This window comes from Amblyomma maculatum, chromosome 11 (genome assembly GCF_055883805.1).
Source record: "Amblyomma maculatum isolate TAMU_Amacu chromosome 11, ASM5588380v1, whole genome shotgun sequence".
In the NCBI taxonomy this organism is placed as follows: domain Eukaryota; kingdom Metazoa; phylum Arthropoda; class Arachnida; order Ixodida; family Ixodidae; genus Amblyomma; species Amblyomma maculatum.
This window is the reverse complement of record NC_139354.1, coordinates 52,541,662-52,602,609: the sequence shown is the minus strand read 5'-3', so window position 1 is coordinate 52,602,609 and position 60,948 is coordinate 52,541,662. Positions and strand designations below refer to the sequence as shown.

The following is a 60,948-nucleotide window of genomic DNA, read 5'->3' as shown; positions in this document are numbered from 1 at the left end:
CACGAAAACTATTAAAAAGTTAAAGTCTGTAAAAGTCTGTAATTTCCCTTTAAGCGGTACCACCCAATAATGTCGGTTAACCTATTGAATACAACGCAAAAGAATCATGTAGACCACGCCGTTCAACCTGTGGCTGCTTCCTCAGACTGCGATGGATTTTATCACCTTTGTATGTGCTGCTTCTGCTATCTTCTCCTGGAATACATTGATATATCCGAACACAATGAGTTACAAGATCCATGAGGATAATAATCTGTTCACCTGATTAGAATAAAAACCGAACCTTTTTCTGGCGTTTTCTTGCTAAGAAATAAAATTTTCTGTTGAGGAGTTCAGCAGCAGTTGAAGAAAACGTTATATGATCATACTGACACAGTTTGACTAAAAAATTGATTGCTCAAAAATTAGTGAATGTCACCCCAAGCATACGGCTTACTGACAAAATGTATGAAGGTGCTATTATGGCTGTTAGAAAGTCTGCTTACCTCTAAATTGTATTTTGCAAGAATCTCGGCTGGAGGGTTCGCAAATCGTGACATTAGTTTAAATTTGCATAGTTCCTTGTGCTGAGGCCAATCGGCCATTGCCACTGCACTTTCACAGAGAGAACAGATAGTGCTGTTTGCTGGGCATTTCTTTTCGGGAGGATCCAGCTTGAAAATTTGGAAAAGAAAAGAATGAATACATTGAAATGCAAAGAATTTTACGGGACTACACGTTACCATCGACCACAGACGAACTAAATCTAAGTCTTCAGATTAACTCCGACCTTCGACATTGTTTCTTCTCTTATCTTTTATTTTCTTCGTCGCAGTGTATTTTGTTTTGGTGCTTTGTGCGTCTTAAGACTTTTACAGTGACTAGTGTTTCTGCATTTTTTTCCCTTTCTTCATTTTACGAATGGCATCCTATGTATATTTTCGCCTTTAGTTTTGCCATGTAAAATAGTTTCTTTTTACTTAATATTTTGTATCTCATGTTGTATTAATTAGTTTCTTTTGCACATTTTGTTGTTATTTGCCCTCCCTTACTCAATGCCATTCTGGGCTCTGTAGGGTATTATGAATAAATGAATAAAAATGAAAAAGAGATGGTCCGTGAAACTCGTTTTTAGGTTATAAGCTATCGTAAGTCTCTCAGTGAAAATATGTTGAAATTAAAAAGAAATTAGGAAACACCTAAGCTCCACCGTTAAAGTTATGACACGATAGCGTTCAAACCTATGCTCAGCATTAGGAAACATTGTCTTTCCATTCTGAGTATTTTAACACCTTTGAACGTATTTTCCATTTTTTTTTTCAATTACATAAGTAAGTTAATTGATCATTTACCCGAAACTATTATGTAATTAGCATCACCAAGCATTGGCTTTTCATTCTGAACATTTTGACATATCTACGACCATCGTTTTTGCACTTTATTTTTTCTTTAAATCATCAGTTAATTATGACAGTTTTATTAGCTCCTTCGCCTATCGCACATTGATTAATTAAATATCAATCATTAAAACCACAATCTACTGCGGCAGGACTTTTTTGCGCGGCCCCTTATTATATTTGACGTGCTTTGCCGACTTCTAGTTGTGTATTCTATCTCTTAAAAATCATGAACGTTCTACTTCGCAATTGGCACACGAAAACAACAGTGTCCAACCATAATTACAGTCGACTTATACACTCATGAAGTCAAAGGCCCTTTGTCCACCATCGTTCTCTAAATTATTGGGTCCTTGCTAGCTGCAGGCGAATAATTTTCCCAAGATACTAATTCTGTCCGCCCACTTTCCTCTGCTCCACCCAGTGCTACGCTTGCGAGCTCTTGAAATTCATTGAAACAATACATTCTATATAATATACCAGATTTGATTTACAAGAAGGGCTTACATATAATTTTCATAGTCTAAATTATTTTATAGGATTGAGGGATGGAAAGGCAAGTGAATGAGGCAGGAACTGTATCAAGCAAAATATTGAGGCGTTTATGTTCATTTCCTAGCCTCAATACCAAGAGAGCTTCCTACTGAAAAAATTGTATGAGGCAATCGCCTCACATTTTCTCACACAATCTCACTCAATTCACATACGAAAATACACACAAGTCGCATATAATTGCATAAGGTCTCATACTTTCTTGTACATTTTCATAAATTATGCACGGTATTTTATGATAATGATATATGCACTGTATGAGAATCTCTGTGATTGCATGAGATTCCATGAGGTAATTGCCCCGTGGAACTTTTGTTTTTTCAGTAGGGAGGATATAGACATTAAGAAAAGAAATTGTAAATTGCTTTATAGGAAGAAACGAAAGAGAATGTAACATTTCCAGGGTGTCCCCTCAGCCGTGCCGTTCGGTAAGAGAGGAAAGGGTGATAGAAAAAATGGAAAGAAGCGCCTTTCTCTTCTTGTGAACCAATTCTAATTATTAGCCCCATGGTGGAGGGCATGGAAATAATTCGACAATCTCTGTGTAAAAGAAATGTAAATTGGTGTATATGAGCAAGATGGCGAGGTATATATTTCTCCCTCTCCGTGGACACCTGAACCGAGTCGTAAAGGAAGGAACTGCTGCTAGACTGCTGAGGCAAGTAAAAAACTGTCCCGCATCGGTGGTTGCGCTGGCGTCTTGTCGAAATTAATTTGAACTGGATTAATATAGATAGACGGACAGTGAGGAGGACGGACGGCAAGGGATGTTATCCAGAAAAGCCTCTGGGGGGGGGGGGGGGGGGGGCTCTACACTGGGGAAAGGGATAAGGCGATTAATAAGGTGAAGAGAAAAGAGACCTGCAGTACAGTTAGAGTTTGTCACTCAAGCCGGTGGCTGCCTAAATAACTAAACAGTGCCCTGTATGCCTTGAAGACAGCCGACTATCGTGGCCATGAACCAAGTATGTCATCCGCCATTAAACGACGAGGATCGAGGGGTCCAACGAACAACGCAGTTAACTCTAAGGAAGTGATGGCTTCTCTCATAGAGAATGAATTTGCCATTTGGTGCATATGGGGTAATGCGACATTGTGTTGCGTGTGAATGCCAAAAGAGAACACTTCTCGGTCGAAATATCTAGACCTTGTAGGCGAAGGTACGACGTCGATATCGTTGAAGATTTTTGCGGCCTCACGTGAACTTGGGCACGAGTCACACTGGATGCCCAAATACATATGTCATCTGGATAGATGCAGAGGTGGAAGAGAGCTGGGCTCATCACGCCGCCCTGTGGAACTCCGCTAAATCTTCGATGCAGAAACGTCGGCCTGCATTAGATTTGAACGTAAATGGACTTCTATGACATATAGCTCCATTTCCCGCTGAACATGCGACCTCCGATCTCAGCAGCTACCAAGACGTTCAAAATGGCCTGATGTGTTACGTAGTCGTAGTCGCCATAGATGTCCAAAAACAACGATACTGCCAATCTTTTCTAAGTCTTTTGGTGCTGCAGCGAAGTTACGAGGTCACCCAATAATAAGAATAGGGTTGGTTAGAATAGGGATTAGCATAGAACAATGATTGCAATCTGTGGCGGACGAAAAAGGCTGATCAATACGTACTGTTTCTGTTCAGTTATTGGCTTCATATTTTTATTTTCATGACGGGCAGTTCACTCAGGCTACCTAACGATTTCCCTTCTGTATACGCTACAACGCTTCATTACAGTTAATTACGCCTTGATCATCTCCTCATATTCGTGCTCCTCTAGAGGAGCCTACAAGTAGTAATAAAGGCTAACATTTTAAAGGAATCCCTGAACAGATCTCATCGCATGACCACGGTGGTAGCCTGATAATACTCATTTGAAACTCACAATGAGCGTATGATCAATACAGAAAAGGCTTTATGTAAAAAGTAGCTCGCTGGGCAACCAGTTAAAGGAAGAGGCTATGGCCGGTTGATCCTAAGCCAGAGACAAAGGAGTTTCTGCTCCGGTTCTGGTCAAAACCCTGTTCGGGACCTAAAGCATTACGGTAAAATTTCCGCTATTATGCTTTATAAGGAACATATTTAAGATTCGGATTCTACTTTTTCGATTTTGTTTAAAGCGCTTCAGGTCATAATGCAAGCTTGGTATATCTTAGCTGGAGGTTGCTAAAAAGGGCTGCTGAGAGCATTTATTAGTTCATACCTCCTAGGCGCGATAATTGCAAGGAAGGCTAAGAATGAGAACTTGGAAGGTGGCAGGTGCTTTGAACACCACGTTTTTGCAAAGTCTTCGCAGGCTTTTGATAAGATCTTCATATTGTGGTGCCATTCAAGTTTGGAGTACGCAGTGACTGCGTCCCCTTACTGATTAAACCCTGAAGAACAACGCAGACGCTTTTTCGAACTTCTGAGTATACTGAGCAGTCATCGTAGCAGCTTCAGCATTATTACCTAATATTCCTTAACTGTAAACAAGATCAAGTTTTAAAACATTTACTGAGCGGTTCTCTCACCTCATCAATGTTAATTCTGTCGCAAAATTCGTTCCACCTTTCAATTGCACTCTTTTTCTTTTCCTGCGAAGAAACACCTTTCTTTCTTGACTCCTGTGAAAATGAGAATGGTTTGTGAGAGAATTTTAGTTTTGCGGTCGTTTTTCCCGACTGTGCCACAAGCACGTCAAACGTTTTAGGCCAGACAAGACGAACATTTGGATACTACATTTATGCCAACCTCTTTTTTAGAGCGCATTGTTTCGATGCTTACCCGTCCAAGACGCGGACGTTTGGAAGAGCTAGCAGCACTTCCTGACATTTGCTCTTTCCTGCAAGCAGCAACTGCTTCCATGCTTGTCTCATTCTGTTAAGAGAACGCAAGAGATGTGAATTTGTTATCTCAAATATTTTGAATGGTAGATGATCGAAAGCTAGCTTCCATTTTGAAAAAAAAAAAGAACTGTTAAATATGTCGTCCAATCGCATATTCATGAAAGGCTGTAGACATTGTTTGCACTCTTGCATCCACGAAGTTCAGTAAAAGCACCTTTATTTGTAGAGCGTAAACCCTACGGATTGGTACAAGGTTGGTCGAAATGACCTTGAGCAAAGGCAAAATACTATGCTTGCATTTCCCCCAAAATATTAACAGAAAAAAAATATTAAGAATACTGTTGAACAGAAGGGCGGTATGACCTTATTCAAATTAAGCATAGGTGTCCACCGTAAAGTGAGATAGACATGCGCATTCTTTTCCTGAAAAACAAATTTGAATGAAAAATATGAAAATTTGCTGGACACGTAGGTTCCGCCGTAAGGGTAGGACGCTGTAATGTTTCAAACATGTGAATTGTGTTTTTTTTTCATTTTTTGCATATTTCATTATTTTCTTAGATGTTAGAACATTTGTATACACCAAAATTTAGCATAATTGATCACTGACATTTAATTTTGAGCATTATGATACCTCTAAAGCTAATTTTTCAAATTATGCAGTTTTTAAGGGATTCCAGTGGTATGTTCATTACTTAAAAACTCTCAATTTTCTTAATTTATCACCATCTGCCTTTGCCTTTTCATTCTGAACGCTTTTACATATTTGCTTCCCTGTTTCCTAATTATCAATTTTTCAAGTATTTCAATTAATCAGTTGGCCAGTTAAACATTGCAAATTTCATTTATTCGATCCCCAAGTACTTCCTTTTCAGTATGACTATCTTGACACCTTTGCGTTCCTCTTTTTGAAACAGATTTTTCAAACTATATTCATTCATTGATCAATTACGCACTCTAAACTTTCTTACTGAGCGTCATCACTCATCTATTTTTGCTCCGAGGATTGTGACACCACTTTTTTCTCTTTCTCGAAATTCTCATTTTTTGTTACTTTATTTATCAATTAAGAAATTATTATCAATGATTTCATTTGCTCGTCATTGCTTGCCACAAAGAAAGCATTTGCAAATCACCGGAGCCATAAATTACCATGGTACAATTTTCTTAAATAGCCCTTATTTATTTCCAACAAGCGGTGCCTAGAACTACTATTACTGCTACAACTTTGACAACGGCCGCTTTTCGGTGTAACGAGCTGTATAAGCTACCCCTTGAGAAGATTGGAGGGGTTCAACACTGATGAACCGAATGTGGAGCAAGAGAATTGGCTGCGGTGGTGATGGTGGTGGAAACGTTTATTGGATAATTGGACTTTGGGAAGCGCGGAGTGGCCCCGCTACATGGTCGGCGTCCCTAGTCCGGGACACCGCATGACGAGGCCCCGTCTCGCGCCCATTTCGCCAGAGCCCGTTGAGACTCCAGTTAGGAGCAGTTGAGGAGGGCAGTCTCCCCTACCTCTCGGAAAGGGGTAGGGGAAGGGGGGAGGTGAGGATTTTGAGTACATGCCCACACCATGTGGAAGATGTCACAAGTCTCTCCACAGTGTGGGCATCGCCCATCCGTGTTAGGATTGGCTGCGGGAGAACAAGGGTTGCATCGAACACAGCCAACGTTCCGTTCAACGCATCAAAGTTTACCGGCGTTCTAGCGAAACTTGAGCGTCTCCCTTACTCAGTCTGCAAAACCCGCCGCGATGGATCAGTGGCGACGAAGGTAGGCTATTGAACCAGAGTACCCTGGTGTAAACCCTATGGCGGCGGCCGCGTTTCTGTGGAGCATAATAAACGCAAAGGCGTCCGAGCACTGTGCTTTGTCTCTGGACCATAAATATCTCCCAGTGGTCGAAATTATTACGTAGCCGCGGAGTACAACACGGATTTCTTTTTTGATTCCCGCCTTCCTCTCTTCCCTTTCAGCGGGAGTCAGGTGTCTGCGGAGAAGTGTCACCTGTACGTCACCTTTGCTTTTCTGTAACATATTTACAATAGACACCGTGTGAAACATTGCTGAAGAATGAAAAACCATGGTTATAAACTGTAAATTAGTCTGCAAGAAAAAAAGGCGTTCCACACTTCGTTGTGTGGAAACTGAATCGAGGCATACGGGAATTAAATAGTGAAAGAGGACCCGTGATGGATTCGTCCAATACAATTTCCACCTTACAGAGTTTAAACTGCACTGGACCGCTCTGCATGGACGCCGTTTCGTACATAACATCAATGGTATTCAACCTGAGAAGCCGTACGTTTTTGCACCCATATGCAAGACATTCCTTACGAAGGTATATTGTTTCAACATGAAATCCTCACCGCTCCAAGACGTGGACGTTTGGAAGGTCCACTAGCACTGGTTGACGTATGGTCGTTTCTCAGAACAGCAGGTGCTCCCCTTTGTGTCTTATTCTGTGAAGAAAAGAATGTGAGATAGTGACTTTCTATTATAAAAATACGATAGACCGTGACATGAAGACAAGCTGTTTTCCAAGAGTTTAAGAAAAACATTCATGCATGGCGTTCAGCCCAAGTTAGATGCATAGCTGTAGATGTTTGCCTTCTTTCTCACTTCTTCCCACCTAGCGCAGTACACACTAGTATTTTTTTTATATCTATACAACTTTCCCTCCTAATCCCGCCATTTCGAGAATCCAATGATTCGTGGATGACTTCTTTTTTTTTTATATGCTTAATAACAGGAATAACAAAGTAATACTCTCAACTTTACTGCACCGAACATGTTTTGGGGTAGGCAACAAGCTTTAGGATCTTAATAGAATGCCACAAATTACGTTCACTTAATACCAATCCAATTCGTTGTCAGGATGCTTTCTCCGTTGTTGAGATTAAGCATTAGTAGTTCCGCTTTAGGAATAACTAGGGGCCATCAGTTTTTCCCCCTTAGGTGGTGACGCTGCATTTAGTTTTGATGCCAGGTATGTGACAGAGTGTTCCCTTCGTTACCCTCGATCAACAGCTTCGAAAATAAAGTTTTATAAGAGTTCGTCTCAAACTCTCAGTCGCATGCGTACCTTGGAATACTTGTTAATCAAATCTTTTTCTCTCTCTCTTTCATTCTCGAACCCAACCATACTTTTACTGTGAACTTTATTTTATTACTATTTTAAATAGAACGACACCAAATTGTAAAACTAATTTCAATCAACCAATTAACGCTCTGAAGTACGTATAGTATATCTGCTTCGCATATTTGCTACTATCTAAGAAATATTTGTCATAAATCTTTTTGTTCTCTGCAGACTGACCTAATTGGTAAAACCATGGAAGAGCACAATTAGTTTGTTTTAAGCACTGGGATATAGAATTACGCAGACTATTCCTGCTCAAAATAACTTTGCCCTGAAAATAGGATAGCACAAATGCACAATGTTAGAAAAAAAACTATGTTCTCCAGACTCAGACGCTAAACAAAGAACCAAATGATAACAAAACAATTTTCAATAACAACCGTGCTGCAAAATAAGTACCTCCCATAACTTTGCTGAAAGGCAGCTAATCTTAAATTAAAAAGTTTCGATCGAATACAGTGCTTATGTATAATACAATTACCTTTGAATTCGTGCAGCCTGTTACTGCTATAATAATATGGCTGAGAGTATGTCGGAGAAGCCGGATTCTATTTTATTTCTTTCGCATTAGTCTTAGAATGTAGTACCTGAATTTTCCAAATATAGAGCCCTAAAAAAGCGCACCCTGGTTGTCTTTAATCTTTACGCTAATGGCTCAATACCTTTCTCATGCATTGCGGAAACGCGCCTTTTCTTTAATGCCATCTCAAAATGCTATCTTGCTTGAAATATAAAGCATAGCCTTTGAAGCGAAATTTTTGGTTTCTGTATTACCACCATTTTATCTGCTTTTTATTTCTGCACAACAACGGAAAGGCATGGTACACGGCACCAAGTCTTATGAAACTTCCTGGCCATAGGAGACTGTATTCAAGGCTTTCTGAGTGTTATTTTCTTGATCTAAAGAAGTACCAACCGCAGACTACCGAGTTAAGCAGGCTTCAACCTTCAACTAGCTCGAGCATTCTACCTCCGGGTAGCCATGGCAACCTACGACAACTGGGGTAACGAGGAACGGTTGCTAAATCACGGGGTTGCTGAATCAACCATTATCAATCAACACGTAGGTTGGTACTTCCGCTAGGCTTAAAACTGAATAAGCCAGCCCTTAGCGCTGCGGCCCTGTGTACCAGTCGCGTATGCCTGAGGCGGGGTGATCAGGTTTTTCTGGGGGCAAAGCCTTTAATAATTCAAACCGTTTTAAATTATCAACTTCTATCTCGACTGTATCATTAATTTAAACCACTTTTTAAGTATCCTTGAGCTATACAAGATAAATACACCAAACCTCATTGGCGTGGTAATATTTTTCAAAATGCTTCAAATAATTATCGACGAAGCCAAGGCTTCAACCAAATTGCACATCAAGCTACAACGTGAAATTAGCAAAGCTGGATCTATAACACTTGAACTCATTTGAAGGGTTTTCAATCACCTTATAACTTTTGCGTCAACTATATTTGATGTTAGTAATCGCTCATTACACTTTCAAGACGAATCGCCGAATCACTGCTACTTAGCAGATCTGCTTCAAACCCTCAATGCGTTCTGTAACGTGGCTATCGCATGGAGTCGTGTACAATCTGCTTGAATTTGTGTTAGCACGCTGTGATTATATAGGCCATTTTCTGCTAATTGTGACAAATCGGAAGTCAGGAGTCGAGTACCAAATTTCGTTCTCTAGTTGGAACCTAACAACATTTTATGTTTGGTTAAAATTTCCATATTTCTTTAGGGTGAGATTCCCACTACTGCATGATATTAAGGTTTATTTTTTTTTTAATCGCAAGTCAGCCGAACTACTTCTTCGTGTTTTTCAGTTATCCTTGCACTTTCTTATCCTAAGAACACAAATACCAAACTCAGAAAGGCATGTTATCTCCTCAACAACAGGCTGTCAGTGAATATCTCCTCCTCAAACAACATGCCTAACACCGAAGTATATTTGAAACCTGATTTCAAGCCTAAAGGTTTAGAGTACACCTCAAGTGAATTAACACTTGTTCTAGTCATGACTTACTGAAAACAGCTGTTCCAGTTCCGCCTTCTGATCGTTAAGCTTCTCCTACAAAAGATACGAAAAATGCAACGTTAAGTCACACCCTTCCATAAGAAAGTCCATCTCTCTGTCTAGTGAGTGCATACAGGTGACCCCTCTGGCAGTGTTATTGGCGCCGAACAAAGTTTAATGACTTTTGCGGTCGTATTGTCAGCTTGCCTGGAAGAACAGATTTTATCGCTGCCCCCCAATACGAAGATTAAAAAAACAACCACACACTCCGCAATAAAGTATTCTGCTGAGAGTTAGCACGTTTATGAAAAGTGATCTACTCGTGTAGTCATAAAGAAACTACCGAATGGAAACAAAATTCTGCTTAGAATCACCATTCACCACGGGTTAAGACCGAGCACAAGATTCCATTTCTATACCACCTCTATTTCTCCAAGCTGGCAGAAGAAAATAAAGTAGATGTTTATTTCAGGCTGAATCTCCAGTAACAAATTTTAGGCAGGAATCTAACGTGTTAATGATGCCAACATTAACAGACACTGGAGTCATTATCACTCTCACAATGGAAGACACTGGAATCTTCAAAAGTAACTATGATTTCGATTTTGCTTTTCTTCCCGCCATTTTCTACAGGAAATCGATGTAATTACGATGTAATTTCTTCCTTTCATTTATTTATAGAATACAGCGGAGATCTCGCTTGTGACAGCAGAAGAATAGATACAAGCATCGAGTGTGCCGTCGAGAAGCACCAACGTCGGCAAGTGGAAGTATGAGTAGGCTATAAAATGATGCGGAAGAAAACAACAAATGCATGCCTAATTTTGGGATCATTAGTTCCCGTTATTAGTTTCGTTCTAATGACGCACGTAAAAATTAGCTGACAGCCATAAGGCAGTGCCTATATTAGGTCCACTTTTATTCGGAGCGATGCAGTGTTGGAGTGTGGTTCTGTGGCGGAGTGTTTGAGTGCTCGCCTCATACTGCGAAGAAACCGTGTTCGACTCCGCGGCTTTCCACAAAGCTTTTATTCAAGTGTTGGCTTCACTGCGCGAGGTAAAGTCAAGGTCACCGTATGCTTCCGATGACCTACAAACCGCAAGTTCAGCCACAAGACCTTTGAATAGTTTTAAGTAAGGTAAATGTCAATGCAAAAGAAAAAGTCAAGGTCAAGATCAGGGGTCACCTGACGCGGGAAGTAGAGTAACGCGTGAGCAGCTACGTGGCGAGACATGACTGCTGGCGTGAATCGAGTATACATAGAGGCTCTCTGCGGGTCTCGACCGGAGCTGTGCCATTGACACTAAGGAAGAGGAACTGAACAGCCGTGCTGGCTACGATCGTCGGTTGGCTGCATCTGACGATCCGGAGTATATTGCGTTGATAGGTGAAAGATTAAGGGGAAGATAAAGGGCTCAAGCCAAAAGAGTGGCGAAAACGGCGAGGCAACACGAGGAGCGTCTTGAAAAAGGCCGCCGTGATGCGGCTCCAAGGCGTGAGCGACGAGCAGCACAGATGGCCGTCTGCGCCACTGTTTCTGCGCCAACACCGACAGCGACAAGAATGGCCGAAGAAGAACTACGGGGGCAATTTGCATTGATTCCATGTATAACCATGCTTCAGCTATCGCTATAATCTAGTTTTAACCGAAGCTAAACCATAAATAATTTTGTTTCTTTAATTTATCTTGATTTTCGCGTTACAACCACAATGTCAACACCGGCTTCGTTATATCCAAAACTTCGAAATAGCGCACTCCAGATGTCGTAACCGATATTATTCTTTTCTAGAAGAGCTAATCTGTCTCAACATGTAGCTGATCAAAAAAGAGTTTCACATTGGACACCCATAGAATCAGCTAGACCATCTCACAATTTCGAAGACGCGTCAAGTGGGAAATAAAAACCAGTTGTAGTTATGACTCACCACAAAATGGTGCTTCAGTTCCGCATTCTGTTTTTTTAACTCGTCCTGGAAAACAAAGCATTTTAAATTCAGCCGTATTTTATTTTTGCAAAGTGGAGGTGAATAAGCAATCAGTCAAAATCATAACGGCTACAGCTACATTGAAGTTCCAGCACGTTACCATTTTCACGCTTTCCGAAGCTGCCTTTTGAAAATTTGTGATGAATTATATTGTTATAACAAATACGACTCAAATTAACTAGCAACAAGCACACCAAGATATTATTTACCACTCAATTAACAGATTCACAAGGAAGGCTATTGTCATTTAAAATCTGGTAACAGTAAAAACTAGTAGATTTACGTCAGACATTTCATTCTAGTTTGTGCTTACTGCAAGGTGCGCTTCCAGTGTCAGCTTCGGCTCACAAAGGTTTTCCTATAAAAAGCTTAAATATTATTATTTGTCGAACCGGCCATAAAAACTAAAAGGAAAGTCAAAACACTGCACCATGTAGACATTATAGGTTTTACTGTTTAGTCGACGTAACAATATTTGAATTATTATCCGATATCCTGCTTTTTATCCTCATCGGTTTGTAAGAATTTGCTTAACAAAAGCAACTATCTATGACAATGACTGACTGCCTAACTAAATACGTATACAAACATAACTATTGAAAGCAAGGTAGGGCAGTCGAATAAAATGCAGGAAAACAAAACCTCATCAATATTTGGAAAGTACAAAGTTTACTTAGCATGAATTGTAAAATGTGCTCTTCCAGTTGACCCTTCTCTTGTCTAAGGTCATTTGCATTCCGTATAGTAAAGGTGCGGCATCTGACCGGCTATTCAATGGTTACTATTTCGCTTCAATTTCGCTTCATTACTGAAGTTCTGTTAGTCATCTTTCCTGCTTTCATGGAACAAGGTTTTTCCTGAATGCTTATGCCACTGCTCGCGTCATGAGCAAACACATTTGTTTAAAACATTACTCGCTGAATTGTTGAGCGCACAGCAGTACTGCGTATATTTTGGTCTCCATTAACACAATGAAAGTGAGCAGCATGAGTACAAATTATGTCTGCAGTACCATGTAAGCAACGAACGATACAGTTCATGTTTTATAGACATCGAAGAATTTCTAAGAAGAATCTAAGCGACAGCACTTCAATTCCAGAACAGTGGAAAGCTCCAACATAGCGCACAACCTGTGCGAGACAAATGTTCCAACATAACCTCCGTCGATTATTGAACGTTTTTGAAAAAGAAGGCATTGATGTATTGATGTATTTGCGGCAATATGTCTCTCAAATATGTACAAATATTGAGCTGCTCATTGTCCCTTTGTGGATATTTAATTCCGTGAAAATTAGGTCTACTCCGTTCAGTAGAAAATAGCAGAGTGATTTATATTTGTTATAGAAGTGTTCCAAGATTGAGGTATTGAGTTTGCTTTATCCTGATTGTACTTTGGGATGCCAACAATGCAGTGTTTCTCGCCTTGAATTTTGAATGTACCACTGTGCTGCTGTGTACTCCTTAAGAGGGCCAAGACGTATCAAGCCCCAAGTACCTAGCTTTTCCCTCGGTTTGCTTCGGCTCGTTTCGTGGAAAAATAAGCCATGTATATGCAACTATGTATGTATGTATGTATGTATGTATGTATGTATGTATGTATGTATGTATGTATGTATGTATGTATGTATGTATGTATGTATGTATGTATGTATGTATGTATGTATGTATGTATGTATGTATGTATGTATGTATGTATGTATGTATGTATGTATGTATGTATGTATGTATGTATGTATGTATGTATGTATGTATGTATGTATGTATGTATGTATGTATGTATGTATGCATGCATGCATGCATGCATGCATGTATGTATGTATGTATGTATGTATGTATGTATGTATGTATGTATGTATGTATGTATGTATGTATGTATGTATGTATGTATGAATTTATGTATGTATGTATGTATGTATGTATGTATGTATGTATGTATGTATGTATGTATGTATGTATGTATGTATGTATGTATGTATGTATGTATGTATGTATGTATGTATACATGCATGGTTGGGTTTGTAGGGTTTAACATCCCAAAGCAACTCAGGCTATGAGGGATGCCGTAATGGAGGACTGGAAATTGTGACCACCTGTAATTCTTTAACATGCACTGACATCGCACAAGCGTTTGAATTGTGGCGCTGGCGAAGACTCTTGAGAGTTCCTTGGACAGCCAGAAGATCAAATCAGTCGATATTGTCGACCATAAACCCGGACTGCTCATTGGAGGGTCAAATTCTAAAGTTAAAGCTCAGCTACTTTGTTCATCTGATGAGAAGAGAGGAGTCGCTGGAGAAAGATTTGATGTTGGGAAAGGTTGAGGGTCGCCGCAGAAGGGGTAGGCAACGAACGCGATGGTTAGATGGCATCCTCGAGGCACTGCAGATGAAGTTATGTGATGTTAGGAAGATAGTGAGAGACCGGAAAACGTGGCATGACATGGTCCATAGGGTCACAAAGAGTCAGACACGACTGAACGCCTGAACTGAACTGACATCGCACAGCCCACGGGGGCCTTTCTTTTCACCTCTATTGAAAATCAGCATGTATGTATGCATGTATCAATGTATCCATGCATGCATGTATGTATGTGTGTATGTATGTGTATGTATGTGTGTATGTAACATTTCATCTTGATTTGCAATGGGAAGGGAACACAAATAAGAGTTCGGGACATCCCCACAGGTTTCTGATGCCGCCTCAAGGTCCTGGCTTTCTGTTTTAGGTATAACGCACAATAAACGAAAGGGCACTTACTTTATTCCCAGTTTTGTGTCTGAGCCCTGGTTTACAGTGCTCAGGGATGAAAGTTAACATTTACAATAACACGTTCTCAGGAATAACGACCCACCGAAAGGCGCTTTTTCAGTGCCACTCTCTGCTCTCTAAGCTTTTCTTAAAGAAAGGATAGTTGTTATGAATATTTATCATTCTGCCTAAAAAGGTTTGGTGAGCATCACGACAGCAAATGACGGCGATTGTGATCAGCTGAATTGAATCTGGAAAATACATTTTTGAGTTGTGAGATTTGTCTCGTCAGTGTGTACTTGAAAGTTTTATATCCCGCACACAGAAGGGCTACGCTCTGCTAGAATATTTCATTAAATACTGCATTTCTAAAAAGCAGGCGAATGACAGCAATTTCATGCATGCAATGAGCTAAAACCTTCGCAACGATGCAACGAAACGTTAGGTAGAGAATGAACAGATGTTCTATTACTGCTCTCAACAAGACGCTGCTCTGTTACCAATTGTTTTTATTAGCTGTTCTGAAAAAGCCAATGATATTAAATTAATTCCTAACCTGCAACAACTAAATTGAGGTCAAAGCGGAACTCTCCAAGATCGCGATACCATTGGTTGTATCGTAGTCGTAGAAGGTAAACAATTGGTCGGCTATATCAGCAAACTTTGCAGTTTGCGTTCAACACAAAAAAATTGTAATGACATATATTATTGTTCACGAAACCAACTAGATGACTCAAACACTTCACTCTCAGGAAACACGCCCACGAGAAGGGTCTACTCATGTAGCCATTTGCAAATTGCGCGAGAAATCAGAAGCACTATGTTTAAAAGATAGGACCTACCTTAAATCGCTGTTCCAGTGCCAGCTTCTGTTCACTAAGGTTATTCTAAGACAAATGAGAGATAGTATAGAACTCAGTAAAAAAAGTTCGAATAAACTCATACCGGTGATCCACATTCAATGATCGCCGCATCACCAACAGCTTGCCTATAATATACTAAACTAAAGGAACCTATAGCTCTGATCCGTCATGGTTCTAATTTTCCTTAACTGAATGATAAGACGATATATAAACCCACTTTCCACAAAACAGCTAGCTGTGTCACTAAATATCACACTTACTTAGAAGGGCCCGAAAAATTCCTGTCCAGAGATTTGAATTTTTTCAATATTTGAGAAAGAGTATTATAAAGCACGAAGAGTTTATCTAGTCATCACTAACCGTAAACATCTGCTTACGTTGCATCTTTTTTTCTGTAGGCTGATTGCTCAAAAAGGGGATCAATGTTACGTTCAGTCCTACTGCTTTCTATGAAATTCAAGCTCCGCGCCGGCAGTCAATAATCTAGAACTCCACTGTCCACAGTAACCTACCACAAAACACGCAGTTTCATCGTTTTATCAGCCATCGTTTTGTTTTGTGGGAATAAAATATAATAATTGATCACCAATCGCACTTCTCACGATACAATAAAGCGCCCTTCTTGCACACCTATCGAATCCTCCATTCGAAGAGTGAAGGGTGCGAAGTAAGTCAAGGAAGATCCTTCACTTGGAAAGAAATCTGACAACAAAAGTTATAATGCCAGCTTCTATTAGCAAAAATAATAAAATAACGACAAGTTACATGCACTATGGTGAATTATATACTGACCTTGTTGAATAGAAAAAATTTTTTAAGGAGAAGTTTCTATGGAATAAAACACACCATAACGTGCTTTTCCAGTGCAGCCTTCTGTTCTGCGAGCTTGTCCTGGAAAAAAAGATGTTAAACGTTTTTTTTTTGGGAGTAAGTGTGTTCAATAACAAATTTGAGGCGACAAGCAAAATATTTGCTGATGTCAACATTATCGCCTTTTAGAAATCATAACAACATAATAGGCAACTGGATTTATTAGATATCCTGCTGATATGGTGTAACAAAAATATAAATTTTCAGAAGAAACTCTACAGCGTTTAGAGGAGTTATCTTCATCATTACAAAATTCCAACAAGCAACAAAGAGTTTAAGACAATATGCTCACACACGCAGTACGCTAAAACATCTTTAAAGTAGCGAGCAAGCGTCATGTATTGTAGCGAGCGAAAGGTGGCTCTATCATTAATAATCGCAATGTCGAGACATACTATTATGTTTTTGTTTTCTTCAGAAACAAAAATAATAATTGACCTAAGTAATGTTTGCTCAGAAAACGTTCTGATGATCCTTAGACGAGCCAAGATTACCACTTTGTCGGTTGTATGAATTCCGTGAAAGTAAATAGCTTCAGTGCATTACCGGATTTTTTGCTACATTACTCTAAACAATGCAATCGTTTGCAATGATCAGTACTTCTGCTCGCAAGAAAAGCTAGCTTACAGATATTATTTACAAACAACGCACCCAGGAGAAAGAATGTACACTTGCTGTGATTTACAACCTGGTCGAGGGTGAAAAAACTGTGTTTACTACCACCGGTTTCTACTAGTTATCAACATCCCAAGATTCCCTCTGCGGGTTAGATTGTTTTCCTTAAGCTTAGTCGCGAAGAATAGAAGATGAAATTTATATTCGCTCTATAAATGTATAAGAAGGAAAGCCGCGCATTGAGCAAACATTCATTTATGTTTTTTTCGCAATAATTAAAGAAGTTAATGTATATAACTACTCAGTTCAGTTCAGTTCAGGCGTTCAGTCGTGTCCGACTCTTCGTGACCCTATGGACCATGTCACGCCACGCTTTCCGGTCTCTCACTATCTTCTTAACATCACATAGCTTCATCTGCAATGCCTCGAGAATGCCATCTAACCATCGCGTTCGCTGCCTACCCCTTCTCCGGCGACCCTCAACCTTTCCCAACATCAAATCTTTCTCCAGCGACTCCTCTCTTCTCATCAGATGACCAAAGTAGCTGAGCTTTAACTTTAGAATTTGACCCTCCAATGAGCAGTCAGGGTTTATGGTCGACAATATCGACTGATTTGATCTTCTGGCATAACTACTACCAAAGGTTTAAACCACTTTCGTATATTATTTCAAAGGTGTAAATAATAGGTTCGGGTATAAACTGCGGTTATGAAATGAAAGCCTAGGTGTCTGCATAAATGATTAGAAAACCAAAGTAAGAAGCAATTGGTACGAGAAAAACGTCAGGTTGAGACAAAACATCCATAAACGATTGAATAGTTTATTTTAACTACTACTCACTGCAACACGCTGTTCCAACGCCACCTTCACTTGAATGAATTTTCTCTGAAAGAAAAGTAAAATATGTGGTCTACATTAAACGAGTAAAATGATAATTTAAATAGTATAAAGAAAGCGACGTTATAAACTTAACCCCAGCCCTCAAATATAACTTGCGCACAGATTGCATAAATGATGTCTGTTATTTCTTTTGTGTAAGAGCCTTATTTCTAACCCTGAATGTAACCATGCCGGAACAGCTGTCATTTAGCACTGCACTCGCAAACGCAGTGACAAAATGATATCAGCGCGTAAAGTTTTTCACGAGCCTTTAATGGACAGGGGAAGCAGGAGGAAAAATAAAAAGGTGCTGCTAGTTGCCACTAACCTCAAGCCGCTTTGCATGGACCACGTTCTCTTCTTTAAGCTTATCCTGCAAATAAAAAATCACGGATATCATCTTTTACCGAGCCTTCATCACTTTTTATTTCGATAATGAAAAGAATGGTGGTGTGTTGGCCACGTTGTGGGTATGCTGCAATACGGTGTCTATTGTTTATGAGGAAGATTAATGTGCAAGTCGTGCGAAACGCGTGCATTTTGGATAAATCTATCTGGATGCACCGAAAACATTGTACTAGTAATTTAGCTCAGTTTGGCCAATATATACACAGTGAGAGCTACGATGAGGCCTGGTTTTGCTTATGGATGCATGCAATGATACTGCAGCAAGAGGCGCAGTAAGTTTTATTGTCTATCGCACACACTACGCACGTAATCAATCTGATTTTCCAGTAATTCCGCCTGCAACTGCGCTGCTGTGCTGGACAAGCACGGCCGCTCTACTTCCATGGTGCATCTGCGGAGCGAACGCATTACCGCGGCTTATATCCCACCTGCGCTTCGCGACTCTGCGCATACGTAGTGACGAGCATAGAGAAGTGATGATGACGCGCACGGAGGACTCGGCGGAGCTGTTGCAGTGGCGCGACGGCGTGCGACGCAGACCTATGGCGCCGGCGCAAGTGGTTGCCATGGTAACGGCGCATGCCCAGTTGTGGTCTCTGGCTTCTAGTGCAGCTAGGAGTGTAGCCTAGTGTAGGTTTCGCTACAAAAGGGACAACTACCTAGTTTGTCTAACTGACGTTCCTATGCCTTGATCGCTCTAGTTGGATGAACCACTCATTTCCTCCTGAAATTTAGTTACCAGGAATTGCTGTGAAATAAGGGCACCTTCTTTCGTTGGACAGGAATTGGTTGCCCGCTTTGAGGACATCATGCCGCTTTGAACAAAAACGTCTCTTAAAGCAAGGGCCATAACCTTTTCTTGACTTATTTGTTATCTTTGCTTTCAGAGAAAATGTGACTAATATAATGAGGCCGACCGCGGGGAGCTGGTTTTTACGTAGACTAGCACAAGGCGAGGGATGTAACGTATAATAGAAACAGCGCCCCTCGTTGCGATGTTGTGCGACCAGATAGACCATGCACAGATGTTTACGATCGTAAAAATTAATAAACAAGTTGGGTTATAATCTCCATGAAACCTTCAGTACCAAGGCTTCACACTCTAGTGTACTCAAACAAGACAGCGCATCATATCGCTGACATCTACGGCAGCACTTTGTTCATTACATGCGAGATAATAAAAAACGAAGATATCGTGCATTTTACTTGAGACCTGCAATGTACGAACTTTGTTCTTTTTTTTCTCTAGAAAAGGTTACGTGTATTTCGATATTCCGCCTTTAGTTAGAGTCGCACACCCGTTAAAAGTTCAGCTCCGAATATTTTTCAATAAGGTATTCAGGTGTGCAATGCCTCATTACTTGCTTAAAATTCCTCAAAGCTAATAAGTAATTACCATGAGTTATATTTTTGCATGAAGCGTTCCTTCAGTGCACCATATTCTTGGAGATTTCCATGGGGAAAGTAGGCATTCTACCGACAATACCGATGCTAGGTTAAGACAAAATTCCGAATAACCTATGAGCGTGACATCATTGGATATATTTCAACTCCTAATCGTGATTGCTTTTAGTGAGATAATCACTGTCCACTTTTCGTGAAGAAACAAGTTCCCCTTATAAAGGCCATTCTTGAGAACAGTTTTCTCAATGAAATACTTGCTCCAGAACTTGCCAAAATAGATGACGGCGTGCTGTTATTATTGACACGATCAAAGCTGTGAAAACCGGTCTTGTCTAGAATCAGCGCATGCACCATTATCGCTTTTTCTGGCGCAATATGTCCGAGATTTTTACCGAATGATTGCAGGTACCCGCCATTGAATCAAAATGTTCTCACATTGCTACATCTCATTTAGTAGTCTTATCTCAATGTTTCCTTGCGAGCTTTATTAAGAGGCATTCTGTTTAATACGACCGCCGAGCCCATCTGCAGCTTTCGAACAAATATTTTACAAGTTACTTTGTCCAAGAGCGCACACTGTCACCAGTCCAACATGGTCCAACATCCTCCAAAAAACAGCGCGAACAAACTGGGATGAAGGGAAGAAACCACAGGAACAAGCGCTGATTCTCAACTAAAGTTTATTCGCAGGAAACACGTTTATATAAGGAACAGAAACAATGAAACACTAAATAAAAGAAATATAAAAATAAAACACCAACATGGGTTCCGCAGAAGATTCTCCACCAGCACCCAAATGATAATTTGTCCCAAAGCATTGATAATAAATCATATGGACCTACTTGCATTATATTTTTCTAATGCGTTCGATAGAGTAATCATAAAAACTAATCAATAAATATACAATTATACGCAGCGGCTTCATTGTCAACTGGATCGAGAACTACTTAACTAACCAATCTCAGTATGTTATGGTCAGCAAAGAAATTTCTTTCACTGCTTTAGTTATATTGGGAGTACCCCAATGAAGATGCCTTGAACAATTTTATTCCCCATCTAAACCAATGATCTGCTGAATAACATACGAGTTAAAATTGAACTTTTTGCTGATTACTACATTATTTATAACGAATTACCTCAATGAAGGACACGATGACTTAAACAACGCCTTTCAATATGTGGCAACATGGTGGGAACAACATGGAACGTAAGAAAAACCACCTGCCTAACTAACTGCATCCTTTCCTACAAGATGCACTGTATAATATATTGTGAATTGCTTGCTAACTGTTAGTTTTTCATATTCATGATTTGTACCCTTACAAAAATGAGTTTTCAAACTCTATTGTTGGGCTATTTACCGCCTTTTGAATTTATTGAATTTCGATAGACATTCAACCCCAGCTGAGTGCAATCTTTACAGGGCCAACAGAATTTTCATTGTGTTCTACCCAATAGACTTTTTGTGCTATTTTTTCTATGTGCTTTTTGTTGTCAGTTTTCAACGTTCACGAACAATTAGCGTGTACTGTTCATGCTGACCCATGTTTTTAAGTAGTTTTAGGCACAAATGATAAGAACATGATGTGACAATTTCGTTATGAATTTTTGGTCTCACTTGTAACCAACTATTGGCCACATTCTGCAAAGGGAAATATAAGAGCAGCATGCAGTTGCGTGCTCGTTCATGTTATATAAAAGTACATATTAACGGTGCACACTTAGCTCAAGCTTCGCAACACAGTGAAAATATGCCCTAAAAACTTCATGATGGCAAAGCCTCCACTAATAATGCAAATACATCGTTGAATGTCAATCAGAATCCGTAATGAATCAGCTTCTGTATGTCATAGAAGGTAACTTTAGTGGTAGGACATATTTTATATTTATCATAAAACAAGTTCAGTGAGTCATCATACTAACAAACAGGATCCTAGATTGAACCTACCATGTAGGGCAGGACAGAGCTTTTTTAAACCAGTTGCAAAGTTCACTATATATATGCTACAGGGTCTGACATTCTGCCCAAGCCTAGGTATTTTTGCCCGTAGCTTTTGCCGCAAAATGAGGTGCAGTCTGCATTGGAATCCTCCACCGCTGTATGTCTTTGGAGAATTTAACTGTTATTTTTTTCTTTTCCTTCCTTTCTTAAAGTGGACACCATGCTAAAATGAAGTCACTTTAAACATTGAGGGGTTCTAATAATGACGGATTGATCCCACGCATACTATAGAGTTAACACGCATAGCAAAAACATTCGCGTATGAATTAAAAAGAAAAAAAAATAGGATTACACGCGTCTTCTATCGGCGACTCGTCTTTTCAAAGAAGCATTCGGCCGCTGCCTTGCTACTGTCCACACCCATCTTTCCCCCGTGCCGCGAACGGCGCCAGCATGTCCGGAGGGTCGAGGGTTACTTCCTGTCGGCTGGGGGGAAAAAGGGGGAGGGGGGAGGGGTTGCTCCCTCTGGGTCTCTGCTCTCTGCCTTCTCCGTGGTTTGTCTTCACGGAGATGACCTTGGCTGCAGCATAGCTGGAGTCGCGCAGCGGGGGCGGCGGCTCCCCCTTTTCACCGAAGCTGTTCTTCTGCGCCCCGTTTTCTTTGCACGCAGACGCGGGTACGCTGAGTGCGGCGATGTGCCAGTTCAGTTGGCGTTTTCCCGCCACCGTGGTCGCATCTTGCACTGTGAGCGAAGCACCGTATGTAGGTTTTTCGCTGGTGATTATCACGAAGATCGTTTTGTTCAAATTGGAGCGCGAACGTACGCATTTAAGTCTTCGGAGGAATCCGCTCTTGGGTGGCAGCTTCTGCGCAAGGAGGACGTGTTTAAGAAGTTCAACAGTCGCAGGCGTTTTGGATTCTGGGCGAAAAGCCGGCGCGGGCGGAGGGAGCGTCTGCACTTTGGTGAGTGTTTTACTTTTTCCTATTCGTGTTTGTGCCAGTCTTGTACAGTGTGTGCTACGAGGTGAAGCACGCATGTAAATATTTCTAGCAGGCAAACCAGCCTCATCGGAAAAAAAGGAGGGGGAGAGAGAGAGAGAACGAGGCTTGTCTCTACGCGGACGCTGGGGCCGATGGAACGCCAGCTGGAATGGCGACATTTTCTTTCTTTTTTTTTAGCCGGTGACCGTTTTGGCGGATTGTTCGGCACAGTGCTGTACTCTTTCGATACGCTACTCGCGCTGAGACGGACACATTATCGAGATCATAATATGCCTCTGTCACACATTGTGGATTATTGAATCTGTGCAGCTCCACCATTTTTGCAGTGTTTGTTTTTGTTTCCACTCATTTTAGTGCCTATAGTTGGTAATTTTGCTTCAAGTTTTCTGGGTAGTAATGCTTGTGACTTGCACTTTGCTATTTATATTCACAATAGGATCTTTGACGGCAGCATATATTGTTTATCAGGGAGAAATGAACGATGTGGTAGTGCTGCCGAGCTGTGGAGGCGGCGGTCGATGCCGTCTAAGCAGTGAAAGACAGTGACAACTCATTTTAGACAAGAAATTTCTTGAGCTATGACGTGGAGCAGCGCACAAATGCCTTTGCTCTATTTTTAGGTTAGTATATACCGCAACTTAATTATGATTTATATTGTTTATTTCAGCATCACATGCGAGGAGTTCCCGGACGTATCAGCGTTTTACGCAAAGAACAGCCTGGCGTCATACCTTGCACATGAATTGAAATAAAGCAAATAAACAGCCCAGCTCATGTTATGGGTTCACCAAAGGTGCATATTTTTTCTTTCTCATTAACGCGCATTTTTTATTCTGTGTTCCCTTTCCGCTGCGGATTAACAGAAAATGCTGCGTGATCAACGGTTAGCCAGGAGCAGGCACAAGGTGGTTTACATTAATGCAAAAGTAGCATAGCACATATCCTTGCTGCGGTCAGTCAACACATTCTATGTTCTGCTCGACCAATCAACAATTTAGTCAGTTTAGTGTAGGTTAATGAGTGAGTAAGTATAATGGGGCTTAAAAGATCTGTTTTGTTCTTTTATGCCTCACTATGCTTATCATTAACCAGCACTGATCAGACAGGATTGTTGATTGGTCGGGCAGAACATAGAATGTGGTGACTTATCGCAGCTAGGAGATGTACTGTACTACTTTTGCATTAATGAAAATCACCCCGTGTCTGCTCCTGGCAAACCGATGGTCGTGTACTATTCTCTGTTGTTCAGGAGTGGAAAGGTAGCAGAAAATCAAAAAGCGTCACTTGCAGAGTTTCTGAAGCATTTGAGCCTGAAATCAACAGAATTTCAGTTGCGCGAATTCCAAAAGCGCTCTTAAGAAACACATGGGCCACTATTTCATAAGCGCTCAACAAGAGGTCAACACTGCATCATCCAAGATGTTGCCGATTATCAACAGACTTTCAACAGCGTGTATTGACACAACGCTTTCGAATTTCTATAGAAACCCTACATGCATTTTTGTAAGGGTAGCCTTCATTGTGTGGTCGCTACTATTGCCTGCGTTCATTATATGCCCATCCTGTAAACATTCTAACGGTGATTGACAACATCTGAAATAATTGAGTCCAAGTGAGCCGAATAACAGTATTCCTGAGAATCAATTGGATGTCTTCCAGACTACCAAGCTGTCATCACCAACATGTTACAACATGCTACTATAAGCTGCTCACCTGTAGACGCTGTTCCATTTCCACCTTCTCCTCATTAAGCTTTTCCTGCAAAAAATCAGAATTAGTTCTGTTCCATGGCAACATGGGCACTTATGCTGGTTAGTAGGATAGTTACCATAGCTGTTTCTATCTCTTTCGTCTTTTTCTTATAGTCTTCCTGTGCTCTGGCCAACAGGTGTTCAAACTCACGCTGAGAGTTCTGCGCCAAGAAACAGAACATGTACCGCAGCAAGATAAGGATCAGCAGAGACAGACACAAATGAGGTGTTTACCACTACTTAAGAAACAAAAAATATTCTGATAATAGCATATGAGAATGAATCAAACATTAGCGAGTGTTCACGAACCTTACACGTAGTATGACTTCAGCAATTAGGCTATCTGGGGCCGCCATAATACCTTAATCTTGTCACTACTACGTTCTGAAACTCTCAGTGTTCCAGTGCTCCTTCTGATTTTTTGAATGAATGTTCTACATTTTTGACATTCATTTAGTGGGGTGGGTGAAATGCGAAATTGTGTGTGTGTGGGGGGGGGGGGGGGGGGGAGTGTCAACGTATTCTTTAGGATACATTTACTTTGTTTAAGATCTAAAACTTTTACCCCAATATATATTCGGTGATATGTGATTGGTTTCCTGTTGTAACATGTACGAGTTAAACATGTCTTGTCCCACAGTGACAAGTTCCTGCTCAATGAACGCGTAAAATGCATCGCTTTAAAAAAGTTTGTCAAAATGTACGTTACTGATGACACTAAAACAAGTTTAGCTGTTCTACTTTTTACCACTAGGCGATATCAAGTCGTCGCATAAGGCCTCTAAAGCACTGTTTCGAACGAATGCTCTTAAGGTACTTAGAAGTACATCACGTGGCTCATGATCGAAAGGACCATGGTTCAATTCTGTACTAGACAACATTTTATATTGTAAAAATTTAACGTTTTTTTTTCCCGCTGAACCATATATAATGCAGCCGAATGATGTCACGACCAAGTTTACCAATACAAATGTGCCTTTATGTAATTATTATTTACTGTGTGTTAGTCAAAAAGTTTCAATTAAATGGCAGATGTCACGAAGCTTTAAAGTCCTAGCCTTCTTGAGCTGTACGAACATTTGGGGACAGAAAACGCGAGATATTCTGCTGGATGACAGCTGATATCTATCCATTAAAAACAGGAACGACCAAAAAATTCCCTCAGCCAAATATTGCATGCAATCATAGAGAAAAATGCCTCCAGATCACCGAAGTGTGGGGACTATAAAAAACTCGCGTTACCTTCACGTAATTCATAGCTTAAGCGCAGAAGTACCGCACCCAGTCTCTATTTCTTAAAATACACTTGTCAGCACGACGCAAAAAAGTTGAAAATGTGTCAACCAATACTATTATTTCCAAAAAAATGTTTGCTACTTATTTGCACACGTAAATGTTCAGACGTTTGAGAAATAGATTTGTCTTCGGAGCTAGATCCATTAAACGTTGCATCGCAGGCTATGCGAATGGTATGGAAAATTAGGGTTAAATGCGGTATCTTCTTTTTTTGCTTTTTCTAACCTGCGGAGCCGGACTTCAGATGTCGACTTATTTCCGTTCCTGCTTGCGCCGCTTCAGCTGCTTTACGTACACAAATATTTAAATAAGTAAAATATTGGAGGCACTAGACCTCAATTTTTATTAATTATTTCATACTGTATATGCATCACGAATATGTACATATATCATCAAAAAAATAAGTATTTAGCTCTAGTGTCGAAGATGCACTTTATAATTTAAAACCCCCTAAGAATTGGTTATAATAATTCTTAGTAACAAAATATTAAGCTGTTAAAGTAATTTTCTGTCAGGCCGAATGCGCTGTAGAGAGCAGCGGAGAAAGAACCGGGAAAGAGTTTCCTATTTTTTGAAGTGAATCTGTCGGCACCGTCATTATGTGTTTCATTAGCAAACATCTTCTACTATGTATAACATCGCTGTGATATGTTTTAGAGACTGGCGGGGTCTATCACAATGTGACAGTATTTAAAATTGTTCGGCCAAATAATTGTTTCCGCTAAAAAATAAACTGAAGGTCTAAATTGTTTTGTTTTAGGCTAGGCGAGCGTTCTTAAAGACACACTCTAGAGGTTTCCCACACAGAGGCCTAAAAAAACACCTACACAGAGATTTGAAACACCTTAGCAGCATTCTTCGGTGCCCTGTGTTTGTTGCGCGTTTAAAAGTATTTCCCTTTTTTTTGTGGGTTCTAACCGATGTTAGCGTTTAGCACCCTCAATTAGCCGTCCTTGAGCGTGCAATACACTTCGTTGCATTTATTTATTATTGGCTAATAAGGTGTCAATATACTGAGCTATAAGGAATAATGCTTAAGCATTTCGCTGGACTCAAATTCTAAACTCGCCAAAATTTAAAATAAAAAAGAATAAAAACCTTCAGCGAGTGTTTGCAGCAAGTCAAAATTTGAATCTTCCCAGAATAACGTTTAAGCGTCCCCAATATTCACTGCCCACGTGACTATCACGCCTAATAAAATTATTACTTCAGTCTAGGAGGTATGTTTTCTTTTGCTTATAGATAACAAGTTTACGCACCAACAGTCTTCAGTGTTCTCATACATATAACAACTATGGAAATTATTACTTGTGTTTAAGAGACATTTATCAGTTTCGCTTATTAGAAAGCATAGATATCGTAGCTCTGTTATTCGGCGCTAAGCCTGCTTAATGCAGGCATGTAATGCACATGTTTGTGTCGACCTCTAGCAACTGTGTGGCATTGTGTCTGCCACTAATATAGAGTTTTTGTCACAAATTCGATAATAGTTTTACGCAAGCACTTCAGCTTATATTTCCTCTTGTTAGCACATGTTGGTGCTTATGTGTCCGGGTAAATTCTAAAATAAGGGTCACAAACGCATACCTGAAATTTCTTATGATCACGCAGATCAGAGTACAATAAACGTGTTTCGTTTATGCCCTATTTGCTGCCTCGAGAAACACTTTTACAACACTTGCCTCCTGTTCTTTTTGCAGCCTACAAACTTCTTGTTCCAGCAGAGCAATAACGTCGTGGCTACTCTCATGGTCATAGCGAACATGTCGAAAAACCTGAAAAGTAAGCAAGCTGAAATTCGCAACATCCAACACGCATGCATGCTCATCATCATCATCTTCAGCCTGATTATACCCACTGCAGGGCGAAGGCCTCCCCCATATTTCTCCACTTAACCCGGTTCTGTGCTAGCTGCATCCACTTGACCCCCGCGAACTTATTAACCTCATCCGCCCACCTAACTTTCTGCCGCCCCCTGCTACGCTTTCCTTCTCTTGGAATCCTGTTTGTTACCCTAAGCGACCATCGGTTATCCTCTCTTCGCACTACATATCCTGCCCATGCCCATTTCTTCTTCTTAATTTCCACTAGAATTTCGGTAACTTGAGTTATTTCTCTGACCCACTCTGCACGCTTCCTATCTCTTAACGTTACCCCTACCCTTTTTCGTTCCATAGCCCTCTGGGTTGTCCTCAACTTAAGTAGAACCCTCTTGGTTAGCCTCTAGGTTTCAGCCCCATACGTGAGTACAGGTAAGATGCAACTATTGTATACTTTCCTCTTGAGCGATACCAGTAGTCTGCTAGTCATAATCTGCGAGTATTTGCTAAATGCGCTACACCCCAATCTTATTCTTCTTGTTATTTCATTTTCATGGTCCGGAGCTGCGGTTACTACCTGTCCTAAGTAGACATAATCGCCTACTACTTCCAGTTCTTCGCTACCTAATGTAAACTGCTGTTCCTTCCCGAGGCTGTTGAACATTACCTTAGTCTTCTGCATATTGATTTTAAAATCTACTACCTTTCTACTTTTCCTGTCTAGGTCATCAATCATTATTTGCAGCTCATCCCCCGAGTTGCTTAGCAAGGCAATGTCATCAGCAAATCGCAGATTACAGAGGTATTCTCCGTCTACCCTTATCCCTAACTGCTCCCATTCCAAGTCTGTGAATACTTCCTCTAAGCAAGTTGTGAATAGTACTGGGAGGATTGTGTCTCCTTGCCTAACACCTTTCTTTATGGGAAGTTTGTTACTTTATTTATGCAGAATTATGGTTGCTGTGCCACCACTGTATATATCTTCCAGCACTTTCACGTACGGCTCGTCTGCCCCCTGATTTCGCAATGCCTGTATCACCGCCGATATTTCAACTGAGTCAAATGCTTTTTCGTACAATGAAGACTACGTATAAGGGCTTATTATATTCCGAGCATTTTTCTATCACCTGATTGATGGTATGGATATGATCGACAGTGCAGTACCGTTTCCGAAAGACTGCTTACTCTTTTGCTTGATTGCAGTCTAAGGTTGTCCTGATTCTATTACCGATTACCTTAGTAAATACCTTATATGTAACAGACAGTAAGCTGATTGGTCTGTAATGTTTAAGGTCCTGAAAGTCCCTTTCCTTATGAATGAGGATAATGTTTGCATTCTTCCATGGTTTCGGTACCATCGATGACACCAGGCACTGCGTATACAGGGTGGCCAGTTTCTAGCACGGTATCCCCCCCGTCCTTTAGTAAACCTGTAGTTATCTGATCCTCTCCAGCTGATTTCCCCCTCTTCATAGTTTCTAATGCTTTCTTGACCTCGTCCTTCGTCACTGGTGGAACGTCTGACTGTTTTTCCCTGCCGCCAATCTCGTTACGGTCCTGACTACTTTGGCTGCTGTAGAGATCTGTATAGAACTCCTCGGCTACTTTGACTATCTTATCCATATACGTGATGACGTTGCCCACCTTGTCCCTTATCGCATACATCTGGATTTTGCCTGTGCCGAATTTCTTCTTTAGCGCTTTAAGGCTTCCCTCGTTCTTTACAGCATGCTCAATTTTCTCCATTTTATACTTCCTTATATCAGCCACATGCGCTTATTGATTAGCTTCGATATCTCGGCCAATTCGATCTGGTCTGTTGGATTGGAAGCTTTCATACTCTGGCGTTTCTTAATGAAATCTTTCGTCTCCTTAGACAGCTTACCGGTATCCTCTCTAACTCTCCTACCGCCTACTTCTACCGCACACTCAGCAATGATATCTCTGAAATTGTTGTTCATTGCTTCTAGGGTGATGTCGCCATCCTCCGTTAGAGCTGAATATCTATTCTGTAGCGAGATCCTGAATTCTTCTTACCTCCCCCTCACCGCTAGTTCGTTGATGGGTTTCTTTCTTACTAATCTGTTGCATTCCTTCTTCAGATTTAGGCTAATTCGGGACCTCACGATCCTGTGGTCACTGCATCGCACTTTCCCGATTACCTCTACATCTTGCACAATGGCGGTGGTTGAACACATTATGAAGTCGATTTCATTTAATTTAATCTCCCTGTTAGGACTTTTCCATGTCAATTTCCGGTTCTTCCATCTGCTGAAGAAGGTATTCAGGATTCTTATGTTATACCACTCTGCAAACTCAACTAGTAACTCCCCCTTGCTATTCCTAGACCCAATGCCATAGTCACCTACTGCCTGGTCCCCTGCCTGCTTTTTCCCTACCTTGGCATGGAAGTCGCCCATTAGTACAGTATACTGCGTCTTTACATTCCGCATTGCCGATTCCACATCTTCGTAGAAGCTTTCAACTGCCTGGTCATCATAACTACATGTAGGTCCATAAGGCTGTGTAACCTTCAGTTTATACCGCTTATTAAGTCTAATTATGATGACTGCCACCCTCTACTTAATACTACAGAATTCATCTGTGTTAACCGCTATATACTTATTGACAAGGAAATCTACTTCTAGTTGTCGCCTCTCTGGCAAGCCTCGATAACACAGTACATGCCCGTCCTTCAGTACAGTATATGCCTCATTCGGCCTCCTAACCTCACGAATCCCTATGACATCCCATTTCATACCTTCTAGTTCCTCTAACAGCACTGCTAAACTAGCTTCACTAGCTAGGGTTCTAACGTTAAACGTTGCCAGGGTCAGTTTCCAATGGCGGCCTGTCCAGCGGAGCGAGGAATTCTTAGCATCCCCTGTTGTGTCACAGGTCTCTTTCCAGGTGGTCAGTTGTTCCGCTGTCGGTGGTGACCGAGGGCCGGGGTTTTATCGAGCTTATCATCAGAGGTTGCGGCCAATGACTTCACGAGGATGGCCAACTCCTGTTCTGATGAGGGAGTGCGTTGCCGGAGATGTTCACCGGCATCAGGTCGCACCCGAAACCTGTTTATGCAATTCCATCGACACGCGGCTTTTTTTATAAATCCGGTGGAGATTGCGCGGCACGGGGATTTGAACCCCGGTCCTCTTGCATGCGAGGCGGATGTTCTACTACTAGGCCACCGCTGCACCTTGTGGTAGACCACCCGCCTCGCATTCTAGAGGTGCGGGGTTCGATCCCCAGTGCAGCCGGGTACCCACCGGTTTCCAATGGGTACAAGATTTCACCCGGCCTGGTGCTCGGCTCTTCTGGGGTGAAATTCTTGGAAAAAGGGGCCATAAGCCAAAAATGTTGGTTCGAGAAAGAAAAAAAGAAGGGCCACATAATGGGCTTTTGCCGCGCGAGGCGGACTTATTGCTTTCCGATGGCGGAACGGATCACTGCCACATCGGCAGTGATCCGTGCGTGCTCGACCCTTCCTAAACTAGATGGACCAATCGCTTTTCCTGTTCAGGTATTCTCTCGTGAAAATTCAAATCCCACTTCCGGAGTCCTCCACTTAGCCTGAGTTGCTTTGGGACTATAAACCCCACAAACCAAACCAAACCTATTGAAAAAAATTGCATGAGGCAATACACCTCAACAGTATTTCAACAGAGAAGCGAAGATTGGTTAGGCCATTCTGTCTTAACGAAAAAGATAATGAGAATCCAAGATCAAAATTTATGTTATCACAAATCCTCAAGGAATATTGTCAAGTTACACCTACATAATTAATGCGATATTGCATTCTATTATAACATTTCAAAAACTGCAAATTTTAAGATGTATGCACTCCATTCTTTTCGTTTTTAGATTGAAAACTGATCATCATTTTTGGAGATGGCTGATCAGAAAATGTGAAATGCTGAGAGTTTTAAAATTTGCCCAAGTCTGAAGCACAATCCAAATTCTAAAAGCTGCCTAACTTATGGGCAATAATTGCGGTTTTAAAACTCTGAGTTCTAGAGGCCAGCATGAGTTATCTGATTTCTTAGCAAATGGCAGGCACTTCAAGCTAAACATCGGAGCATGAGATGTTTAAGATTGTTTGAGAACATTTGTAGAACACTCCGAAAATAAGAAACCAGTATTAATATGGAGTTGAAATACTGACACAAACTTACCGGTACTTCGTCGCTGGTCGTCTGTTGATGGTGTCCACTTGGAATTGAGCTCATATCACAATTTTCTTCATGTCGCTGCGCGGGATTGGTCATGACACAAAGAATGTTTGTATGCCATATATATCAAACGTCTATTAAAACGTACAACATTATTTGTTGGCTCGGGCTTGTGTTTTATGAGGAACCACTGTACGTTTTATAGTTTACTGCTTTGTAGATAGCATGCTTAATCTGAAGGAAGCACGCTTAATGAGGCTGACAGCCCAAAATATAGAACAGGCGAAATTGTTCTTGATCACAGTTAGCAATATCGCATTTTGTCTTAAAGTGTGGACGCTATTTTGAAAGGACAAAAAAGTTTCTTAAATTTTATTTAAACTACAAACGTGTGCACAAATTTGGAAGGTTAGCAAATTTTGCAAGCGTTTTCAAAATGATTACAATTAATTGCTTTCATTGCATCTATATTTTTAGAAAAATATTTTCAGTGCTTGTTAATGCAATTGCCATATGCAAGGTTTTCCACCACTAGTCGAAACACGTTTCGTTTACGTGGCATCATAAAGCTCCTGAGCGGCAGAAAAGCAGGACCAGCCATCTCCGTATTTGGCACTAATTAAGTACTAAAACCCCATTTATTCGAAGGGGATGCGGCGGTCAGCAACGTTACACAAAAGGGTTTTAAACACATAATTAAGGTATGATAAACATCACTTGAATGGCGTAAAAGTAACATACCATGACATCTAATAAGTAATAAAAGTTAGAGTTTGTCTGAAATTGCCTTAGCTTATAGATTACTCATCTTCGTTCTGAAGAAAAATTTAAGTTCCAATGTTAGGATTCTATGGATGCTATAGAACAGGTAACATAAGACACATGTGTATGACTTGAGAAAAAGCGAGTATTTACATGTCTGTTGTATGACGTTTACGTTAAAATGCGGCCTTGCGACAACATTGCTAAAAAGTGTGTGCATTACTAAAAACGACAAGGCACTATCGGGCCCTATTCCTAGGAAAGAACATAGACGACCAGGTAGGGTTTGTTAAGACTTTATCTATAGAATGCCTCATGAGTGCTCGGTGGGCAATTCCATTCTATTATTTAGGCACCTTGAAACTTACCTTTCGCTCCTTTACGCTAAACTGCAAGACAAAAATATTGTCAAGAAGACTGCATATGAAATTATTTCTGGCAGTCAAGGTGACATCTGGAACTAGCTGCTGAAAGAGTACGCTGTCACTGTTTTGAGTTAAACGGCCTTGAATTGTGTCCTTTAATATCAAAGCGCAAACTGACGTGCACACAAAAATTTTAGTGATGAAATGAATCAGTCGTGGCCAGAACCGTATATAACTTTTCCGAGCATTGTAGAATTTATAGAAACGTAGTTTTCGCCGCAGTTGTGTTTTTTTACTTATGCGCGGTGTCGCATTGCCACAAGCCAAACATAAATATTCCTCAGTTTTCCTTGGGGGTTGTGTTGTGACTCGGGGGATGAAATGCAAATAATGATTGATGACCTGGACAGAAAAAGTAGAAAGGTAGGCTTGAAAATCAATATGCAGAAGACTAAGGTAATGTTCAACAGCCTTGGCAAGGAACAGCAGTTTACATTAGGTAGCGAAATACTGGAAGTAGCTGGCGAATATGTCTACTTAAGACAGGTAGTAACCGCAGATCCGGAAATAACAAGAAGAATAAGATTAGGATGGAGCGCATTTGGCAAACACTCGCAGATTATGACTAGCAGCTTACCGGTATCGCTCAAAGGAAAGTATACAACAGTTGCATCTTGCCTGTACTCACCTATGGGGCTGAATTGTGGAGGCTAACCAAGAAAGTTCTACTTCAGTTGAGGACAATCCTGAGGGCTATGGAACGAAAATTTGTAGGGGTAACATTAAGAGATAAAAAGCGTGCAGAGTGGGTAAGAGAAATAACTCAAGTTACCGACATTCTAGTGGAAATTAAGAAGAAGAAATGGACATGGGCAGTACATGTAGTGCGAAGAGAGGATAACCGATGGTCGCTGAGGGTAACAAACTGGATTCCAAGGGAAGGAAAGCGTAGCAGGGGGCGGCAGAAAGTTAGGTGGGCGGATGAGATTAAGAAGTTCGCAGGGGTCAAGTGGATGCAGCTAGCACAGAACCGGGTTAAGTGGAGAAATATGGGAGAGGCCTTCGTCCTGCAGTGGATATAATCAGGCTGATGATGATGATGATGTGTGATCTTCAGAGCACGCGTTAGGCATTAAACAGTACATTTTCTTCCGCCGTAATTTTTACTCTAAACGTGCGATATATACATTGAAGGTGCTCCTGCTGGGAACATCTCTTTAGGCGCACAGTTGCAATGACAATGATAAGCACCGGAAAGAGTAAAAAAATTAGTGTGGACGCTCGTTACCTTTGAGAATGTAATATAAGTCTACGTAATATTTCTTCACTATAGAGAAGAGCTGGGCCAGCTGGTACATATTGGCAAAGATTGAAACCAGCGGACGGGCGCACTAAAAGAGAGGTACACCAGGTGAAGCTGGACTAAAAACTGAGTTTATTTTTAAGAAATTCGCATTTATGTACACACTTCAGCGAAAATGAAACGCTTGAGCACATGGAAAGATAAATTTACATATATATAAAGATTAATCATGAGCAAAATACAATTCCGGTTATAGCACGCTATGTGCGCTGTAAGGAGCTTAAGAACTGGAATTATTTATCGCACAAGGTCACAGACGTGTCACTAACACAATTCTGATCATTTTTGATAATATTGTTACCGGGAAACGCGTGACCGCAGTGGTGTGACGACGACGATCGAGGAGCGCGTGGACGATAAATTGTTCTGAAAGACGACCACGCTGACAGAGTGAATGCTGCTCGGCTCCTGAAGTCTTTGCGCCGGGCTCCGCCCATCGCAGCGTCAGTTGCATCAAATACATCCCCGTAACATCTTGGCGGAGGTCGGGGGCTCGACACGATCTGAAGCAGGATCTACGCAGCGGCCGTGACCTCGGAAACGTCACGATGACAACCGACGCGGCTCCATCTTCCTCCGCAGCTACAAATGTCGTTGTAGCCCTTCTCCGTGACACTGGCTATTTCTGCGGTACAGATGAGGTCGATGTAGAGGACTGGCTTTCGCTTTATAAGCGTGTTAGCCAGCACAACAGGTGGGATTACACGCTGATGCTTGCCAATGTAATCTTCTATCTCACTGGCATGGCACGCGTGTGGTTCAAAACGCACGAAGTAGTTGTTCCCTCCTGGGATGTTTGCAAACAAAAACGCCGTGGCCTGTTCGGAAAGCCTGTTGGCCGGAGGGACCACGCCACCCGGACGACCCAGACATCTACCAAGCTTATATCACATATATCCAAGACGTTTTGGCCCTGTCCCGAAAGGTTGATAAATACATGACAGAACTTGATAAGGCGGTGCACATCCTCAAAGGCATAGATGACGATGTCTTCAATCTTCTACTCTGTCAGGACTCTTCTACGGTTGACTCCGTTCTGCAGGTTTGCTGACGTTTCGAACAGGCTAAACAGCGACGCATTGGACATTCCTTTAACCGCCTCTCCGACACCGCTCCTAGCTCCATGTGCGAGGATCTGCCGAGCCTAAGGCAGCCTTCCAACACTGACAACACGACTCGCATGGTGCGTCGTGAACTGGAAGCGCTCGCTCTTGCTGCATCCAAACCTCCCTCCTCGGACAGCAACTTAGCAACCATATATCTCATTCAAGCCGTCGTCATTCAAGAGGTTGCCAACTTGGGCGTCCTCTGTAGCCGCACCGTGGACCATCAGAGTGCGAGCCCCGTCCCTCCCATGGTCGCCTCCGCTACGTCCCGCGACACCTACACGTTACTCTACCGATTCCGCAATCCTGATGAGTGGCGCACCCCTGACAATAGGCCGATCTGTTCCATATGCTCGCGTATTGGGCACATCTCTCGCCACTGCCGCAGCCGCTGGTCTTCACCACCTCGACGTTTTATTTACGTTGATCGCTACTCCGGCTAAGACCACCGTCGTTTCTCGCTTCGTTATGAGCCGCCCCACACCGAGACCTGTCCGCCTCCTCCTGTCTCCAGTCGCTCACCTTCCCTGCCAGCCCGCCGATCCCGTTCACCTGTTCCTCGCCGTAGTTTCTCACCGTCCTCCACCCGCAGCTTCATGGGAAACTAGCTAATGCCGCTCCCGGAGGTGACGCTGCATTGGTACCCCGATTTGAAAATTCTCTACTGCCAATTTCTTCGCCCTGTAACCTCCTCTTCCTGTTCGTGGATGGTGTTTCTGTATCTGCCGTCATTGGCACTGGCGCCCAAGTATCAATCATGAGCTCATATTTTTGCCGCCACCTCAAGAAAGTACAACCTTTTCCCACCGGTCGTGTTGCCGTTGGCTGTACTGCTGCCTTAACTGGCCTGTGCACTGCCCGAGTCACCCTTGCAGGTCTTTACATCTCGGTTTTGTTCACCGTCCTCAACTAGTTCCCTCACAGCGTGATCCTCGGTCTTAACTTTTTAACGTCCCACTCTGTCCTTATCGGCCGCTCCAGCAGCCTTCTTCGTTTGGACCTACCTGTCTGCTCAGAAAATCCTGAATCTACACCCAGCCTTCAGTCCACCGAGTTCACTCGCCTGCCCACTGACTCTGCTGTTTACCTACCTCTGTCTCCTTTACCACCTGTGCCTGATGGTGACTATGTTCCTTGTCCTATCACCGAAGTCTTTCTCGACCACAACGTCGTTCTTCCTCACCTCATCGTACGCATTACTCAGAAAAGCACATACCTTCCTATCCTGAACTTCCGTCTGTCGCCCCAAGTTCTCCCCGAATGGATATCCCTTGCTACATTGTCCCCTCTCACATACTGCACCATTTGTGCACTCAATCTTGGCCCACCTTAAAGCGTCCTTCAAATACCCGTATTCTCATAACAATTACTGACTCCATTTCCTCGATGATTACCCCGACCTCAACGCCGAACACGCTCGGACCTACAGAACCTTTTGTTGTCCTTCACTGACATTTTTGACTTTGCCGCCGGTTCTCTGGCCCAAACATCAGCTGTGACTCGCCGCATTGACACAGGCAATGCAGGACCTGTACATCGGAAGCCTTATTGTGTGCCCCTTTCTGAGCGCCAAGTTCTAGATCAGGAGGTTGAAAAGATGTTAGCCAACAATATCATCGAACCTTCAAACAGCCCCTGGGCATCTCCTGTCGTGCTCGTTAGAAAGAAAGACAACAGCTGGCGCTTTGCGTCGACTATCGACATCTAAACAAGATTACAAGGAAGGATGTTTGCCCGCTTCCGCGAATCGACGATGCCTTTGATTGCATGGAGCAGGTTATTTTTCCTTCATCGATCTTCGTAGCGGCTACTGGCAAGTCTCTGTTGACCAACAAAACTGCGAAAAGACAGCTTTCGTTGCACCCGATGGACTTTACCAATTTAAGATTATGGCTTTTTGACTTTGTAACGCCCTTGCCACGTTTTAACGGATGATGGACGCCTTACTCCGGGGCTTGAAATGGACGACTTGTCTATGTTACTTGGATGACGTGTTTGTCTTCTCACCCTCGTTCGAAAGTCAGCTCCGTCGCCTTTCGTCCATATTGGCACTTCTCCGCCGTGCCGGACTTGAATTGAACTCAAAGAAGTGCAGTTTGGTCGCCGCGAACTTAAAGTGCTTGGCTATTTGGTGAATGCCACCAGCGTGCGACCCGATCCCGACAAAGTTCGCGCTGTCAGTGCTTTTCGATCTCATCGTTCATCTCATCATGTCCGCAGTTTTGTAGGCCGGTTCGCACAAATCGTTGCCGCCGTTGCACGCCCTCTCACCAATTTGTTGAAGAAAGGCGTTCCTTTCTGTTGGGGACCAGAGCAGGCAAACGCTTTCTCCACCCTCATCGCTGTTCTTACAAATCCTCCTCTGCTGGCCCATTTCAACCCGTCTGCCCCGACGGAACTTCGTACCGACGCCAGTGGCCACGGGATTGGCGCCACTATTGCACGCCGACAATGCTGCCAACACTGCGAGATTGCTGACGCTAGTCGTCTCTAGTCTTCAGCAGAACAGAACTATTCTATTACGGAACGGGAGTGCCTGGCTCTCGTTTGGGTCATTGAAAAATTCCGACCCTTCCTGTCTGGCCGACCCTTCACTGTTATTACCGACCACAATGCCTTACGTTGGCTCTCTTTTCTTAAGTATCCTGCAGATAGCCTCGGCCGCGGGGTACTGCGCTTGCAGGGATATATAGCTTTTCTGTATGCCCAAATCAGGTCGGCTTCACCAGAATGTAGACGGTCTGTCCGTTATCCCATCGATCCCTCTTCCCCTTCAGACAATTAGTCAGACCCCTGTGTCTTCTCTATATCCGACTTTTCCCACATTGCCGATGAAGAGTGCTTGGACCCAACCTTAAATTCTCTCTTCGACCGCCTCCGCACAGAGAGCCTTGACTCTTCCCTAGCCCAGTTCTTTCATCATGGGAGCACGCTGTACCGCCGCAGCATGCGACCTGATGCCGCTGAGCGCTTGCTGGTCGTTTCCCAACACCTACGCTCCGCCGTTCTCGAACAAATGCATGACGCCCCTACAGCTGGCCATCTTGGCCTCTCACGCGCATACGACCGGTTGCGCCGGCGTTTCTTCTGGCCTAGACTCTACCGCTCCGTCCAACGCTATGTAGCCACTTGCGACATCTGTAAACGCTGGAAGAGACCTCCTGTACTGCCTCCTGGACACCTTTAGCCAATTGCTATCCCAACTGAGCAGTTTTCTGGTGTTGGCCTTTAAATCCTAGGCCCTTCCCGGAGTCCTCGTCAGGTAGCAAATGAATCGCTGTGGCCACCGACTATGCCACGCGGTATGTGATCACTCGGGCCATTCCAACTAGCTGCACCATTGACGTTGCTTACTTCCTTTTGTACGACGTCATACTTCACCATGGTGCTCCCCGTCAACTACTTACCGACCATGGCCGCTGTTCCCTTTCCCGAGTTGTTGACGAAATACTTTGTTTTTGCTCCGTTTGGCACAAGTTCACCACGGCGTATCACCCTCCGACACACGGCCTTATGGAACGCCTTAACCGCACACTGACCGACACGCTCGCCATATATGTATCCGACAGTCACCGCGACTGAGACATTAGTCTCCCATTTCTCACTTTTTCATATAACTCTTCGCGCCATGACACTGCTGGGTACTCTCCAATCTATCTTCTCTTTGGAAGAGAGACCCTAGGGCCTTTCGACATTTTGCTTCCCGCCGCTGGCCCCGTCACAACTTATGCCTGGGATACCATCACCCGAGCTGACGCTGCTCGCCAGATTGCTCGTCACAAGCTCTTCATTTCTCAAGAATCTCAAAAACGCGCTACGATGCTCACCATCGTGATGTTCACTATCCTCCCTGATTTCTGGTGTTGCTCTGGCTTCCGTGCCGTCGTGTGGGGTTGTGTGAAAAATGTCTGCCGCATTACACAGGTCCTTATCGTGTACTACGACCTGTGACCAATGTTACCTATGAGTTTACACCGATACGTCCAAACTCGCCGCCTGTTGCGCCCATTTCCGAAATCGTACATGTGGTCCACCACAAGCCGTATTCCCCTCCACACCGCACCGGGACGTTGCACCGGGACGTTGCCTTTTGCCGAGGGGGATAGGGTTACCAGGAAACGCGTGAGCGAAGTGGTGTGCTCACAGACAACGACGACGGCCGAGGAACGCGTGGACGACAAAGTCTTCTGAAAGGCGAAGATGCTGACAGAGTGAATGCTGCCCGGCTCCCTAAGTATTTGCGCTGGGTTCCACCGATTACAGCGTCAGTAACATCATATACATCCCCGTAACAATATGATATGCTTGCAGGATTTTGCATTGGCTCTGTATTTCCCCGCTCCAGAATGATGGTCTCCTTAAGCACCGGTCTGCATTTATGCTTCCGGCAGTGATTTTGCAAATTCTCTCTCATCGGAAAGCACACATTTTTTATGCGCACAAAGTCGGGCATTTAAGCACCAATCGATCTGTCTAACATGCATTTTGCCGCATGCAATTCAATAAACAACTTGCGTTGCACACGGAAAAAACTTTGTCTCGTAGTTAACCGCGTACTGTGAGTATTCCATAGTCCTAGCTTGGCACAAACTAGCCAGTTCACATGGGGGAAAACCCACTTGAACATCCCGACAATTTTCGACCTTTTCTATGTTGTGTGAAAGCGTCTGCACGTAAGGCATGACTTCAATCTTGAAGTCAGTAAATACAATGCAATCGAAGCCGGCCTAAAGTGAAAAAAAAGGAGAAAGATAGAACAAAAAAAAGAAACTAATACAAAAAGTGAAAGAAAAGAAAGAAAGCACATGCGTTGCTTCTTCGATGAAGGGTATATATATGAATGTGAAGTTCTTGGAAATAAACTGAGTTGTCACTTCGGCGTTGTCCCGAGCAACTCTGTCTGCGTGCGTCCGCTGGTTTCTAATCTCTATGTAACATTACCTGGCCTTAGCTGAGAAATGTTAGTTTTCCGCAATTCGAAAGCAACTTGTTACAGGAGTTTTTGCTGTGGTAACTTTCATTTTCAATAACAGTAATGTTATACGCCAGTGTCGTATAATCTACAGTGCGATAAAAATCAATCAGTAAAAGGTAATCGCCGAAGGAGTTAAATAATAAAACAAGTACACTGCTTGAGAATATGTTCAGTGTGATATGTAAACCAGATATGTGCCAGAAGTTCAGCATCAAGAACAGACCATCGTTGGCCAACGTGGCGAGCAACTACTCAGTCGTTGATGATTTTCAGAAGCAGACCACAATCCCTCCCATTAAAAGTGAAAGAATTAGGTAGGCCGTTTGTGAGTTACAGAATGCCGCAGTAACCCAATTATTGGAAGTACTTTGAAGGCCGTTCTGGTGTTTAGGCCAATTATTGCTGCACAGGCCACTGACTTCATAATTTGCATGCATGTTAACCCCCACGGCAAGTCGGAAGTTTGATTTTCATGCGGAGGGCATGCCCTGTCTCACTCTAGACGACGTAATTGGATAACCAGCGGAAGCGAAGAAGAAATATTCCAGCTCTATGCATCAAGCTATCTGAATGCTAGCTTCAATTTTTTATTGCTCAGTAAAGTTCTGAATGCAGAAAAGGCGGCGCTACGTTTATGGCTGGCCAGGAATATGATATTTATAAAGGAGATAGACGTGCGGACAAAAAAGTGCAAAGAGGAGTAAACTGTCTTGGTGTGCGCAAATACGAGAGGGGCCAAAAAGGTGCGGCGTTCTTGTAACTGAAAAAGGGAGGGAAGCTTCGATGATATCAAGGTCTGTAAAAATAATACTTGTGAATGTTGTTTGCTTCATTGCGATGACGACATCCTGAAAGAAGTTGGATGGCCACATTTGCCAAAGAGCACGTGTGGTATATGCCTGTGCAAACTAACGAGAAGGCGTTGTCCAGGCACCGTCTCCTAGATAAGATACTTTCATGTTTGCACAGTGACACCTCTTGCGAAGTATATCTTCTTGTCGTTTTCTATATGCCTGCGAATCTGCAGAAATGGACTTTCACCGCTCTCTATATCAGAGTATGTGGACTTCAGCACCAGCGGTGACGTGGATTGTGGTATGGAACAGCACTGATAGGAATATACTGCGTGGCTTTAACAGCCGGCTCACTCAGACCCCCTCCCCCTCTGATGTGTGCGGTTTACAGAGCTGATGATTTCGTTGGAGATCTTCAGTTAATGCTATCTAAAAAAACAGCGCGAACAAACGGACGCGAAAGGAGGAAACCACAGGAACAGCGCATGTTCCTTTGATTTCTTCCTTTCGTCCCCGTTTGCTCCCGATGTTTTTTAGATAATGTATCACCAACTCACCCGCTTAACTATCCTGTTGAGTTAGTGCTAATCGAGACGCGCATGAGGCAGGGACAGCGCTGAACGTCGCTGCACTTTGCTAACCCCAGGACGCAAATTTGTACGGAGCACTGGAGGTTGCGTGCAATCTGCAGGAGATACTTACAGACTCATGTCGAATACAATGTTAGCAAATGTGCATCAGCGAGAACTCATGTACTGATGTGTTGTAACCTTTCGCTGTACGTACTCACATTGCTGAGCACCCACAACGTTCATTGCAGCTTTCGGCTGACACGATATAATTTCATTTTACATATACCGATGGCCAGCTTGCCTCTCTTTTAATTCATGCGCCTTTCGGGCAATGCTTAGCTGCTAGTTACAACCTACCTGGTTTCAGTCCTACCACTGTGGCTGTGCATAGGGGCTGAGCAATGTTGGGGACAGACAGACATCAACTGGTTAAGTTAACTTATAGTTTACATCGAGCCGCTTTCCAGTCTTACTAGTTTTCATATCAGAGCATTTCTAGAATTCCGACGTGGAAAACAGCATCGAAAAGACCGCATGAGATATTAATAACCTGATTCTATTACCTTAAGGATCAGCATTTCTTAGAAACGTTAGGAAAATCCTCTTACAACCATAAGACGGGTAGCTTTGAACTCAAAGTTTAAATTGCGATTGTAATCAAAGCCTCATGGTTTTGGCATAAATGTGTCCCATATCTCGCTCTTAATGTCTTGCAGTTGACCAATTTTAGTACCTGCCAAGAATGGGTACTCCTTATTTTATCAGAGATTTTTGAACGGGCGAATGTGCGGTAACCAACACCGATATTGCTGTAAATATAGGCAAGAACAACATATTTGCTCGGCGAAGGCGATACACAGCTTCTAAAAATGCGCGCGAAAAAAACAGGAATGAAGTGCGTGCTTTGGAAAGAACACAAACTGCAGACCAGCCGCAACTCAGTGCACAGAAAGAGATGCACTCTCGAACAAAATTTGAAAAGGCAAATCAATGGCTTCAATTGGGGAGCTCAGATATAATGGAAATATACTATTTCCAGGGGTGAGACTGTATTATATGCATTATTCAGTACTCTGACAACCGGTGTTCACTCGGGCGTAATGTTGCAGTTACATCACTGCCACACTTGCTGTTCGTCATTGTTTACAATTCTGAATTTGATGGGCATCCCAGCTTTTTCGGAAAAACTTACCGGCATTTCAGCAGCGGTAACGTAACAGTCGCAGTATCCACACTTCAAATCTCTCATGGGGCACTGGTCTTGTATGTGGACTTCCAAGCTCCCTTTTTCTTGTTGGCTCCCACAAAGAGGGCACAGGAGTCTGCCATTTTTCAGGCAAGACTTGTAATGCTCCTGAAACATTATTAAGTTCCTGATTCAGGGGAAGTGGAAACTATACAGAAAAAGATGTCATAATTACGACGACTCAGTTCAGTTCAGTCGTGTCCGATTCTTCGTGACTCTATGGACCATATCACGCCACGCTTTCCGGTCTCTCACTATCTTCCTAACATCACATAACTTCATCTGCAGCGCCTCGAGGACGCCATCTAACCATCGCGAATGCATAATTTATGCATTCCTGCATGAGAAACCTTTAAACTAGGTTTTGCATATTTATGCGCAATGTTTGCTTTCTCGTGACCGCAACCCGTTATATTTCTTAGCGCGGGTAGGGAAATCTAGTGTTACCATCAGTTTTCCTTGCAAATAGAATCGATAGGCCTGCCTGAAGTAAGAATAGAGTGCCACAGTAAAAACAAATAATCCGGTGTGTAATAGCCATCAGCGCAAGCTTTCCTGTGACAGTCATCATAGACCAGTTTGACGTTGTTTTCCAGCGGGGATCCTCAGTGTTCTCTTTTGTTGCTGCCTGTTGGGGAAAAGGTAATCTCGTGTCTTGTAGCTTTCGCACAAGGTTATTTCTCGTGTTTTGAGTGAAAATATTAGCTGCACAAACCGGCTTATTTTTTTTACAGGGATAGTAGACATACCTCTGAATGCTACCACGGTACGTCTGGGTTGGACAGACTAGAAATTTTATTCAGAGATTGGAATATGTGTGCTCTTGGTCCAGTGCTCAGGTGACGCTTCACGAATGCGTTAACAGCAGCCTCTTTTTGACCTTTTTATTAGAAAAGCAGTTCTGTAGTCGGAATATGACAAATGGCAAAAGCGTTCTTGTGATAAAATGATCGTTTATAAATTGGACTCTGGAGCAAAGGAGGTTTATAAATATTTGGTGAAGTATTAAACGAGTTTAGTTAGTTATAGGCAAGGTTGTTTTGTTCAAGCGAAAAAGAATATTCGGAGCACTACGCCCAACATATTCAGTAAAAGATACAGCGGCCTGCTTTTGCGCAAAATATATTATGCTAGTTAAAAGTACATGGTTCATATCAGAACAAAATTACCGTGGTTTAACAATAATTTCTTGTTTCTGCAAAGACATCGTATGCTTAGCTCGGGCAAGGTAATTGCTAGCATAATACAGAAACTGAAATGTATATTTGAAGAAAATATTTTGAAGTGAGTTTAATAAACTTAAAGTCCCTTACCATGACTTCTCTGAATTTTCCTTTGTAAGAGCAGTTACCGGGTGCATTTGGGCAAACACATATTGCATTACGGAAGCGTAAGTATACGCTGGCATCGATTCCTATCTGTAAGATGAAAATACAGATAATATGTTAGCTTTCAAGAAAGGCTGGGGTCAGTTTTAATACACATGGCAGGCAGCACTGGTTATTATAAACGTTCGAGTCATTACGCATTTTAGAAGCTATTCAGTTAAATACTATTGTTGTGAATTATAGGTTTATATGGCTGAACAACAGCTCCGCGTATGCTCTCGTAGAGGATTTTGAAGGTGAATGGCTCGTGAATTCCCGTAGTAACAAGAGGTAATATGTTCTTTGCAGTTTTCAAGATTGTGTGTTCTGTTTTTGAAATTAGCTTCAAATTCGTGACATTTTATGATAGAAATACGAGATCAGGTTACATTCTGGCCGCCAAAACTTTAGTAAGATGTTGGCAGGTGAGCTTTACTTTCTCTAATAATCAAAGTTCTTTAAGTCACCAAGTTGCCGCAGATTGTAGTTTTATACGCATCGCTTTGCATGTTTCAAATTACAGTTTGTAAATAAAGCATATGACGTATGACCTGACGAGGCGGCGCTGATATTCCTCTGCTGGGCAACTAAACATATTTGCCTATACCAGCACGGGTCCATACAAGCACGACGCATCATGAACTCATGGCAGATATAATTACTTAGTTTGTTTATCTATTACCTTATTTATATAACAGACACAAGTTATGACTGGTTGTAATATCCCAGAGAACTGAGGCTATGAAGGACGCATAATGGAGACCACGTACATTTCTACGAACTTGTGTTCTTTCACGTGCACTGAAGTTACACAGTTGATGGGCGTTAATGCTTTTGATGTGAGTGATGTGTCACAGAGAAGCACCGCAGTTGCTTCAAAGCTGCTTGCTTCTCCCTCTAGGTTGTATATGTTACGGTGCTGTGGTTTACACGGCAAACTCGCTGGCTGCCTACTGCGAGTATATTAGCGTGATATTGCGACCGGAAGATGAAATAATTAAAATAACCACAACACCTAAAAGTACGAATATACGGGCAGCTGCGCGCGAAACACGTGCTTCTACAGAATAGCTAAGCGGGCGAGTTGGTGATACATGGCTAAAAATAAAACAGCGCGAAACACACAGACGAAAGAATAGCAGCGCTTGTGGTGTTTGTTTCTAATCTTTTGTCTGTTTGTTCCGCGCTGTTTTATTTTTAACAACGTACTTCTGTTCATGTCAACCTCTACACTGCCGGCCAATTAAAAAAAGTACTCGAAACCTAAAATGCAAAATTACCATATCATCTTCATGCTGATTTTAGTTATTTCTGTTGATGGCCAATGATTTTAATAGTATGCTTAGAATGTCGTTATGGCTGCGCGGTCGAGATGCTCAGTATGAAACCATTAATTTACTACGAATACTTTCTGGGAAATCTTATAATACTTAGATGACTGACCTTTCATATCCATGCTGGGCGCTTCTTTCTACTAGCTAAGACTTGATTTTTCAGCTGTCAAACAGAATACGGCTCCACTTTGTCTTTCTACAATCAAAACGTTTCTTTTGAGCGGCAAATATCACTGAAGGACAAGTAGTGCCTTAAGTGCTCACTTTGCTGTTTACGGGACCACGCCACAGGCATTGGGGGCAGGTGAAATTTCTCTTCGAGTCCATGTGCGAACGTACGCTTTCTCCGCAGAAGATGTGGCCATTGCCATCTGTGTGACGTATGCCAGTTATGGCATGACACGATGAGCAAAGAAGGGCAGGTGCGAGCGCCTCACAAAATGCCATTCTGAACGCCCGGAAAGTGCATGATCACGTATGACTTCGAGAGACTCATCATAGAAGACTTGGGGTATTTTCCTCGAATCTTTACTTATCTGCAAGAGAAACAAGTGACGAGGAAAATAAGTAAGCTATTTGGGAGCGCAGCATAGAGCGCCGAAAATGCCAATGCGTAAAGGTTGCCCCAAATGAGAAAGCGAAAAAGAAGGCAATATAAGGCATTTTAAACAGTGTTGAACTGAAAAGACCTCTGAAATGTATTTTCCATGCTTAAGAGGAAAGGAATATATGGGAAGAACTTCCCGTTTTCTGAAAGGACTTAAAGACAATAATTTATACTGCACAATAGGCTTCGATGATGTTCAAGAAGTCAGATAGCGACACAGTGACTCCATGGCTTTCAATGTTGGTTCCACCGTCGCTATAACAATATCAAAATTATGTTAACGTTTTGAGTGCCTAATCTATAGTATTGCGATTGTTCGATTTAGAGACGGTACAGCTGTGATGTAGAGTTTTGATAGCGGCGTGACAAGACCGAGACGTGCAGTTCGGAAAGGAAGAGAAATTATAGGTTCTGTTTTCCTGAAGCTAGGAAATTAATGACGGAAACACAGCCCAAGGAATGAGCATTAAAGCCTGTTTAAAACTGTAGGAAGTGGGGTTGATGTGCATCTTTCTATTCTTAAGAATGGTGCTCTCAAAAACATACAAAAATAACTCGCTATCACCAGTGGTTTCAAAATACACACTGCAAAATGTGCTTATAAATCAGAGGATTAAAAAACGGCGGCCCAGAACGGCCTCTTATAAGAAAAAACTCGACTCTACATCTGCTTGTGACCGCAGGACAGCTATTCAAACGATACACACAGGAAGGTTCGCACTGAATTCTCCCTACCCTTTTGTTACCAGTCATTATGTTAGCTTGCTTTGGGTCCATCAGGAGATAATTTGTAAAGAGGTTAAAATGTTTGCGAAATGCAACTGCTCTAGTACAACAGCTAACTACGATAACATGTATATCAGCGGCGAAAATGAATAAATATTGAACTCGCAAACTAACTCAGCCACTGTTAATAAGTTTAAGAAAACCAGTGGTTTAATGTTTACAAAACTAGCGTATACCTGAGAGAAGATTACTGCCATACAAGAAGAAAATCAGAAACGTACTACTTTGGCGTACAATAGAAGAGGATAAGAAGAAAACAAGGAGAGGTGCTGTCGTATTTCACTCTACATGAGAATCATAAGCGACTGTCATGTTTTACGTTGAAAAATCGTATGTCTCTTGTAGTACAGAATATTTTCTCTGAAGCAACAGTGACAAAAGTCACATGATGGGAAGTGAATTCACTGCAGATAATTGATACGCCTCCCCCAACATCTGTCTAGGCTTGCCAGCGTCACAGTTGTTATAGCAACTGTGATGCCATCATTTGTCGAGCCCCTGAGTGTGAAGTGGGACAACGTAATTTCATTTAATTTTCATTTCATTTATTGATTACTTAAGGGCCCGAAGGCAATACATAAAGGTGGACATATATAATTTTGGAAAGGTCGGAAATAATGGAAATAAAGCACACAGTGAAAAGTAAGAAAAGGAACTACAAAGTGCAACACACATGAGAACTATGGTATTCATGTAAGAGTTTAGCAAATGATTATACAGCGCTATAACATAAGACTAAAATAAGAAAACAAATAGTGCAAATAACAGTCGATATCTAAGTGAAATGAGCTTTTAATGTTTCGCGGAATGTTTTACAATCAGTGCTTGAAGCGATGTCCTTAGGCAGCGAATTGCAGACTACAATTGCGTTGGGCAAGAATGAGTGGTTATAAGGAGACGTGTGGCCCCTTATACGTGCGATCGGTTTAGTGTGGCTGAGGCGGGCGGACGTTCTTAGTGGGGAAGCTATCAAGTAGTGACGGGATTTGGTATTATGATAAAATGTGTGAAATAAACATAGGCGAGAAATGATACGTCGCGATTCGAGTGTTGCGAGATGAAAGGACTGCTTGAGGAAAGTGACACTTGATTTTCGTAACATCAAGTGATGAACCGAGCTGCATGATTTTGGATTGATTCCAATTTGAGGGTGGTACAGGATTGCATCGATGCCAGATGGATGACGCATACTCTAACTTTGGGCGTACAAATGTTAACTGATGTTAACATTGTTAATGTTAACAGAATGTTAACTAATGGATAAATTTATAATGCAACGACAGCTAATCCTGTGGCAAGACCCGCCCCAATGAAACCGTGCACAAAAGCTTCTGCCAGCTTCGCCGAGATCATGTATTCGATCTGTCGATACCGGTATTTTCAGAAATAATGCAAACAACCTTCATGCAAGTATTTATAGATAATAATGCTAGAATGCGATCGTTCATACTCTGGGAGGGCAAGGTCTCAATATTGTACCAAGCGCAAGACCACACTGAAGGCTGCTTGATCATTTTTCAGATCACTGCAAGTAACTTGTTGGGCGTTGCATAAACCCATTTTATTAGTCTTTGTTAGTTTTCAGCAATCACTGCGACCCCTGTCTTGTTCTCTCTGCATTATGTTTATTTTGATCTTATTCTTATTCGGCCTGTCGACCCCCGCCGTTTGAAAGGACCTGGGTATGGTTAGCGGCGATATTTCCAGCCTGAAAGAACCAAGTATATTGAAATACGCCACTGAGCCATAACAGAGAAGCCATAAGAGAAGCCGTAGCAGGTGGGCAGAGAAGAGCAGCTGCAATGCGGACGCCTGAAAGTTCTGCTTCTTTGCTGTACAGATTCCCCTCCTTCTTGCTACGTGGTTATCAGCATCTGGCTGTGAAAATATCGGCATCAACGCGAGGTCATCGTGATTTGTAGCAGGGAACTGGACGTCATCAAATCTGCCAACACGTTCCTGTCTTCAACGCCACCATGCGTCCAAGGAACGTTGACCTCACCCACCGCGGATATAAAAGCCAGCGGTTTCAACGACTTCTTCAGTGGGCAGAGAAGAGCAGCTGCAATGCGGACGTCTGAAAGCTCTTTCTGCTTCTTTGCTGTACAGGTTGGTGATGGTACTTCCTTATACGCTAAACGTGTCCAGCAACGTTTGTACACTGCTCTTCCCTTGCCCACTTGTGCTAGGTTCAACGACCTGCGAATGCATGCATGTTGTGAAGCTTTTATTGTTAGCAGGCGACATTGAGTCAAACCCTGGCCCTGAACTAGGTGAAGATAACCTTAATGCTGATCTTCTTGCTGCTATTGCGGCGCTATCGGCAAAATCAGATGCCCGCCATGCTGAACTGATGGATACCTTAACCAAGCTCGGCTAACCAACATGTATTAGAGCAGAAAGTGTGTGATCTCACTTCCAGGCTTATGGCTGTTGAATCGCACGTACAGACGTTGGAAGGCAAATGCTCCCAAGGACTCACTGATGCTATTTATGCTGAGTCTGCTGCAATAAATTCACGGTTAGATGATCTTGAGGACCAGTCCCGTCGAGGCAGCCTTATCTTTTGCGGTGTCCCGGACAAGGGCTCGGAAATCTGGGCTGAGTCCGAAGAATACATTCGGAAAATTCTTTGAGACATTAGCCTTATCTTCTCCTGATGAGTGCATCCATCGTGCTCACAGACTGGGCTCGTATATATCGGAGGGATGGCGACCTATCGTTGTGAAATTCGGTTCCCCTAAATTAAGAGACAAGATTTTATCGCAGCGCTCTAAATTCAAAGGTTCTAAGATTTGCGATTAGGGAAGACTTTTCTCGCACCAAACGCCAGTCCCGCAAAACGTTCGGTGAATTCGGGAAGATTCAGGACAGAAGTATTTATTGCGAGCAAACCGAATGTACAAAGACAAAAAATGCTATGTCTATTGTTCATCGACCGATCGTGTTTGTGAAGTAGATCTTGCCGAAAGTCGTTCTAGTGCTAACAGAGGCCAATATTCTGTTTCGAATTTCATGGACAATACCATGAGTGTTTCATACACTCCTAGCTCATCGCAATAGCTATTCACACGCCAGGTCGCAAAGCCAGTTTCCCTTCTGTTTTCGAATGTACGTAGTGTCCATAACAAACGTGACGATCTGTCTTCAGTTATCGACACGTGTTCAGTCAACATTGTTATCTTAACCGAAACTTGGCTTTTGAGTAATATTGCGAATGATGAAATCTTCAAATGTGAAAGTGTTTCCAATTTTTTTTTCGCTGTGACCGCGACTTGCGTACTGGTGGTGGGGTATTGGTTCCTGTGCGTGATGGTCTGAGATCTTGTCTTTTAGATATCGCTTCACCGTTAGAAATTGTGTGTGCACGTGTCACCCTCGGATATCGCGATTTTATTTTTTGCGTGTGTTATCGCCCACCCACTTCGTGCATGACATTTTGTTCTGATCCACATGACGTATTAAACGCGTTACTTGTGCAGTTTCCTTCAAGTCCGCTCTTCCTTCTTGGCGATTTTAATTATCCAGCAATTATCTGGCATGACTCTCTTCCTACATCAGATGGTTCATCTGGTGCTCTCTCTTCATAAACCTTTGCCTTGATTTTAACTTTAAACAGCTTGTTCTCCAGCCTACGCGATCAACACAACAGTCTTCTAACACGCTTGACCTCATCCTCACTACCACACCTTAGCTGCTTACCTGTTTATGATGCATGCCTGGTCTAAGTGAACATTGCCTAATTTATTTTAAACTGCGAACTTCTGTTCCCACTATGAACAGGCGAAAAGTTATTTCTGACTACAAAAACGCAGACTTTAACTCTATAAATCTTGACCTAATGAATTTCGTCGCTGAATACATTCCAAGTTTTCACACCCGCAGTGTTGAAGACAACTGGGATTTGTACAAAGCAAAAGTGAAATTTTTAATTTATTTCCTTTGTTTCCTTTTTATTTATTTATATAAATAAAAAATAAGTAAATTGTTAATTTATTTTTTGATTTACCAATATTTCCTGATGAGCTTTGATATAGTTATTATAGATTTTGTAAGGTACGTGTTCAATCAAAATTGGTCTCTAATTTTGGAGGGTAACAATTACTGTTTTGGGCGTTACGTAATCCTTCTAAGTTTGATAAAATGGGACGTTACTGAGCGCTAGATGCTGAGATGGATTTTGCGAACCACGAAAGCAATAAATTATTGATCTTCTTCGGGGCCTTCAGATAGCCTAGAAAACTCCGGGCCAGTAAGAGGCTGTGTTCAATGCTTTAATCACGGACGTCCGACCATACTTCGTTTTTGTTGTTTTGTTGCGGTTAGGTATATTCGTAATGGAACGTGCTGTAAAGAGGAGGAAGGGAATAGTTCTCTGGGACTGATTTGGTAGGAGGACAAAATAATGTGTTGCGCCCCGTCTGGAGCGTTGTTTTTCTCATTAGCTTTACATATTTTTGCGTGCATGAGAGCTAGAAAGTAGGTTAAGAGTAATTGAAGTACCCGGCAGTAGTAATTACATCCTAGTGCTGTTATTGTTGTGAGTAGTAATACTCAATATTATTGAAGTGCATTACTAATATTTACAGCAAAAGAATTTGCAAAGTAATTTATTTTCTTTTCAAACGTGATTTTGTCATGTATGCTCTGGAGAATGGACCTTTTCTTTCCTACTTGGCTGGCTGAATCGGTGTGACCAGGGCCGGCTTGCACGATAAAGTCCGAGCTAAGTCCAGACTTAAATGGTGTCTTAAGAAAGACCAAGCTTATTTAAGACGGCTCGTGTTCCGAACGTTGAACGCTTCGGGTTCATGTTCACCAGAGTGGCTTCCCAGAACGGCCTCAGCAACCACTTGGGGCATTTTTCCTCGTAACACAATCTTAAGCCGCAAAAAGCAATGGCACGGATTTTACACAACGCAAAATTGATGGAATGTGTACATCTTACAGCAAGGACAGTGCCAGCGCATCGCTGTATTTCCCTAATTTCTCTACTTAGACACCTGGCGTCCTTGTGTTTTAACCAAGACAGCACTAGAGTCGTAATCATACAAGCGACTTATTCAAGTCAGGACTGAAGCCCAGTCTTGACTCCAGTCTTAAGCGGCCATGCTAGTGGCCTATTCTTTAGACTCCAGTTAAGTCTGGACTTAGCTAAGACAGTCTTAAGATTGTTTTGTGCAAGCGGGCCCTGGTGTTAGAGGCGGAAAATCTTTTCCATTCAAGGTCCCCCATCTTCACACCCGACATTCTATGTAATTTTTTCCATCTCTCTCTCTTCCTGCCATTTAGGCCATGCATCCTTCCTGTTGTCTCAGATGGCTTGGTGCAGGAGTAAAATGCTTCCCCCTAAAGACAGAGTCCGGTGTATCATGATTCCTTAGTCCCTTCAAAAAAAACCTTCTCCTCTGTCAAGTCATTTCAGAATCTTCTAGCTTTTTTCACACTTTTCTTTATCATTCTCTCCTTCTTTACCTTATTTCCTGATGGATCCCAGTGATTGATCTCATTCGGAGAGAAAGCTAAGAAGACTGCTTCAATTTGCACTCACGTTTCTTCAAATTCAGTTCAAAGAGGTTCGCGAAAAAAGAAAATATGCTTAAATTCAAATGAATTTAAACATTTGAACTGAATTCTCTTTACAATCGTCCAGTACTTGGAACGATGTACTATAGAAGACCAAATAACATTTATAATAGCTGTAAACAATATGTTTCAGACATTCAGCCAAATCTGGCGAAATTCAGACACGCAGTGTAGTAACTTTCTACTCCCTGGTCTCGTAGATGATTAAACAACAATATCTTTTGGAGGAAACTAGAGAGAAAATTGAAGTGAACGGCTTTGGATGCTGGATACGTTTTTGAATACTATCTTATAATACATTACACACTTCTCGTCAATGAGTGGTGAGGAAGTTCAAGTTCTGCCTTCAATAGATTCGGTTGCATAGCAACACAGTAAATAAAACTCTCGTGCGCTACAATTCATATCAATAACTAAAACAGAAATGAAGCTTATACGCTACATATAACCACAAATATTCCTTATGCTTTGAGGATGCTGGAAGTATGGGCTGTATTTGTTTCTCTTGACTTTATAATGGACTGTTGAGGGCTAAAAATTGAAGCAGTTGTTTTAAAAAAATTGTCATAATACATCAATTATTTAAGCTAGAAAGGTACCTAAAAGTTAAAAATGACAGGATAGAGGCCACGAATCTGCAAGTAGCAAGCTTACGCTGTTATCAAAGGATAAAATGCTTCAAAAGTTCCATATTCTTAGCAGCTCATGGCAATAAATTTGTTTACACCCTATTTGTAGCATACAATTGGAAGTTACTTTCGAAGTACTGGATCTAGAAAGCTCAGATTTGGATATGCTGTGTTCGATAACTTTCAAAATGAGCAATACAGTATTTGGTAACTAACTCTTGGGAGTGTATTGTTTTCATTCTCTCGCAATACAAAATTTCTCTGCCTGCGAGCTGTTATATTTGCTGCTGGTTCTCCCCCGCGCGAGGCCGTCGTTTCATTATATTGTTGCATTGGTCACGATGGTGGCGGCACTCAGCCGAGGAAAGCACTTACTTGTTTAGCTGCAATCCGTGGACGGCTCAAGTCAAAGAAATCTATTTCGCCGACTGCGATTCCTCTGAAATAAACTTTCATTCTGACAAATGCAAGGCTTCAAACAATTTTCTGTTTGGCTTTTTAGCAAGCCACTTACCACTTCTACGGTGCGTAAATCCGACTTGTGCAGTAAAAACCCTTTCTCTGAGGCAGCACGCACTATATTGAATTGACGCTGCTCATCGAAGGCGGCGGGAAAGTGAACACTATGCGAACAATCACGAGACTTTTGTGAGGCAATCAGCGGACAGATACCTTCCAATGAGTGGAAGCCTCGCGAATATGAGCAGGCTGGCCGTAGCGGTATCGGGGCAGCAGCGAAATCACGATATAAAGGAAGAGTACACGTCGCTGTCGCTGCACTTTGGAGTCTGTTCTGCATCGCAAATCACGTTTCATGCTGTCACGCTCATTTTACATTCCAGGAAAGCAGTGCAAAATGTTATCGGTGAGGCCGACACGACGATAAGCTCAAGGCTCCATGTCGTTGTGCCTTGATACCCGCGTTCTAACACAGCGCCTCAATCTGTGTAGATAAAATGCACGATGTGTGACAAGCGGCCTCATGAAGAGTGCGCAGGGATCCATAGACCGAGTGCAAGAATTGATGTTTGTTGGTGTTGAAAAATGTCTCGTTTTACGCCACCTTATGCCTCATTTTGCCACGTGTGTAGGGAAAAATGAGAAAAATGGGACCTTTCTATAATAGATGAATATTCATAGCTGTAATGTTGCAAGGTTTCTTAGTTCTGTTGACCGTTTAGCTAAGATGCCAAGGAAGGCTCCTGTGCAACACAACGGCCCACACAAGGCAGGCGCGCACTTTTTCAAAGGTGCTGTATGCATGCGTCTCCTCTAAAACTGCGTTTGCGACTCAGATATACGCCGGGTCGTTCGTGACCCATGGTGTTCTCTTGACATAGCACCGCTCCCATGCCGCGATCACTCGCGTCACACTGCTGATAAAACCTTTCGAAAATTTAGGCGCCATTAGCTATGGCTTACTGCTAAAGGTTTCTTTCAGAATTTGAAACGCGTTTGCTTTCATTGAGTCTCACGTGACCTTAGCGGGCTTGGATTTCCAAAGCGGGTTTGCTAGTGGGCTAGCAAGGTGAGAGTGATCTCTACCATATGTTGATAATACCCAGCTATATCTAAAATTCTTTAATCTCAGTCATGGCTAGCCATAAACCAGTGCCTGTCCTCCAGAGTGGAAAGGTGTCCATTAGTTGGTGTCTCTGAACATCTGTGTCTGTGTGGGCCTTTAACGGAATAGTCTTAAAGGACGATACTTGGTTTAAACTGAACGGAGGTGTTTTGTAGTGAAAGTTAAACTAGCCAGGCGCTTCGACTATTCACCGTGTTGCATTTTCGGCGTGGTCGCAGCTTGAATGTAGTGGCAGTGACCTTGAGCCGTTGCCTAGCAACCGCTAGAAGAATAGGTGGTCGTTCGAGGCGGTAGCTGATAGCTGACATCACCGAGCACAAACTGGGCATAGGGCGCTTCCTGACATCACAATCAACATGCCAAAATCCTTGCATTCACGTTTTTATCCCTAGGCCACGGAGGCACATTCATACGGCTCGGTTAAAGCGGGGCTATATGTTGGCTGGTGGCTTACGGTATTGCGTCATCCCGAAGGTGAGAGTGAAAAAAGAAAGAGGTTCAGTAGTGGAGGGCTTCAGATCACCGCGTAACGGGCGCTTTCGCTTCAGCGCACTTTAGGGGTCAAAAGCGCCCTCTATGCCACAAATAAAGCTGAAACCTAAAACCATAGAGTAAAATACTACGTGCTAAAGCCATATCTTTACTTTCAAGCCGAATCTCGAAGCCACGGAAGCAACTCCATGTTTAACCCGTGTAACTCCATGTTTAACCACAAACTAAACCAAAGTAAGTTTTTTTCTCACGCATGTACTTTCGTACAGACCCCTTCGCGACACGGACCCGTCTTTTCTGTTTTTGGTTCTTCTACCGAGCGGCTGCTTCATTTTGTAGGGATACGGGTTTCAGGCAACGTTGCTCAGCGCACATTCCTAGGATAATTTCTATGTGTAGGTTGCGCCATCTATGATTCTTTTAACTTGTAACCTAATTTCTTTTTATTTGCTTTCGATATCACATCTGTATACCTGTGAATGTTCGCGTTCGCGCTGTGGTGCATTGCTAAATGATTGTATGTAAGCGCAGTTTTCAAAATAAAACGTATTGCAACTTTGCACTCGTCCGGTCCGCGTTTTACGTCCCTGTACTTTTTTTGCGATCCTGTGTCTTTCGGGACCAGGGCCCGTATTCCGGGTTTGCGTCGTTATCGAAAGTGTCACTATCTCCCCCCCCCCCCCCCCCTCGAGTCATCTGATTGGCGGTACCGCCAGAACATGATGTTGCCACCTCTCCCGGTTCCGTAGTGACAACACTCTGTTCCGGTGCTTAGACCAATCAGATTACTCGAGGTCACGTGAGAAAGCGACACTTCGATAACGGCGCAAACTCGGAATACGGGCCCCAGTTACTGCTCATGATATGATTCGTCCTTTCACCTGAGCATTATATATTCAAATACATTGTACATCACCATAACACATTAAGCATTTAAGAGCGTGAAGTACGCCAGGCGACGTGCGCTCTTATATTATGTTATAAGCTGCTACTGTGCTGCTTTCTTCCCTGCCCCTCCCCTCCCCCAATTGATTGATTTAAGCATACCAGGGTAAATTATCACATGAGAGTAATGCAGCTTGAAAACTGAGTAGGAAGTGCTGACGCCCGCCCATCACGGTGTGCGAGCAGTGATCATAAATAGATGGCAAGAGAAGAATCAGCTGTAGGGGAATGATGTTTTGTTTTCGTTGTACTGAGTGCTACGGTAGTTAAAACATGGCAAAAATAGTGCCGGTTTTTGGTTTACCTGTTTTAGAGGATTTTGTGACTGTTGCAGATAAATATCAATTAAATATGATTGGGTTTTACATTATTCATTTTACTTACTGAAGTAAACGCGAACCTGGAACTAGTTTTTACGGGAGATGCGTCAAGCATATGAGTACACTTTATTATAGGGTGAGTCTTTCAAAGGGAAGAAAGGTAATCTATGCTATGATGATATCCCTAGAATATACATTACAGCCTTCGGGCACAGGAAAAGATATTGTTAAGGCTATTGTTTTTCTTCGGATTGAGGCTAGTGGCATAAACGCCACTCTAGTTTCTAACATGGCCGGTAGTGACATTTTTTACCACCCCACACTGGTGGCTCCATGGCTACGGTGCTGGAATTCTGCTCCCAATGTCGCGGCATCGAATCTCCCGGCCATGGTAACCTCTCTTTGCTGGAGGTGAAAAACAATGCGCTGGTGTGCGGTGCGATGTGAGTACAACGTAAAGAACTCCAGGCGGTCACAATTTCCGGAATGCTTCATTACCGCGCCTCGTATAGCCTGTATTCCTTTGCTACATTAAATACTATACCCTAAACCAAATTGTTTTGTTGCCACAGTTATATGGAGAAACGGAAGGGACATAAACCAAAGATTACACCACTAGGCTCGTCAGGTGCCGCTTATCTTCAGCACACTGTTGTCTTCCGTTGCTCTTGACATCGTTATCTTGTTTCGGTCCTGGGAAATGTACCACTGCGCGCGGTCTCGACAAAGCGTGCGAAGCGTGGTGCATCTCTCAAAGTTCTCGCAATATCGCCACGGTCGCGACGCCACGCCTTACCTTTGCGCAGCAGATAAGAGGCACTCGAAGGAATCCGGCTTCTGGGGCAGGTGGAAGCGACCATGGCTGTTGTAGCGGGACTTCGCCGGTGTCGTCGAGGAGCCAGACTTGCGGCCGCTCGTATATTTATAATAGGGGTCTTCTGCACACTCACTGTGAATACGCAAGACACCTTGCCTGAACTGGTAAGCTGAACTGAGTCGATCTCTTGCTTTGTAACGGCAAAAGGTGGCACCTTGCGGCTTCTCGGGCTGTCGACGTTTTAAAGTTCAATGCCTCCTACAACAGTTTGGGCCATGCTGGGAACTGTATGCATCTTATCGGTTCGAGCAGCTGGAGTCATGTTATTGCACATTTTAAGCAGTTCATTCGGGAGCTGAAGTATTGGCTTACAGTTCAACAAGAATTGCTCAACTTTGCTTCCAGTTGCAAATTTGTGGTGCGATCACATATGAAATGCCGAGACCAAGTTGCTTCTTTGCTGCATCCTTTGACATGGAAGATGTCCGTAAGAAAAGCGTCCACAATGCTTGTCCGTAAAACTTTCATATTTATTTCTCTGAATTTACTGAAACGACTCACGTCTGTGCTGAAGCGGCATATTGGAGTATGCCCCACCCAAGTTGGTGCTCAAAATAATGCAATGAAACTCCTTTTGAATTACAACGAACGGAGACGTGGGTGGCGTACCCCACTGCGTTTCTGAAAAAGAAAAAAAAAACGGTGATGTGCAGATATATATGTATACGTAAGTTTCATGTTGCTATTTCGATATACTCTGTTTAGAAAGTTTAGGTATTGCGATAGATTAGTTTAGCTGTGTGACTATAGCGCCCGGCTACATACACAAGACCGGCACGCGTATGTCGCTCCTACTTGAAGAACAGCGAGCGTACGGTAAATACTATCAGCCTGCATACCGGAACCTTCTGGTTTTGGCTGACTTATCTGAGGTGCTTTTCGTTAGTCATATTCAGTTGCAACAGAGGCTTGCTTCAGGCGAACTAGTACGCGTAGTTAGACAACGCAGCGCTAAAAAAAAACAAGGATGACGCACATGTAGCGCTTGTCTCGTCTATATCTTTATAGTCCTCGTTACATTACATGTTCTAAAATAGTATTCGCCTCTCCTGCATGAATTAGATAACGAGCTTCTCCACTGTCGATAGAGTTAGGTGTCGGAAATGTTTCGGAACAAACTTACGGCGAAGTCGAGGGGACCTCTCGAATTCATAATGGACAGGTGGGCGCTGCTTAACACAATCCGTCATGACCAACATACAACTCGCCCAGCTTTCCCTTCTGTTGAATCCATCTCGAATTATTGTTACCGTAATCCTCGATACTTGCTGGATTTTCAAATTCTATTCCGTGGAAGTGCGTACGCAGACGTGGTTAGAGGAATGGAAGACATTCACGCGTCTCATGACAGACGACGCTCACTGCATTGTAGCTGCAGTCAAAGATTAGGTTCTGCCATCACTGGCTATGAGAGGACTGGTTAAAGGACTTGGCTGAAGCAGCGTAACAAAATTTGCCCATCAAAATTTCCCTCTTTTTCATTATTGGTGAGGCTATGAAACAAGCGGGCATTAGAAATTGCTTGCGCATAAGGTGTAGCACCCCTGAGCAATTGTTTAACCGCGTCGCATTTATCGCGTGACCTCTGAAATGGGCTGAGATACCATTGCTTATATAAAAATACTATAATGGACCCACCAGTCGGCAAGATTTATTCACGTCGCTGTTCCGGCGTTTGGTTTATATGCGGAATCTTCTCCTTGAATTCTGCTTTGAAACTTCCGCTGCAGTCACATAAAAAAAAACTATACAATCCAGTAGATTTATGCTTAGATATTTACTAAACGTTCTTACAATATTCATTAGACTTAAGGGGGAGGCACCGCTAAATACAATAAGTTGGACGCAACACGCAGGAGAATTTCGCCTTTATGAAATGAGACGACGCTGCGAATAATCCAAAACAAGAAATGAACACAAATTTGTTTCTTCTGCAGGTTATTTCTGAGGAACATAGCGCAGCAGACGAAGAAATACCTCTTACGGTGACTGAGGCAAGTAAGTTGGCTTATTACTATAGGTAAATTCAAACTCTCTCCAATTACGTAATCATCTGGAAAAGTTCTTCAACAAGTACCCATTTTGGTTAAAGGAAGTGTGCCACAAAGTGTTATTTGCTATAGGAAGCGCGATATGCTAAATCATCATCATCATCATCATCAGCCTGATTATACCCACTGCAGGGCGAAGGCCTCTCCCATATTTCTCCACTTAACCCGGTTCTGTGCTAGCTGCATCCACTTGACCCCTGCGAACTTCTTAATCTCATCCGCCCACCTAACTTTTTGTCGCCCCCTGCTACGCTTTCCTTCCCTTGGAATCCAGTTTGTTACCCTCAGCGACCATCGGTTATCCTCTCTTCGCACTACATGTCCTGCCCATGTCCATTTCTTCTTCTTAATTTCCACTAGAATGTCGGTAACTTGAGTTATTTCTCTGACCCACTCTGCACGCTTTCTATCTCTTAATGTTACCCCTACCATTTTTCGTTCCATAGCCCTCTGGGTTGTCCTCAACTTATGTAGAACTCTCTTGGTTAGCCTCCACGTTTCAGCCCCATAGGTGAGTACAGGCAAGATGCAACTGTTGTATACTTTCCTCTTGAGCGATACCGGTAAGCTGCTAGTCATAATCTGCGAGTGCTTGCCAAATGCGCTCCATCCCAATCTTATTCTTCTTGTTATTTCCTTTTCATGGTCCGGATCTGCGGTTACTACCTGTCCTAAGTAGACATATTCGCCTACTACTTCCAGTATTTCGCTACCTAATGTAAACTGCTGTTCCTTCCCGAGGCTGTTGAACATTATCTTAGTCTTCTGCATATTGATTTTCAAGCCTACCTTTCTACTTTTTCTGTCTAGGTCATCAATCATTATTTGCAGTTCATTCCCCGAGTTGCTTAGCAAGGCAATGTCATCAGCAAATCGCAGATTACTGAGGTATTCTCCATCTACCCTTATCCCTAACTGCTCCCATTCCAAGTCTCTGAATACTTCCTCTAAACACGCCGTGAATAGTACTGGGGAGATTGTGTCTCCTTGCCTAACACCTTTCTTTATGGGAATTTTGTTACTTTCTTTATGCAGAACTATGGTTGCTGTGCAGCCACTATATATATCTTCCAGTACTTTCACGTACGGCTCGTCTACCCCCTGATTTCGCAATGCCTGCATCACCGCCGATGTTTCAACTGAGTCAAATGCTTTTTCGTAATCAATGAATGCTATGTATAAGGGCTGGTTATATTCCGAGCATTTTTCTATCACCTGATTGATGGTATGAATATGATCGATAGTAGAGTACCGTTTCCGAAACCCTGCTTGATCCTTTGCTTGATTCAAGTCTAAGGTTGTCCTGATTCTACTAGCGATTACCTTAGTAAATACCTTGTACGTAACAGACAGTAAGCTGATTGGTCTGTAATTTTTAAGGTCCTTAGAGTCCCCTTTCTTGTGAATGAGGATAATGTTTGCATTCTTCCATGGTTCCGGTACCGTCAATGACACCAGGCACTGCGTATACAGGGTGGCCAGTTTTTCTAGCACGATATCCCCCCCGTCCTTCAGCAAA

At 42.5% G+C, this 60,948-nt stretch overlaps 2 protein-coding genes across 3 annotated transcripts in view; one reads left to right on the top strand and one right to left on the bottom strand.

Annotated features, from left to right (window-relative positions):
• Positions 1-277: 277 nt before the first annotated feature.
• Positions 278-45,995, bottom strand: LOC146173804 (uncharacterized). 2 transcript variants are annotated; one of them, XM_084584909.1, is made up of 17 exons: positions 45,816-45,995; positions 44,164-44,268; positions 42,797-42,958; positions 31,671-31,745; positions 27,358-27,450; positions 24,457-24,540; positions 24,342-24,386; positions 18,201-18,245; positions 17,834-17,878; positions 16,354-16,398; positions 15,487-15,531; positions 11,837-11,881; positions 9,920-9,964; positions 7,127-7,219; positions 4,693-4,785; positions 4,440-4,532; positions 278-653 (listed from the first exon to the last, which is right to left on the bottom strand). In XM_084584909.1, exons 1-17 carry the CDS (start codon positions 45,876-45,878, stop codon positions 405-407), a joined length of 1,425 nt encoding a protein of 474 aa, XP_084441035.1. In that variant the 5' UTR covers positions 45,879-45,995; the 3' UTR covers positions 278-404. The 2 variants fall into 2 exon arrangements, with proteins under 2 accessions (XP_084441035.1, XP_084441036.1); XM_084584910.1 differs by lacking the exon at positions 9,920-9,964.
• Positions 45,996-56,834: 10,839 nt separating this feature from the next.
• LOC146173803 (receptor-type tyrosine-protein phosphatase delta-like) overlaps positions 56,835-60,948 on the top strand; it is a 23,654-nt gene continuing 19,540 nt past the window's right edge. Inside the window, exons 1-3 of the mRNA XM_084585274.1 lie at positions 56,835-56,944; positions 57,724-57,805; positions 59,316-59,376. Coding sequence (XP_084441400.1) covers positions 56,835-56,944; positions 57,724-57,805; positions 59,316-59,376 — 253 coding nt within the window. The remainder of the gene's footprint in view (positions 56,945-57,723; positions 57,806-59,315; positions 59,377-60,948) is intronic.

What these genes read in the sequence shown, in the direction of transcription:
- LOC146173804 (XM_084584909.1), bottom strand. Translation starts at nt 45,878, where the DNA reads ATGGACTCGAAGAGAAATTTCACCTGCCCCCAATGCCTGTGGCGTGGT. An exon ending in GTGGTCCCGTAAACAGCAAA is followed by an intron (nt 44,269 to 45,815) that starts GTGAGCACTTAA and finishes TTCATCTTACAG; the next exon opens with ATAGGAATCGATGCCAGCGT. An exon ending in AACTGAAGCACCATTTTGTG is followed by an intron (nt 9,965 to 11,836) that starts GTGAGTCATAAC and finishes TATCTTTTGTAG; the next exon opens with GAGAAGCTTAACGATCAGAA.